Raw genomic sequence first — 52417 nt, forward strand, 5'->3', positions numbered from 1 at the left:
TCAACCATTTCGGCGCAATTAAAAAACGCGTGTTTTCATACTTGTGGGACCTCACAGCACAGGTGACAAATGTCCACAGAGAGGTAGAAGGAAGTGCGAAAGGTCCTAAAAGTGATCAGAATGAAATATATGTAGTTCGTTCTAAGTTATCTGCATAAAAAACATAAAAACATAAAAATTGAAAAAATACCCGATTTTGTCACTGTCCCGTTTTTGTCACCTCTAAATTCATCATGGGGGTGACAAAATCGGGTCATTACTGTATTTCTATGTTAATCTGACAATCATTGGGGCCAAATCGAGCCCGTTGATTAATAATAATTAATAAATAAATAAATAAATAAAAGGGTAAACTCATTGAAGAGTGAAGTAAAGCAGCACTTTTATTCGCAAACGTTGAAGTGGCTACCAGGGTCTATGTACACTATTACTAAGGTACGGCAAACGCGGCACGTTTGTGTTTGTGTAATATGCAGTATAGGTGTGTTAGTGTCATGTTTATGCGTTTTTTATACCCGTAGAATAGTGCGAGATTGACGTCACCTCTGCTGTATACATTATTTGCGCTGCTAACACAAACAGTACGTTCTAGGGTACCTTGCTCCATACCTCTATACTAATTCACATCGTACTAGGGTAGGGTTCAGGGCATGCTGAATAACAATAACATGCAGCTATTTTAAAATGTCCGTTAAAAAAAATCACAAATGGAGGGCTCCTTGACTGTTCTGCTATAAGAAAAAAATATTTCGAAGTTTCTATTTAGAATACAAAAATAAATTCGATAAATTGAGATTTTTTATTTATTGGTTTTACCGCTTCCGTCCGTTCTATGGTTACACAGAGACCGTTGTTATAACGGTTCCGTTGCAGAAATAGTCCACTTTTAGTGCATATAGTGACATTGCAGTTGAGCATGTCGGGCTTTCCTAATTTTTTAAATCCTTTGCTTGACAGCCGCATATTGAACTGAACATAGTAATGATAGACAGGCTTAAATATTGTAGGCTATTTTTGCCGTGTTTGTTCTGAATTCAAACATTTTAATTGTAAGTAAAATAGACTTTCTATCGACAATTAATTGGTATAAATTATTAGTTATATAAATCTACTTTCTTCTAGCCTTACAAACGCAAATCTACCAGTCTTTCACACGCTTTCACGCTAGGTATATTTTTTACGCCTATTCAATTCATTCTAATGTCACTAAGCAAACTGTTCTGACCTTTCATGCACTGCTATTTAATACTACTACTATTTACAACTAACTGTTCAAAGCGCACGTCGCGTTTCCGAGTAGATTATCCTATTCTTCTGGTGCCGTTTTGAGTTCCCATCCTATTCACAGCGTAGTTTTGTTTTATTGAAATGCGTCGTTTGACCAAACCCACTTCGTACTGCTAAAACTAAACGAGGGACGAAAGATTGAGGTATCCAAGATGTACATACGCGCAGAAAATCAGGTTCCGTTAACCCTCTGGTTTATTCCGAGGCAAACCAAACATAATAATGATAATGAGCATCCTTCATCTGCTTCATGGCTTAATAAATTAGTTTTTAAAATATCTAGCATTTTGATGTAAAAAACTATGTTCACTAACTCCGCGAGTTTTGCTCTTATAACCGGCAGAACTTTAGTAGATTGCTTTCTATATATCAATTATATAGCGCAGGAATTATTCACAGGAGTACACGTGTTGAAGTACACATATATTACAGAAGCACACAGTCCGCGTGACCCGATTTTAGGAATTGGCTGGTGGCGGAGGCCTTCGCTCATACTCGCTCCGTCCACTGCCAGCGCTGCTACCACCAGTCCGATAGTCCATAAATTCGGGTCCACCAGGACCACCCCCTGACGGTCCTCCGCTACCCCGATCATAGCCTGCTGCGTATCGATATGGATTATCGCCCGGAGGATAGTAGCCACCCGGTGGCATACCATAATGGTTGCTGGAGTAACCTCCTGGCGGTGGTGGATATCTATCAAAATAAAAATAATAACAAATTTGCCTTCCCAAGTATTAAAAATTAATTTAACCTTCGTTTATCCTTGTACTGTCGATCACCCCGATCTCGATCTCGATGGTCGCGGTGGTAATTCGAGGGAGGGTGGCGATTGTAACCGTCATATCGATCACGTTTGTGATCACTGAATCTGTAAATTAAGATAAGAGATAAATGTAAATCTCCTTAGGAAATTCGTCAACTCCAGAAAAAAGCTTTGAACTTACCGATCGCGACCGCTCCATCGATCATCCGGATATGGTCCACCACGTCCTCCTCCTTCCGGATACATTCCACCGCGCATACCTTGCGGTGTTCCCGGCGCACCGCCCCGAGGAATTGCTCCTCTCATAGTACCCGTACGATCTGGATAATCATCCCATTTTTTGTCACGATCTCGAATTGTCCTAAACAACGATAGAGACTGAATTAAAAAAAATACTGTCGAAAATCAATCGTTCAAACTTACCTTCCGTCACCATGCAGCCGCTTGTACTCTTTACTGTTCTCATCGAGCTCTCCTTCCTCAAGCTTTCGTTTGACGTGCGGTGCATCGTCCTTCGCATCACCATCCTGTCCCAAATATCGTTCTCGTTCTTTTCGGTGATGCAAATCGCCATCCATTCCACCGGCATTACCTCGATCCGGTGCTCCCGTATTTCCGTGTAGCCGTTTCTTCTCTTTTCGTTCCCGCCGATCACTGCTGATTGATTTGTCCTTTTCCTGCTCAGCAAGTGGTGTCGTTACCATCATAGGAACATTTTGCCGGGTTTGCCCGTTATCTTTTTTACTTATTTTTTTAATTTTCCCTAAAGTCTGCAGCGCCTGCGGCGTCCCTGGAAGATTTTTTGTAACTTTCTCCGCTTTCTCTTTGGCCTCCTTGACCGGGGAGTTCTGGGCGGAACCCGGACCATCCTTGTGATGGTGATGATGATGATGGTGGTGGTGGTGATGGTGGTGATCTTTCTTCTTCTCCGCACTACTGCCGCTACCTCCGACAGCATCATCCACCTCTCCACCGCTGCGCTTCATTGCATGTTTGTAGAGTTTAAACAGTTTTTTGGCATCAAACTCTGTGAACTTTGATACGAAGTACCATAAATTACTTCGCCATTCTTTGATCTTTTCGGGATCTTTGTAGACCGCCAAACACTGGTTGATTTGGTTTCCAATACTGAGAAGACATGCTCGGGTCTGGTTGACCTGATCCTGCGGTGAAAGTGTTTGGTCTGGATTGTCCAGCGTCTTTAAAGCTTTTTTAACGGGACGCATCTTTTCCTTACATTCATTGAACACACTGGGATCTAGGTCACCTATAATATTTAACGCACAGGGCTCATTGTTGGCCGTGAAATGCATCGGGCCGGTATTCTTCTTCTTGTCCTTTTTGGTATCTTTAGTCTTTTCCCGTTTTTTACGCTCCTTCTTTTCTTTGTGCTCCTTGTGATCCTCCTTGGGGCCGTTGGAATTGATATCGTGATCATGATGGTGTGTGTCAGATTCCGACAGTTTCTTATTTTTACTAGAAGACACAGGAGTGGACAAATTTTTATCTTCCACTGAAGAGCCTTCATTTCCGTCTGCCTCCTGACACGATAGAGGTGATTGAACAATTGGAGCTGACAAAGCTTTTCCTTCGCCTCGCGGCTTTCGTTGTTTGCGTGGTTTTTTACCAATCCCTTTTTTCAGCTCGAGATTCTTCCGAATTATTTTCAGCAAGTATTCCGCTCGAGATTGAAGATGTTTCGCCTGCGGTTTTTTCGAGCCATCATTTGCTAAAATTTTATCACCCAGACTCAACGAATCCTCCAGTTTCATTGCTTCCCATGAACCAATACCGAACTGATAGATTCCACGGAGCAATCGTGAGTCATCTTCACTAGTCCACTCTACGTCGAAGTTCGCCGGGCGCGTTTTGATGTTCAAAACCCATTGCGAACGTTCGTTGGCATCAACAGGTAAGACGTCATCAAGCGGTTGCAACTCTTCGACACATTGGAGCAACGTTTTGACGTTAAAGGAGACACCACCAAAGCGGATCGAAAAGGCAGCGCGGGGTCCCCGTTTAGCTTTTTCTTCCGTTGAGTTTTTATCCTTCTCGTCATTTTCCTTTGAATGCTCCATAAATTGGACACATCGTTCCTGCAGCAGTTCACCCACTCGTTTTAGTTCCGAGAGAGGTTTTTCCTGCAACTCTGCGTCGATTGCGATAGCCTCTAACCGTTTCAGTGGCGCTGGGAATTTTTTATAGCTCTTAATAAACCTTCTGAGCTCAGTGTCAGTGAAGCCGGAGATTTTCTCCTTGTTTGAGGGTCTACCTCGGCCACCCGCCTTCTTACTGGGTTTGCCATCCTCACTAGCCTCAGACTCCTCGCCACTTTCGTCCTCAGCGGTTCGTTTTTTACGCTTCTTGCCACTACCTTCTTCATTAGCTTGATTGATTTGCTGAAGAGTTTTGCGCCTTGGCGGTAAATAAAGGTCATTCAGCTCTTTGCTCCGCTCCTCTGCTTCAATAAGCTCACGATAGTTTTGCGGAATAATCTCATCCCAGTCTTTAGTGTCAGCATCTTGTTCAGCTTCATTAGGTGGGTTTACCGGTTTTCGCATTGCCGAGGTTTCCTTTTCCTCGTCAAAATCAAACGTCGTTACGTTAAACGCCGACAGAAGTTCGTCACCGGGCATATCAGGCGCCTCATCGCGCGTCTCTGCTCGCTTGAGAATTTCATCAATATCACATACAAGTTCGTCATCTCCATCTTCGTCCTCTTTGAACAATTCCTCCGCACCAAACTTCAGAATCGCCGATAGCTCGTCCTTGTTGAAGGGATTACTCGTATTATTGGCTCCATTTTTGTCAAGTACTGTTCGCCCAGTTGTGTCCATTCGCTGGATCACCAAGTGATCGAGAACCATTTTCTTCTTTGCACGTTCCACAATGTCCTCTTCAACGGATCGGGCCGTAACCAAGCGATAAATATTGACCTGATTTTTCTGCCCTATCCGATGAGCACGAGCTTGGGCTTGTAAGTCATTCTGCGGATTCCAATCGGAATCAAAAATGATTACCGTATCAGCCGTAGCCAGGTTAATTCCCAGTCCACCAGCTCGGGTAGACAAAAGAAAACAAAAATCGGTCGAGCCCTCGGCATTGAAATGATCCAACGCTTGCTTTCGCAATTCACCTTTTATACTACCATCCAGCCGCTGGAAGGAAAAATGCCTCTTCTGCAAATATTCCGCCAGGATGTCCAACATCCGAACCATCTGCGAGAAGATCAACACTCGATGACCGGTTTCCTTCAGCCGACACAAAAGCTTATCCAGCAAAACCAGCTTGCCGGAGCCCTTAAGCAACTGTACCACCACATCGTCCTGATTGGCTGTTTGTGACTCAAACTCGGTAGGCCTTGTCAAAAGTGCATGATTGCAACACTTCTTCAGTTCAATCACAATGTTCAGGAATGTATTAATGGAACCTTTCATTCCCTTACGCAGGGCGTCGAAGTTCTTCGTCAAAATCCAACGATAGTACTGTCTTTGTATCGAAGTCATTTCTACCCTTAGGATCTGTTCCACCTTCGCGGGTAAACTCTTTTCAACATCCTTTTTCACACGCCGCAATATATACGGTTCCAGTTCCTTATGGAGCTTCGTGTACGATTTATCGTTGGTAGTATTGCCATAGTTCCGTTCAAACGTTTCCCAAGAGTCGAATTTATTCGGCATAATAAAATGCAGAAGAGCCCACAGTTCTTTTAGGGAATTTTGCAGTGGTGTCCCGGTAATTAGTAACCGGTAGTTGGTGTCGAATTCTTCCAATGCTTTGTACAGTAGTGAATCGTCGTTTTTCAACCGATGTGCTTCGTCAACAAGTAACGCTGCCCAGCTTAGACTGCCGAGAAATGTTTTGTCCTTCAGCAGAATTTCGTAAGTAGTTAAAATTGCATTGAACTTCAGTTTTTGATTGTTCACAAAACACCATTCATACTGCCGAATAATTTCTCGTGACGCCACATCACCCAGATAGGTAACGACATTCATTTCCGGTGCCCAGATCGCGAATTCTCGTTGCCACGCTGTCATTGTGCTAAGCGGCACGACGCACAGGAACGGTCCATAGAGTTGCTGCGCTTTGAACAAATAGTACAGGAAGCAAATGGTTTGAATTGTTTTACCCAAACCCATTTCATCCGCCAAAATCACTGAGTTTTCCTTGCACCACGTGAGAATTAGCCAATTTAAACCGTCCATTTGGTAATCTCTTAATTTCAAACCGCGGTCTTCCCCAAGATATTCCGGTTGACTTTTTAGATGGTGAAATTTTGGTCGATATTTAATAACCTTACAATGTTTGGAAGGCGTCCGGCGACTATCTTCACGTTCCTGGAATTCTTCCAGCTTTTTACTCCACTTTTTTGATAGCAAACTGGCATCCTCCCAAGTAGAATCAGCGTAGGGAAGCGATTCCCACTTGCACAGGTAATCTATTCCACCTTCCGGTTTTTCGACCTGGGCAATCACGCGCTCCACGTTGTAGTAACTTTTGAGCAAATCTTGCTGTAATTCCTGTTGACATTCGTAATAGTCGATATCTTCCGGTCCAGCTTGATGTTTTCGCCAGTACTCAATGTCTATTTCTCGCTTGATGTAGTTCTCCAGTTTTTTCATTCCTTTCACTTTTTGTTCCTTTAGCGATTCCTCAGATTCCCACGTACAATGTAGATAGGACCAACCGGTCCATTTAATCAGATACTGCTGTTCGGTATTTCCGGCCTCGTTCGACTCAGCCTCCTCGTTTGGATCACCACTTTCTTCTACGGAATAACAAGTGGTTGCCGCTCCGGTTGCACCTTTTCTACCTATCCGTTGGCCGATTATTCGCTCGATCGTTTCAGTCTTCTCGTCTTCAGCGGCAGCGGCAGCAGCTGCTTCCGCCTGCTCAGCATCTATTTCCAATAGATCCTCACTATCAGTCTGCTCTTCGCCGCTCTCCTCCTTATAGCTAACAGCTGTTTTTCTACGATTCCTACCCTGGCGGGAATTTTCCCCGCTATCACCGCTTCCCTCATCAGACGTATAGGCAGTGCGTTTCTTTTTCTTCGCTTTCGGCTTCGGTGGTGGTGCAGCACGCTTTTTGGCCGGTGCCCGGCGGGCACCGTAGCTGCCATCACCGGCATCCGAGCTGTCCTGCTCGCTGACATCGCTTTCGTCCTCCGAGGTATCCGACTTCCAACGACTGCTGAAACGAGAATTCAAATCGCAAAAAATAAGATAACAGTTTAAACTGGCGAACGCTTTTGTTCGGCAGACGTAGATTCTCAGTTTAATTATAGCCTCATATGTCGTCATAGCGAGAGAGAAAAAAAAACTCGATTCTGCGCAGTACAGAGCGTGAAAATTTTCTAGAACAACCGGTGGAATGAAAGTGCACTTCACGCTTTGCTGCTATAGTTTGTGAAATTATTAAAAGTCTATCAATTTTAAAATGAAATTCGAGTTGTTAAATGTAGTATTACAAATTCCGACTAAAACCGATAACAGAAAAAAGATGAAATAAGTAAAAATTTATGATTTAATTTAATCATATTGATGAAGTTTTTTATTTCAATAACCCGTTTTACGTAATGCAATAGTTAGATAACAAATAATGCAAATAGCAGAAAACGCAAGCATTATTTGCTGTCTTGAAACAAATTGAAACTAATCTCGAAGTTATCTTATCACTAACCTGGTAGACATCTTTGATTTTCTCGTTTTTCTTAGGAACAAACCTCGAATCAATACTACTAGGTACCAACAATGCGGATGGCTTGCAGCAAACTGCGAGCCAGTTGAAGGCCAGTATCTTACACTACCAGCTGAATATAAAACCATACATTACACAGTACAGGACGCATTTTAGAAGTTGCACCACAGTACGTTATTTCAGCGCAAATTTATCCTCTAGATGCCTATGACAGGGTCATAAAATATGGTACACTACATGTGAAATACTACGGTTTCTTATCAGTGAAATGGTTCAAAAAGCACGTCCTAATTTCACTAACAATCATGCCAAACTATACACTTTGCTTTAACATAATTTTTAAACAAAATGGTGGAAGTTTATACGCGAAGCATCCAGTTTGCCAGTGTTTTGCCTAATGTCTACTGGTCTTATGATGACAAAACTGAAGAAATGGGAACAATCTTACGCCAATTTTTAGTTAAATTGGAGTTTGTTTTTAAATATATCGGTACTGGGGACAAGACAGCTACTCGAGGCAAAAGGGCTGTTCTTCAGTTGCACGCGAAAACAACGTATTTACCTGTTATGGAATGTGTTGCTGTTTATTTAAAATCTGGTAATACATAGAATGGTATTTAACCACCGTTACAATGCGAAAAGAATGAGAGAGCAATAAAATACGTGCTGATGAGTCAAACTATAGTTGAAGTTGACGTTGGAATTCATATCCTTAGAGAAATTAATCTGATAACCGACGAAAGCGGCACTACATGGGCGTAATCCAGCCAGAAATGACAATTCCCAGAAAAATAACTTGAAGAAAAGCGATCCTTGGTTGCTCCTTTGCGGAACGCCAAATATATACTATACTAGGTTTGGAATAATCGTCGTTTGAAACAGATACTATCGCTTCACTGGATAATTTCAAGGATTTGGGAGGAGGAGAAACTACCGGAGGAGTATATGGAAGATGTCCAATCTATCAAAAGAGGTGTTTGGATAGATTACTATAATTACCGCGCAATTACGCTGATCAACGCCACCTACAAGATGCTCTCTCAGATTTTGTTACATCGTCTATCCCCAAAAGCAAAGGAATTCGTAGGGCAGTATCAGGCGGGCTTTATGAGGGTCCGTGCTACTACGGATCAAATATTTACTCTCCGACAAATCCACCAGAAATGTCGGGAGTACAACGTGCCCACGCATTCTTCGTGGATTTCAAGGCAGCATACGATACAGTCGAACGCGAACAGCTATGGCAGATAATGCACGGGTACGGGTTTCTGGACAAATTGACGCGGCTGATCGAAGTTACCATGGAGCTAGTGATGTGCTACGTGTACGTTTCGGGGGCACTCTCGAGTCCTTTCGAATCGCTATTGAATGCAAACGGGCATCGAAACGAGAGGAACGATCTTCAGCAAGAGTAGCCAACTCCTAACCTTCGCAGACGAAATCGACATCATTACTAAAAACCTTGGGGCGGCGAAGGCAATCTACGCCAGACTAAAAACGGAGGCTAGGAGGATTGGGTTACAAATCAATGCGTCGAAAGCAAAATATATGATGGAAAGAAACCCCAGAGATAGCAACGATTGCCTCCCACGGACAGTGACTATTGACGACGATGAACTGGAAGTGGTTAACGAGTTCGTAAACATGAGATCCCTGGTCACCGCCAACAATAATACGAGTAAAGAGATGCAACGACGCATCCAAGCTGGAAGTGGAGCCTACTTCGCCCTCCGTAGTACGCTTCGATCAAGGAGCATACGCCGCCGCACAAAGCTGACGATGTACAAAACGCTACTCAGACCGGTAGTCCTCTACGGACTGGACACAGTAACTTTGCTTACGAAACACATTGGTGCACTTGCCGTATTTGAACGAAAGGTGTTGCGGACTATTTTTAGTGGAGTACAAACGGAGAGCGGAGTGTGGCGTAGGCGTATGAACCAAAAGTTGCAGGTACTACTTGGAGAACTTCCAATCGTACACCTGCCGAAAGTTGGTATGCTACGGTAGGCCGGCCACGTCGCAAGGATGCCGGACGAGTCTGCAGTGAAATCCGTTCTCTTCATGAACCCCACCGGCACCAGGAATAGAGGAGCCCAACGTGCTAGATAGCTCGACCATGTTGAAACCGGCTTGCGTGTGTCGAGACGCTCAACGAATGGGCGACGAGCAGCCTAGAGCCGAGTACGGTGGAGAGGAATTCTTGATACAGCAAGAGCCACTCCGGCTCTCGGCTGGTAGAAGTAAGAAGTATTAAGTCTCAGTTTGACATATAAAATACGATCAGCTGCCCCTTGTGCTAGATGACTGGACTAGAGCGCAGCTGACTTGCGGGTAAAGGGACGCTCAAGAAATTTGCGAAGCTTACATGGACCGAGTGGAGTGGAGATGAGGTCCTGATACAGCAATAGCCACCTAGGACAACCACCCACCTTAAAACACCAGGGATCAGAAAAACACCGACCTGCATTTACACGAGGGCTTATCATTTACACGGCGTACCAGCGCACACACTGGTAAACTCTAAATATAGCTCATTAGTATTATTCTCACTACCTGTGTTTAATACCTTCGGTAGGCACCAGAGCCGGGTGCTCTTGGCCTTATCAAAACACTGTAGCCAAATGTTTTCGATTATCAGCATTCGTATTGAGACACCTGCCTATTACCTTTTCTCAGCAGCCTGGTAGCTGAATGAAATAATAAGGGAAATACGGAAAAATGGTACAAGAAAATGCCGATAGACGCCTATTAATCCGAAATACTATGAAGTTACAAACAAACCGTTTGCGTTTACTGAAGGACGAGTATTTAAATTGAAATAAGTTCATGAAAAAATTGTTAAAACGTCCAAAACCAGGTTATCGAAATTCGCTCAGCAGAAGTCTAAATAATTTGGTACGACTTAAATCTCAGGTTGATCTAGTGCGAAGACGATAGAGCCTCTCAATTTATTGGGGACATCAATATGCAACTATTTGAAGTCACTAATGTTTTACACGATTATAAAGAACGTGATACTTGAGCCAAACATGCTGATACTGCTTGGTTACATCTATCAGCATTTGCGGTGCGAACAGTACACTCTCTCATCAATCTCACACCTTCGTCAATAGAATTCGATTACATTCTAAGTCTACCTGACAGCAACAAATTGCCACTGAATTTAGTTGGAAGACCACACATGTTCTGATAGTATACCAGAACTTGGTATTTCATATTTTTGTATTAGACATAGAAAAAAGGAGCATGGCGATGGATTATGTACATTTGGATCAGTCGTTTACAGACAGCGAAATCAGCCGCTTCATTGCGCTCCTGCGTCACGATTGCAGTAGGCAGTGCTGTAGGTAAATAAAGTGTTAATTTATGTATTTTAGGAATAGATGTGTATGTTTGCACATTAATCCATACAAAAAATTAGGATTCGCAGGATCGATTCTTTATATCAGAATGGCGTTGACACAAAAAGCTGGACGTCGGCGAGGAAGACAGGAGAAAAAAACAAGAACCTCTATGAAACCTACCCCAAAGCTGCTCTTGCGTCAATTACCTACTTTTGACATTGTAGATTTTGCGTACAGTTATTTGTGCTTACTCCAGGCAGAGATTGGCAAAGGCAGTTATCTTGAGCATAACAAATGGCAAGAAACGGGCATGGAAAACCACGTGCATAACGAATAGGTTTACCATAAGTTCCGTGAAGCTGTTTGTATAATGGAAATAATACTAATAGCATCTTCAAGTAAGTTCCACGAAGGAACTTACGTTTTTCTTCCAGTCTTCAATCCTCTTACAACCTTAAATTGCTTCAGTTCAGCTGATGTCAGTCTTATTGCGTCATCGTCATCGTGAATTGCTGGCTTTAGTTATCAGAAGGTCGCATAATTAACCTTTTTACACAAATTTTGCGACCTTTTGAAAACTAAAGCCTGATTTGTGAAAATGCTGCGTGGTGAATGACCAAATGGTTAAATCCACATTAGAATAAAAATTAGAAAAAAATACACCCTAAAGGAACATAGTAAGTAAAATGAAACTCTAGCGATGTCGTTAAAAAACGCGTTTTCTACGAAATTTGTGATGTAAAAAATACGCATGATAATCAATTAATCTATGATAATGTATCTATGAAAACTACGTTTTGTTTTGCTTTTGATAGATAACTGGTTGATTTTCCAGCATCGTTGGACAGATTGTATTTTTGATCTCAAGTCAGTATCGCACTCAACAACCTGACATTCCAGTACCAGAACGAAGTACACTCGAGATGCTTTTACGTGAGACATAGGGTTCCAACTTGTCTATGAAATCCCGCTTTTTTGCAATACCGGTTTCTTACGGAAAATCATTTTAAAAAGGGATGGAAAACTAATGATTTTAATCAAATAAGCTCACAGATTTCGCCACACGCTCAGATCACGATCCGTACAGATCATGACAAATAGTGAACCTTTAGCTTTTCACAAAACTTTATTCTTTTAACAACTCGTAGCAGTCGATCGTAATGTAATGTTAAATTTCACCTAGCTGCAAGAAAAAAGGTTACTCATGTTGTTTGTATTGAGATTCACGCGCTGTACACAACGACAACCGATCATCTGTATCAATCAATCAATGAACGTGATCAAACATGAGGTTTGTCATAATCTGTACCGATCGCGACAAAATATTTGTCGCTTACAAGTGTGAACCTGAATGTCGATGAACCTGAATATGATCGCTCTCAAGTTCTTGATCGCAATTTTTTTCATACAAGGTTACAACTTTCGATTGATTATATTATTAATATTTTTTGAAACGATGGTTCTACAATTGATTGAGGGACGGTAGGGGAAAGTAATGGAAATTTTGGGAATGGAGGGGAAAGAGTGAACAGGGATGGGGGTTAATTGGTAGCTACGCCTAACAAGTTGTCGTTGTGACTCCTACCTTTTGTCCAATACTGGAAGGTGCATGGGACTAATCAAGCTATAATCAGAGATTATAACTGGATTTGAACCCATAACACCCGCCAGGGCATGTGGCTCGCTTATACACGTCTACCTTTGGACCATAGAGGCGCTGGGGATATTATTATGCTATCTGATGATCAGAATGCAATTTTAAAATTTTTCAGTATTATCACCAGAAGTTGTAAATGGAGGGGATCGCTCATCAACTCTTCCGGTTCACCTCTCTAGCATAAGGCAATAAGGAGCCACCTGTCACTGATTACCTGTTGTTCCACCTACCTAAGTGAAGCGTCTGCACTGAATTAACTCAGGTTGAAGTGTTCCGCCCACTATTATCACAGTAGCAATAGTGGCAGTAGCTGGGCAGAATGGACATGGACATAAGGACGGCAATGGGTACAGGACTAAGTCCCCCTCCTCTGCTTGCTGGCGCAAAACGATGAGCACGCGAACGCCAGACAGCTACAGCAACATCAATCGACAACAAGAAATCCCCACGAGACAAGGAAGACATGAAAGAAGCACATTGAGTAGGTATACAACTGTAATTAATATTGCGTTAAGATTTCATTAAGATTAAGATTTCAATTTTTTAATATATATTCCGTTTATAATACATTTCAGTAAGCAGATTCAATATTTTATGTAAGTAGGATGAAAGCAAAGCAAAGCCATGGGTATAAACGTCCTTAAGAACTTGACCCTCCTTTATCGACAGACTTCGCAGCCGGTTATTAGAGTACAGGAAAATTACGGGGCTAATGCAAAGATCCTACTGACTCTATAGCGGCACCGCCCAATCGAGATTCGAACATAAGACGACTGGCTTGTTAGGCCAGCATCGTACCTTGAGGCTAACTGGGCGGGCATATAAGTAGGGGAACCAACCTATTTGGATAATAAAATTTGAACACTTCCATAATACGTTGGTTACCCTATTATATCTTATACTCCCATTATTCAGTTATTAGTAAGTATTAGGTATTATACTCCCAATATCCATTTAATTATTTAAATCAATAACTATTTTGTCTCGTTAGAGTAAACCAAATACCCTCTATTCTATTATTTCACTTTCTATCTCCAACTATCCTCTGTAGAATGTAATGTATTTTTAAACATGAGATTGTTTCAACTTTTCAGTTTACATGACAATTTTCTGATTTCACAAGGAGTTTTTGAAAAAAAGATGAGACAAGCAGCAAGCGATCTAACCAATCAACAACGAACCAATTAGCTAGATTTATCCTTTGCCCGAATCAGTTGCTCAAGACTCCAGCTGTTAAAGAAACACCTTTATTTTTGTATCCGATTCTCGACAATCCGACGACTTTTTACTCCGGATATGAAACATTGTATTTCCCTTAATCCAACCAGTTTTTCGAAACTGCAGTACCCAAAAACGTTTTTACAAACTAGATGATCTGCATAATTTTCCATAACTTTCTATAAATTATGCCCCGAATTCTCCTATTCTCCTTCCAACTCCACGTTAAATTGAAGCAGGAACTCAACTTTTTAATAGCCTTCTCAATAGCATTTATGCCTACATGATTATTACTAAATTAAGAAGATTCAATGTGCACTAAATCACTAAATCTATATCTATTTTCCACGTGATTTTTCAGGTGTGATTAGGTATCTGGTACTCTATGCGTAAAGTTTAGCTCACTCTCAACGGTTACGCTAAATTTATTTAATTTTTCACAAAAAGAATGTATCATTGGCATTTCCCTCAATTGATCAAACGGGTACACCTGTAACCATTCAGTAACTCCATAAAATCATTCGATTTTATTCAACCCCCGGCCACTTGCTCCTTTAGGGAAAAATCCATACATGCAGTCTTCTATTTGGCGCTTAGAGCCCCCCCTAGTGAGTTGGTTGGTCCCATTATTGTAACTCTTTACCAAAACTGGGGAATCCGCTAATCGAACCAAGCTATAATGGAAATGGTACCCAATTGTGAGGTTTGAACTCGGTTATAATTGGCTTCCATTAGGACTTCGATCAACCCACGGATTCTCCAGTTTAGATAAAGAGGAGCTGTATAATGCTCCTCTTTATCTAAGCTGGCGAATCCGTGGATTGATCTTAATAAACGTTGCTTCAATGACTCTCTCTTACCCAATTTTCCGCTTTTTTCTTTACACGTCTTGCCTCCTCTGAGATGTTAAATGCACCTAAAAAGTTTGTGTAAAAGTTGCAAAAATATGTGTCTAACACTATTTGAGACTTTCCCCGCGGCGTTTTATGTAAATAACTTCCAACTTTTCAAATACCAACATTTTAGGGAATACAACTCAAGTAGCACCCTTTTCACAGCGATAAGTCGAATAAATTGAAGCAAATCTAGGCAGGTTGCACAGCTTTTTTGAGACAGTTTTAACACAAAAGAAACATGGAAATTAAATAAAAAGAAAACTTATCCAATTTAATTCTACTATGTATATTTTATTCTTGACAGATACGTATTTCGCCTACGACTTGCGGGCTTCCTCAGTGTCTGTTTTCGAACTAGGAAGCCTGCAGGTCGTAGGCGAAATACGAATCGGTCAAGAATAAAATATACATAGAATTAAATTGGATATGTTTTCTTTTTATTTAATTTCCAGGTTTCGTATTCTACTCCAAAATCTTCAGACAAAAGAAACAGGTAAGACATTTGGATCTGTTGAAATCAATCTTCAGTTGTATAAATACTCAGTAAAAGTGCTATGAACAGTAATACGAATTGACGTTTGGTCAGTACTTTTATCACCAATTTGCTATTTTTCACTGAAGTTTAATTTTATGCGAGAAAACTAAGTTGCAAGTCATTGGTCATGTCATATTGGGCACCATTTCCATTTTTGAGCCAAACACAAAGAGTTAGCATATAATTCCGATAAAACAATCGTTATTGATGTTAAAAGCTAACGATATAGAACCATGAGACGTGCCTAGGCAAAAGAACAGATAATGGTGCCTGTGGAATAGCACACAATGGAAGGAAATCATGACAACAAGGAGATAATAGGAGACCTACCTTTTCTTTTTCCGGGCAGGTGCAGTGGCCGCTGACTTCCGTTTAGCTTGCGCCGCCGCAGCTTTCTTTCGCGCGTTGTTCCTACGGTTATTAGCAGCGTAGTCCTCATCCTGAGTACGACCGACCATGTGACAGTTGAAAAAGTAAACAAAAAACAAATTGAAGAAGAAAGTAACAATTTAATACAACCAATGATCTAAAGGGAAGGTAAATATTACATCGTAACTACTTTTTGAAGACTGCTCTTGCTGATCTTCGTCTGCATCGTTGTCCGAGTTTTCGCTGCCCGCTTCATCCTCGTCGTCCTCGTCATCCTGACTTTGACTGGCGTTGCTCGGTTTGCCGCTGTCTTCCGAATCGCTGTTGTTTTCTTCCGCGCTTTCATCCGAACCAGATTTGGAGTGCGCACTGCTGTGGCGAGACTTGTCACTATTGTTTATTTGATTGCTGCCTGAACCGACACCAGCGCCACCAGCACTGTGATCCGCCGTTGCTCCGGACGTATCGTTGTCGGATTCATCCTCATTGCCCGATTTACTTTCGTTGTGATCCGACGACGCAACATCGCCGTTCACCTCGGGCCGCCGCCGGCGGGTGCTGTCATTGTGCGCCGTATTAACGTTGCTACTGTTCTGCTCGTTATCGCTCGAGCTAGAACTGGACGAATCGGAACCGTTGTCGCTTTCCGAATCGGACGTGCCGGATTCACTTTTACTGTCGCTGCCGGACTCGTTCTCCGAATCGCTTTTGTCCTCTTTCGACTGTAATCATAAGAAAAGAAACAAACACACCCTCAGTGGATCTTAAAGACTGTTAACATGTTGTCATTACATGCTGGATAGTTGAAGAGAATAGAATATTTGTATTTGAATAATAAATTTTCCTGCCCACAAAATTCATCACAATAAATCCTAATGATGGCTGCAGTGACAATGCCCATATCGACTGCTAGAACAGCAGAATTTTAGTACTAAATCTACAATACTTTAGAATCAACGGCCAAGTCTATTTATAAAAAAACAGCCGAATTTCGCAAATGATTCAAAATAAACATTTGTTTTTTAAGCACTAATTTCACATTGATTCGAAATTAAATCACAGGACACTACAAAACACTAATTTATCCTTTTGTTATGTGTTTGAAAGGTTAAAATTGTGAAATAACACTACGCACCATCTCTGTTATAACAATTAGATCAAGAATGTAGAATCGAGGCGATTGACAATTGCAGCAAGAAATTCCCAGCAACTAAGAGTAAAGTTACATTGTCGTCTTGATTGTACATTCTGATCAAACCTGTTCTAACGGAAATCCTATTCTGATTATACATGTCAATAGGAATTCAGAATATGACTTTTTAACAGAACGACATTGATCAGAATGTAGAATCGAGACGTGTTTTTATGAGCATGGGCATAAGCATGAACTACCATACTCATCATAGTTGCAACTCCGTGATGAAGTCTGAGCTGATGATGTTGCACAGATGAAGAAGATGAACGATCAGTATTCGTTAAAGCATACGCCTCGATCGGAATTCAAAATGGAGACTTTGATGAGAAAAGCTTCGATCGAAATGTGGAGTCGAGTTTATTCTTAAGTACTGCGCATTGGTGCAGAATTGAAAGGTAGTATTAAACAATTCAGTGCAACGAATCTTCAAGTGTTGCCATTGAGGGATCCAACATTTTGCTTGTATTTCAATGAAGGATTAAGTCGTTTAAATTCGAAAGAATTTTTTCAAAATAACACAATCAGCCATAAAAGAGTAAACAATACTCACCAATTGCTTGGACTATATTCGTTTGGAGGTGGACAATTCTTTCAAATTTTATCTCATTTTCTACTCCTACGGCGTTGAAGTACTAGTTGCCTATTGGCTGCTACTCAGAAAGTTCACTCTTTTTTCGATGCAAAAGGTCTTTATTTTGTTATCGGTACTAAGTTGGGTTCGAACTTTTCACTGTATCACATTTAAACGAAGCTTAACAACAATATGATTCACAGTGATACACAAAATACCCCAAACAACTGTACTTTGAACTAATTTCGGTCAATTTTTATTCTTAGATGGCGCTTATATCAGCAAAAACAGAATAAAATGACAAGTATTATTGTACTACAATCGCAGCAACGATGAAAAACTTAAAAAAAAATTTTTTGCTCAAGTTTTTTAGCGATAAAACTATAAAAGTTAATCTATTAATATTTCCTTGAACTTTAAAAATAAGATAAATTAAAAATATAATATCTTAACACGAGATTCAAACGTGTGTTCAAAATTTTCTATCAACTGGAGGTACAATTTCATATCTTTGGTAAGGAATTAATTCTTTCTAAAAACTAAACAAGCCGTATTAAACAATGGTATCAACTTTATTTTGATCTGTTCGTAATTTCGCTCGTACTGATGGTGTCAATTATAAACTTTTGAAACATCTCAGAGCAGAACATGGGTTGGTACCTTAGCATATCGTTTCACAACGATTGCTGAAATGAAAAAAAGTTCCATCATGATAGTATATTAAATAGAAAATGCACCTCAGTTTAAACAATTTACAAACACTTACCGAAATACCAAATAGCTTCGATGGGAAATATTGGTAAAGATAAGGGCAAGTGCGCATTAGTTAGACTGGTCCAATTAGAAATTTATTGGTTAAATGAAATAAACAATATTACTTACCAAACTATCATCTTCCAACTGATTAGTTAAGTCAAGGCGGGATCTCAGCTGTTCCTTGCCATAATTTCGACGTTCAAATACATGCGAAGCTTCCGTTGATCCGGACAAGTCATTCGAACCCAATATCGGTTTATCCGTCTCGACGGAGGCCTTTCAAGTTGCAAGAAAACACGAAAAATCAATGTGGTAAATTGTACCCACATAGTAATATGAAACGTTTTATTTCACACATTTTAAAAAGCGCTCAACATTTCTTCGAAAAAGTGACACACTGGCGTGCTTACTTGTTGCTATTAACTACAAAAAACGCAGAATTAGCCCATTTCATAAAAAACAAAAAATATATAACATTTCATAAGTTTTATATTACAAATTGTGATATACTTTATAGAAAATCCAGCCAAAATTTTACATTTTCCTTACGAAATAACATAAAAATAATTTGTCTTTTTCACACAATCAATACCAAATAGTCTCGCGACCTTTTTATATAAACTTGTAAAGTCAGCAGCTAAATTATGCATGTTTTAGAGAATTTCACAAATAAACTAAGCATGTTTATTCGTAAAAAATGTGTTTCCTGAACTCGTTAGACTCTCACAAAGGTTTTGTAGGGCAATTTACAATATTATATCACAATTACCCACACATGGAGTACTAACTTGACCAATTTGAATACAATTTTCTACACTAATAGGACATTTCGGATACAATCACAAACTATACCTATTGCAAGAGCTGTTGCTTAACGAAAAACAGAACCGACACTTAGATAAAACACTCCGAACTGTCTTCCGATTACCACAAAACCAATTTGTCGATAAAGATGCAACGTAAACCCTTTCAAAATTAACACAATGTTCCGGAATTCACTGATATAATTTGCTAACTATTGTGAACTTAAATTCCCCTGAAAAATGGAACCAATTCGACCAGAGCCAGCTGCTGCGCAATAAGTGAAAAAACGTTTCTATTCGCACCAGGCTGGACAAAAACCATTCAAATAAGCCTATAAACAAACTTTCAATAACAAGAACCCAATAACACTCCGAAAATTCGGTGAAAATCCAGATTTCGATAGCTGGTATCATCATTTTCACTGCCAACACACTGATTACGTAATAGTGAAAAACACTGAAAAATGTTCGAAAATTCGATTCCGCAGCTTTAGATCGGTGGGTTATCCGGTATTATGCGTTCCGAAGCCAGACTAAAGTCCCAAAACGATCGAATGAATCGGTTTTCCTAGAATTTTTCAGCGACCGCGTGCTTCTCGAATTTTCCACGTGACGTGGCGTTTTTTCAACCGGACAAATTGTCCTAAAATCCTCAAAAAACGTAAGAATATCAATAAAGGAACCGCTTTTCTTAGTAATTATCGACCTGTTGGTATAAAAGCGCAATTTGCCAAAAAGGGTCCCCCTTCGATTTTGATGTTTCTGGGCTCGTTGGAATGGGAAAAGTCTTAGGAAGATTCTGAGGCGGTTTCCAGGGTGGAACACGATTCGGTTCCGGAGCAAATTGGCCATTTATCCCAGGGAAGCTTGATAAAACGCCTTCTGCAGCCTAAAACTTGACCATTTGCAATGAAAATCTCAACTTTGGCTGAAGCCAAGCCACGCCCTGGTGTTGCTCCCAAAGTGCGGAATGACTCCCGGAACATGAAAAACGGATTATTTTAACTAGAAACAGTTAATTAATCATATAAACTAGATATTTACCTGACTCATGATGAATTTTCGACTGTTTTTCTTTATAATATCTAAATGAAGTTAACACCACTTGAAGGGATTCACGTTTAGAAAATTACATTTGATCCAAATTGGCAAAAAACGCAAAAATCCGTGCAAAAATACCGTATTGAAACACAAAAAATGATTTTTTCATAATGTGCAAAATTTTCACCGCATTCGATCCGACGCCATTTTGGATAATTTTTGTCTAGGCAACGTAGCCAAGGAAAAATTTCTCTTCCTAACCCTTCACAATGCAAGAAAAAACACTGAACAGCACTAAATTCACGATTTGGAAGTTTCTAATTCACGTACTATCACTCGCGGTACCTGTGTTATTGTTTTGAGGGCGATTACAATCCCGGAGCGGATGGGATTGCAAAGAGCTTTTTTAGGCAGTACACACAGCACAAATTCGCGTTGCAGTTCACTTCAATGCGCCATCTTACAATGGCGAGTCAGCTCTGCCAGATTGCTCGACCAACCGACGAAAGAAAGAAAAACAGAGATGCCAGAAATCCTAGAACGGTTAAATGTCCTATGAACGAATGAATATCTCTGGATATTTACAAAAACCCTTTCGATTTTTACGATTTAATAAGAATTTTTAATATTAATACATGAACAATTTACCAAAATTACAACAAATCTGCATTTTGTAAAATTATTTATAAAAATTCTAAACAAAGATTGAAGAATATGCAAATCTGGTACTCCTGATGAAAAACTCTACAAAATTCGTCAGATTTTCGGTTTTCGCCCGAAAACCTGGCTGCCAGATTTAAAGCTTTGAATGCTATTTGAATGAACGGAAGTGTTGTTTGTTTTTTTTTTTTGGAAATTTGCATTGTTGTGCTTCTTTTCTAAAATTTTCTAAAAAAAATAAAATGTGCTTCCCAAAAATATATTTCGTTTCTCTCCTGCATAGAGTGATGTACAGAGGTCATTTTTGTGTTATTGGCAGTGCACATTTTTATTTTCATGGTCTCATATTTTGTATACACTCAAAATAATCTGCACATAACTAATAGTAAATTTCGATATGAAAATCCATACACGGAAAACCAAAAGTACCCAACAACTATGTTTAAGTAACCTAAAATTGGGTACTATTGATTCATCTTCAGTGTTGGGTAGTTTTTAAATATATACATTGAGTCATATTTACTTAATAAAACGGTAATGTGCGCATATGCAATGTTGGGTACTATTCTCCAACTTAACGTTGAGTAGTTTGTACCTAACGTTGGATGAAAATAATTGAACCCTATAGCGAGCTTTGTTGATGGTGGTTTTGCTCGTTTTATTTACTTCGTGATTAGTTTTTTCCGCGGTGGCATTTCGTTCGCGGTTTCGTTTATGAACCATTGACTGTTCGATGTCGAATGTTCGAAATTGGTAAGTAAGTAATTTCTGTCTAAAGCAGTCGATTTTGAAATTTTATTTTTGAAGGACTGCAGTGTTACGTATAAACAGCAGAAAATGGAAGAACAGCATCAATCTTCTTATGACTTAGATGGATCATCGAGACTACCAGACATTTTCATACCGACCCGTGATAGCTAATCAGGAAGCTCAATAGTATGCCAAACTGTGGGACTACTGCGGATCGAATCCCGAGGTAAGCTATAGTTTCAAAATACTGTAGTTTAATTAGGCTATTTTTATGGAAATAAGCGTGAATTCTTAAAAACAAAGCATTTTCGGATAAATGTTTATAATAGTAAGACGAAGTACACCCAACAAACATTTTTGTTTAAGAGTAGCTTGTCTAACAATTGTGTAACTAAAACCAATGAAACAAGCCCTTGATAAGCTACTATACAACAAAAATGTTCCTTGGGCATAGAGTACCCAAGGAACAAAACGGCAGCAGTTAAAAGAGCAGGTGTGGAATAAGAGTTGCGTGGTAGCATCCAGTGCTGAATAAACGAATTTGCTGAAGTACGTGTTGTTTAAACGTTATATCCCACATTTTTCCTAGCTTTCAATCAACATCTACATGTTGTTATTTAAGTGTGGAACGAGAGTCGAATAGGCATTGTGCAAACGTATCAGCAGCACAGCTAAGAGCAGGTGTGGAATACCGGTTGCTTTAAAGCTACCGTATCAGCTAAGAGCAATTGTGGAGAAAAAGTGGAATTAGAGTGGAATAAGCATTGTGCAAACGTTTCAGCAGTATTACAGAAAGCACGTGTGGAATAGTAGTGGAATAAGGATGGAATAAACGTGGCGCAAACGTATCAGCAGCATTGCTGACAGCACGTGTAGAATAAAAGTGGAATAAATGTTGCGCAAACGAATCAGCAGCATTTCTGAGAGCAACTGTGGAATAGTGATGGAATAAGGGTCGAATGAAAGTTGCGCAAACGTATCTGCTGCATTGTTGAGAGAAAGTGTGAAATATGTGTCGATTAATCGTCGTACAAACGTATCAGTAGCACCACCAAGAGCAGGTGTGGAATAAATAGTGCTTAATGGCAGCCAATAACACCAATAACTTGAATGACACTTTATACTTTACACTTTATAATTTATATAAATAAATTTATATTAGGTGCACTTTATTTCTTTTTTTTACAGATTAAGAATAGAAAAAATTTTCATTACCACTTTTAGCAGACAAGTATTTGCTGGTCGTGGCAATCCTTTTATTTGTTGTTGTCTGGACGGTATGTATCTTCTCCCTCGGCGTGTCGTTATCCCTCGTCCAAGGCAACCAGCTCTGCTTGACGCTTTGCGAGTTACTCACAATAGATTTGCTCGGCGAGATGAATTGCGTCGGGCTAAAGCCACCAGAATTGTTATGGTCGGGTGGCATAGTGGCGATACCACCACTGCTGGTAGCGCCCTACCGTAATCGCGTGACCAGCTCCCGCTGCCGGTGCGCAAAAAACTCACTTCTGCTCTTGCCATCAACTGCTGCTTTTTGTTTTTTAGATGAAAAAAACTAAATCCGATGACAAATATACGTAGCGTTTAGCTCAGGAAGCAGTACTATCTGCGTAAACTAATGACGGGGTGACAAAAGTACTATTCCTCTGCGGTACTGGCACGAACCACTTCTGCTGTTAACTAATCACTACTGCTGCTAACTAATAACATCACTGCTAACTAACTGAACAATCGCACACAATGTTCGCAGCTAGCCGAAAGTTCTGGATTTCCAGTTTCCAGTGAATTTCACTCAGTAGCACCGCTCACCGTCGTCAATATTCAAAAGAAAAAAAACTTTGCGTTGTGAGTGTGTTATGTTGCTGGTATTGCTGGTGGTACAAGCGAAATACTTTAGCACAAATGGTTTATTAAATGTTTAACATGTGCAGAATAAATACTTCTAAAGCAATCTTGTACAGCAGATGCCAAACATGATTTAAGAAACTACTCTTCAGCGCTTAAATGTATTTTAGCCCATTTTTGTTCCATGCTTGACAAACTTAAACTGGTAAATACACATCGGCTAAAAACTCGGCGCCTGTCATCTGTCAGATTATCTCAGATGTGTTCGTCGATGGCTTCCGATCGTCAGGATGTAAGTTCGAATCCGGATGAATGAAAAAAGTATAATGGCAGGCTTGATAAATTTTGAGTCAACCAACGATTTCCTACTAAGTCTCTCATTAAATTATAAAAATACGAATACAAAAGTGAACATGAAAATAACGAAACCCACAAAATAAAATAACAGTAGCTACTTCCTGCATATTTTATTCTTTTTGCTTGTCTAAATATTGAACTGCTGTGGAATAAACGTAGCTTCAGTGTCATTAGCAGCAGTTTAATAAACATCTCTATGCGTACTGAATAAACGTTTTACTATACGTTGATTAACAGTCATACAAACGCATCTTCCACGTCCATATTCAGCACTGTGCTGTTTAAATTCTCCAAAACCAACTGTATAAGCATTGAACAGAGGTGTTTAGATATACTTTAAAAGCAGCTCTACAGCATGTGCTGAATAAAAGCTGTCGGTGAAACGTTTAATAAGCAAAAATTGTTCCTTGGGTAGTTATGTTGGAAATTCTTTTAAAACAAAACATGTCTCTTTATATGATTTTACCGCTTCCCAGGCTGGAATGCAGCCGCAGCCGGGTTCGAATCTAATGGCATCCGCACCCACAATATTTTTGACATAGGACTACGTGCTAGTTTACTACACTGGGTTTCACGCCAACTCAACCAGAAGATAGCTTTTTTGACGTAGGACTACGTCTTTGTTTACTATACTGGGACTGGGTAGCACTTTGTTAAAACGAAAATAGAAGTGTAACGTTTGAATAAAAGGTTTCAAATGGTAATAGGGATCATTCAATAATAACGTCCACTGTGGGGGGAAGTGTCAATTTTGGGACAGGTTGTGATAAAGGGGGGGAGACAAATGGACTTTCATCAAAAGGCTGCAAAAATATGTTTCTCAGTCATTCATCACTCAGCGATTTATTTCGATTTTCGAATTTATATTACTTCAGAAGATCGCTGCAGAGCCCGACATCGTCAAAACAAATAAATAAAACTGATTCTCTGCTACCTTTGCTTCACTCTAGAATCGACTTGTTTCATCTGCTGAACAGAATCTTTCAAGCAAGCACTTGGTTGAGTTTTACGACGCAATCGAACAGAGGAGGGAGAGGAGCAGAAATTTGGTGGACGTCATAATTCAATCATCCCATAACTACTCAACTACTGAACGAAATTGAACAATTTGTATGTCGTTGGATAGATATTGCACTCTTCACACTCAATTGGACTGCACAGTTATTAAGTGCAACCTTCAAAACTGTGATGAAAAGTGTGCTACTGATAATATCGCTAGTAATCGTATATCGATAATACCATCAAACTTTATCGTCCTGGAAGAATATCGAAAATTGGAGGGTTTAAAGTGAAATCTTCTTCTTGATTTGTTATTATTTTAACATTTTTGTTCTATTTCTTACGTATTTTTGCTTATATTGCCATATTATCGTTATTAATTAGTAACGATAACAAAACTTTATCAATAATCGTTATAGATTTTGACCGACATTTCCCATCATTACAACTCTCCCATCTGAGTTGACATTTGATTTAGCAGTGGCGCCAGTACCAGTTGTAGGGAAAGCAAATAGTATTTAATTTTTCATTTATTTCATACTAGCTGACCCGACAAACTTCGTATTGCCACAAATTAACCTGTGTTGTACATAAATCATGAATCTCGGATGATCTTTGTCACAATCTCGAGTTTTGCAAGCCCCCCAGTGGGCGGCGCTTCCGACGGCGGGTCACCGGCAACACTCGCGACCGGCTCGTCCTGTATGATCTAGTGTTACTATAGATAGTTTTTGTGGTCTTGTTATTGATTAATGTTTTATGGAAGAGTCTCGAATTTCTCGAGTTCGATTAGTTTTTGAGTTTCGCAAAAATTTCAGTTTTATTTGTATGAGAGTCCATATCCCCCTACCACAGGGGTGAGAGGTCTCTAACTATCGTAAAATAAATTCAAGACTCCAAAATCTCCCACATGCCAAATTTGGTTCCATTTGCTTGATTAGTTCTCAAGTTATAAGGAAATTTAAATTTCATTTGTATGGGAGCCGCCCTCTTAAAAGGGGAAGGGGTCGTAATTCACCATAGAAAAAATTTCTGCCATCTAAAACTCCCACATGCCAAATTTGGCTCCATTTGCTTAATTACTTCTCGAGTTAAGAGGAAAATTGTGTTTCTTTGGTACAGGAGCCCCCCCTTTTAAAGTGGGGAGGGATTCTAATTCACCATAGAAAATATTCATGTCCTAGAAAATATTCACATGCCAAATTTGGTTCCATTTGCTTGATTAATTCTCGAGTTATGAGGAAATTTGCATTTCATTTGTATAGGAGCCCCCCTTCCTAAAGTGGGGAGAGGTCCCAATTCATCATAGAAAAAAATTTTGTCTCCAAAAACACCCACGTGCCAAATTTTGTTCCATTTGCTTGATTAGTTCTCGAGTTATGAGGAAATTTGTATTTCGTTTGTATAGGAGCCCCCCCTCTTAAAGTGGGGAGGGGTCCTTATTTACCATAGAAAATATTCTTGCCCTCGAAAACTTTCACATGCCAAATTTTGTTCCATTTGCTTGATTAGTTCTTCAGTTATGAGGAAATTTGTGTTTCATGTGTATAGGATCCCCCCCTCCTAAAACGGGGAGGGGTCCCAATTCATAATAGAAAAAAATTTGTCTCCAAAAACACCCACATGCCAAATTTGGTTCCATTTGCTTAATTACTTCTCGAGTTATGAGGAAAATTGTGTTTCTTTGGTACAGGAGCCCCCCCTCTTAAAGTGGGGAGGGGTCCTAATTTACTGTAGAAAATATTCTTGCCCTCGAAAACCTTCACATGCCAAATTTGGTTCCATTTGCTTGATTAGTTCTCGAGTTATGAGGAAATTTGTATGGAAGCCCCCCCTTTTAAAGAGGAGAGGAGTTATAATTCCCCTTATAAAGAGGGGAGGGGTCTCAATTTACCATAGAATAAATTCTTGTCACCGAAAACACCCACATGCCAAATTTTGTTCTATTTGCTTGATTAGTTGTCGAGTTATGCAGAAATTTGTGTTTCATTTGTATAGAGCCCCCCCTCTTAGTGGGGGGAGGGGTTTCTAACCATCACTAAAACCTTTCCTGGCCCCAAAAAACCTCTACATGCATACTTTCATGCCGATTGGTTCAGTAGTTTTCGATTCTATAAGGAACATACGGACAGACAGACAGACAGACAGACAGACAGACAGACAGACAGACAGATAGACAGACAGAAATCCTTCTTTATAGGTATAGATATGCTGCATATTTATTCAAATTATGAATTATGCGTGGAATTATGTATTTAGAAACTATTTTTATATTATTCTTTGCGTCGATAACAACTCTGCGTAAGCATTAGAATTTAAATAGAAATCAACCAAGATTCATGGTTTTTTCCCACGAAATTTTGGCAACTTTTCTCACCTACAAAATGTGTGACTGGACAAATGTGTTCAAAATCCAACTTTCAATGCAAAGAGCAATAACATGACCAGTAATTTTATGGAGGGGATAAGAGAGCAATTTTAAGGAGGGCGTAAGAGGGAGGGCTCCTATACAAATGAAACACAAATTTTCTCAAAACTCGAGAACTAATCACAGAGAACAGATTAACAGGCTCGAAGGAAGTAATCGATTTTTTGTGTGTAAAATCTGTCGGTAGCGCCCTCCAGAAATAGTTTGCTAAACGCATCAAAAAATATCCATGTACCTTTATCAATATTTCTTTGTGTTGGAGTTACATAGCAGCGACGGCAGCGACATCAAGATTTAGTTTGCCACTTACTGCTCGAGGGGTGCTCTATTGAAGGATTTCTCGTAGATCACATAAAAACCTTTTACACACTTTTTGTCAATTACCTGGTAGTCTGTTCTCTGTGAACTAATCATGCAAATGGAACCAAATTTGCCATGATGGGGGTTTAGAAGACAGAATTGTTTTCTATGGTGTACTGAGACCCCTTCCACTTCTAAGAGAAGGGGCTCCCATACAAAAGAAATACAAATTTCCAAATAGTGCTCATCAAGCAAATGGAACCAAATTTGGCATGTGGGGGTTTTTGGAGGCATGAATTTATTTTATAATGGTTTGAGACCCCTCACCCTTATGGTAAGAGGATAAGGACTATTATACAAATAAAAGAGAAATTTTTGCGTATATACCATATTTTCTGCTATGTAACAAGCGGTAAGATGTGAAAGTAAACTAGTAAAACCTTCTCGCGGCAAGAGACAGTGAATCGACGTCGCTTACGTGCCTGTTGCCATTCATGTCAAAAGAAGACATTCGAATAACGTCATATTTGCGATGAACGTGCTTTGGCTTTCATGTTATTTGTAACCTATGGCTCTTTTAAAGGCCACAAGCGAGTTAAAGTAAGATTATTGAAACATGGCAAGCTACGCTACGCTAATTTCAACCTTTATTATGCACACAAGGTAGAAGAAATCTCTATGTCTTAATGGCCACCTTGAGAAAACTTTGAGCTCAAAGAAGTACTATTTTTCACCGAAAAAGCTCAACAACAGACAATTTAGAAAATAACGTATATAACAATGTTCCACTAAAACGTGGATTATAGTAAGATAAATAGCTTTCTAGAATACTATATGAACACGTAAAAATTGACCAGAATAAGGCCTTTGCAAAACTATACCTATAAAAATGGATTTCTGTCTGTCTGTCGGGATGTTCCTTATAGAATCGAAAACTGCTGATCCAATCGGGGTGAAAATTTGCAGGTAGAGGTTTTTGGGCCAGGGAAGTTTCTTATGATGGTTAGAGACCCCTCCCCCCAGTAAGAGGGGCCAAATTTGGCATGTGAACGTTTTTGGAGGCAAGATTTTTTTCTATGGTGAATTAGGACCCCTCCCCACTTTAGGAGGGGGCGCTCCTATATAAATGAAACACAAAGTTCCTCTTAGTTCGAGAACTAATCAATCAAATGGAACCATATTTGGCATGTGGGTGTTTTTGGAGGAAAGAATTTGCTCTATGCTGAATTAGGACCCCTTAGCTTTTTAGGAGGGGGGGCTCCCATACAAATGAAATATAAATTTCCTCATAACTCCAGAACTAATCAAGCGAATGGAACCAAATTTAGCATGTGGGAACCAAATTTAGCACCTTCCCCTTCAATAGTGGGGTGGGGGCTCTTATACAAATGAAATGCAAATATCCTCATAACTAGAGAACTAATCAAGCAAATGGAACCAAATATGGCATGTGGCGAGTTTTAGAGGCAGGAATTTTTTTATGATGGTTTAAGACCCCTCACCCCTATGGTAGGGGGACACCCCGTCGACATCTCTATCCAGCTTTCCACGAACGATAATGGCGGATATTGAGCACAAGTGGGCACAATCTTTCGACATTCATTGGAGGAGCATCAGGTTCGCCTTGAAGGAGTTACTATGGGAACATCCATGATTGTTTGTTGTTCAAGTGTAAAAATATAAACATTGTTTAGTTTTCGCACATGAAGCGCTAATTTTCCACCTTTTCGTGTACGATGAATAATTGAACAGTTAAGAAGTTTTATGGATTGTGGCTTCGTAGTTTGCGCATACTTTGGGAATAACGTCCAAATGCGCAACGGAAAGTTTCTTATCAGACCGAGACGCTGGCCAACTCGGCTACGGCTCGACCAATATAAAGTTAATGTTTGTTTGAGTGCACGCGAGTATTCAATTCGCATTCGGGAGTTTTTGAGCCGGTGCTTTCAGGAAATTATGACCACAAACCACAAAAGTTTGCTTCCGTTTAATTATGTTCCTCTTCCGCTGATCTGCAAAACTTAACGATGTTTACATTTTTACAGTCGAACAACAAACAATCATGGATGTTTCCATAGTAACTCCGTCAGGGTGAACTCGACGCTCCTCCAATGAATGTCAAAAGATTGTGCCCACTTGTGCTCAATCACCGCCATTATCGCTCGTGGAATGCTGGATATCGAGCTGCAGTGAACTTCAGCGACAGCATGTCCTGGGCTCAAAATTTGACAGCGGGCCCAAATCAGACTGCTGGCAGTTGAGCGAAACGCAGTGCTGACATGTTATCTCATTTTCGCACACACGAGATGTTGGCGTCGAAAACATAGTTGCCTGCCGATGGCGTGTAGGGGGATAAGGACTCTCATGCAAATAAAACAGAAATTTTTGCGTAACCCAAAAACTGATTGAACTCGAGAAATTTTAGACTCTTATAAAACATTAGTCAATAATAAGACCACCAAAAACTCCGGGGATCAGCCCGGAGCCATACTGTAGTAGAACGGTTGAATGTTAGATATTGGGGAACCATATTGTAGTAGAATTTAATTGGAATAGTTTTCTTTTTATTTAATTTCAGATGCTAGATCAGTAAAAACAAATCAGGTTTATGTGCATTGTTTTCATAAGCAAATGATGTCATGTTCATTATGACATTTAAACCATTTTCAATTTGCACGTCGTGTAAACTAACGGGATTCAAATTAAAGTGTTCAGGATAAGAGTGGTGAAACAAACGGGGATCCACGGCACGTATTTCTCTAGGGAACGAGCCAAGTTTGATGAATCAGCGTCAAATAAATCTAATAAAACTGAATTATTTACTTGAGTGTAACAGAAAACACTTGCATAAGAAGAATATCCCAAGTAACCAGTAAGCACTAAACATTAGTCCTCTGACAACATTGTATAAGCATGCAGAACCATGATTTAAAGTTTATTATTCTTTATATACTTCTATAGAACTCTGATAATGCCAAAAAGGCGAAATAGCGGGTTAATTGAATGATTCTGGCGTAGCGAGATCGTAAGCGCGAACCTGCATTTTGCCCAACACTAGGAAGCCCTTTCTTAGCTCGTTGGTCGCTCTACCGCTCTGGAAAAATTGGGCTTTATCGCCACGGATCCTCCACACTATCTCACCTGTGCGACAGATCTCCTACAGTGCCACGATGCCAAAGTTTCGGGGCTCTAACTGATCGAGCAGCACCCTATCGCCACCAGCGAAATTTAGCGATCTGCAGTTCCAGGTACCAAGTTTCCATTCTATGTCTTTATTTCATCGCCTTAGTCCATGCCAAGGCCCATGCTGAATTTTCCGAGTACGATTTCCTTGATTCTTTTTACCTTTAGAGTTTAGATAGGTAGCCGTACCAAGGCCTACGCTACCGAGTCTCGGGATGGGGCTATCATCTTGTACTGTCGAGACACACTGTGTCTCCTTCCCTGTTGGTATACGACCTTAGTTTCCATCGGGGTTGGTTACCCGATCTCCGCTAAGGTTGCCCATTTTCCGATTGGTACCACGAGGAGGTAGGGGTAGGAGTTGCTGGATAAGAGGCTAAGCACCACTATGGGGTCTGTTTTACGCATTACTCAACCATTTACCAACCACCATCTCTTGCAATTTAGCTTCCGTTATTACTTGGGATACAAAAGTAATTCGCTTAGAACACTCTCATTCATGCAATTTTTTTCAGTGTGCCTTATTGTGCCGATAAAGTGCTAATCACGTCAAACTTGTAATGCTTATCTGTTCAGTTTGACAAGTTTGAAAGTGCGACTGCTCAGAACCGCGATCAAACTGCGATATACTGAAATCACTGTGGTAAGAAAGAAAAAGGGCAACAACGACAATGTTGCTGTTTCGTTCTGTTATATACATGAGCATTAGGAACAATAATCCATATTTAACTACCACGCATTAAAAAGATTTTGGTAACTGTTTGAAAAATCAGTTAACTGAATTCTAGATATTCATATAGGGATACCTCGATATAAGACAACCTCGTCATAAAACAACTTCGATATATTGCGGAGTTTCCACCTGTTTAGAGTCCTGCTCGAAAATTATTAGCGTGGTTATTTTCTGCGTTTACCACACATGTTTGCGATTTAGCAATTTGAACCATCAATGTTTCGTAATTGCCTCCTCACTGCACCCCTCCTTGCTAGACAAGCATATTTTCAATGTATTTAGTAAGTACAAGATAGTTATTATTAAAAAACGAATTTGCGTAGGACTCGTAAAATTGCTGCCAGGTGCAATAAGACAATTCGATATAAGATAATTGTCACATTGATATAAGACAAAACTCTTTAACATAGCTGGTAACGCAACCAGAGCTAATTTTCCATTCCAAAATCGGCGCCATGATGTTCATTATTTCAAAATAACCCTAAAAGTTGTAAAAAACTAATAGCTCCAGCAATAATAAATAGTTCAAAAAACGTAAACACACAAGACAGAGGAAAATTGGAGACCGCTAATGCATTTTTTTTTTGAAAAAATCATATTTCGATATAAGATAATTTCGATATAAGAAAACTTTTTGAAATTATAAATTGTCTTATATCGAGGTATTCCTGTATACTGGGAAATTATAAAACAATTATTGTAATACAAAGGCCAGGTAACACCGCTGGGTGGATTAATTTAGGTTTTATCAGTAGAATCTAAAAGGAAAAAAATACATGACGACTAATCTACTGATTTTTCTTTTCACTTCCAGAAGTCCGATGCCTTCCAGCATCACTTGCTTGTGTACAACGCTTCCGATCGTCACTAGGTCACTCCCTGTTTGCTAGATCAGCTGGACGATCGATAACATGATAGATACCCAACAAACATTTTTGTTTAAGAATAGCTTATACATTTATTTTACAGCTAATACACATGGAACAAGTGCTTGATAGGCTATTATACAACAGAAATATTCCTTGGGTATTCAGAACAGAACTATTCCGATGCAATCAAGCTTGTCACAGCCGGTTGCATCTGTTTCGGGTTTACAACCACTCCAATGTAGTGCAGGTGATGGTGAACAATGTTTAATAGCATCTTAGACAGTGTTACCAGGTCGATTGCCCATTTTCCCGCTGCCCAGAGCTTGATTTCCCGCTGAAATCCCGCTGGCCAGGATCAATTTCCCGCTAGAAATCCCGCTGAATCGAAAGTCATATTATTCTTTCGTTTCTGGTGCAATATTTCAGTAAGGCTTGCATTTGAAATTAGGATGATCTGCTGAAATTGAGAGGTTGCAATTGAATGAACATTATGCAAATTTACTGCATTCATGTTGACGAAGTTTTGGGATTCAGGAAACAGAAAACGAAATATTCTGTTATCCCTTATATAATGACAGTTTACTGCGAAATTTCGCAAGAATTATAAGATTAAGGAGTCTAAGAACACAGGCGAAAATTTCGAAAGAAGCTTTTAGCACAAATTCTTTTTCTGTGTCTAGCTATCATAAAAATCATGCAAAATTTCAGCAACGCTGGCAAATGGTTATGGTTTTTGGTGACAAAAGAAGATATGTTTCAATCTTTAGAAACACCCAAAAATCAAAAATATCTGTAAAGCGCATCGGCTCTTTGTTCTCGCCTTTATTTTGTTTTAGCACCGATTTGTTTTGGTTTTGTTATCATACAAACCAAATTATGGGCCCTATTCTGTAAGTCACGTCGAGTGTCACTTTGCTCGAATAGTCGACTTTTGCTATTATGTAAGTCACACGACCCAATTTGCTCGAATAGTCGACTTTTGCTATTATGTAAGTCACACGACCCAATTTTGTCGAGTAACACGACTAAGTCCATCGCCAAAAAGCTAGTGACTAAACGGTTAGCAAATGACGCCAGAGTTAGCTTTGTTTTGATCGTGCATTGAGCCGCTATGTTACCCATTCTTCTTGCACTCGACACACGACAGTGACTGAGTCGAGCCGAGTTGCTCGACGTGACTTACAGAATAGGGCCCTATGATGTATATAGATACATAAGTGTTGTTTTGTTTCCAATTCATGAATCAGTTGGATTTTGCCATCCATTGGCAACGAATTAGTGCAAAACGGATTTGTTTGGTGGTCTTCTTTTTCAGTAAGTTCTAATGAGTATTTGTCAGAAGTATCCCATTCTAGGTAAAAACCACGGAATTTTATAATCAACAGAATATACTGAACCATCTGCCAATGCATGAGCAGACATTAGAATGTCACTAAACGAAGTGTTTTGCTGTCAACCTCTCTTTCAGCACTCTTTTTGCCTATCAAATATCGCTAAATCGAGATCCCGCTAAAATCCCGCTGAGTTATTTAAGAAAACCGCTAGATTCCCGCTAGCCGCTGTTTGGTTATTAAGTCCCGCTGTCCGACTTGAAATCCCGCTAAATCTAGCGGGAAAACCGCTGATCTGGCAACGCTGATAGGGCCCTATGATGTATATAGATACATAAGTGTTGTTTTGTTTCCAATTCATGAATCAGTTGGATTTTGCCATCCATTGGCAACGAATTAGTGCAAAACGGATTTGTTTGGTGGTCTTCTTTTTCAGTAAGTTCTAATGAGTATTTGTCAGAAGTATCCCATTCTAGGTAAAAACCACGGAATTTTATAATCAACAGAATATACTGAACCATCTGCCAATGCATGAGCAGACATTAGAATGTCACTAAACGAAGTGTTTTGCTGTCAACCTCTCTTTCAGCACTCTTTTTGCCTATCAAATATCGCTAAATCGAGATCCCGCTAAAATCCCGCTGAGTTATTTAAGAAAACCGCTAGATTCCCGCTAGCCGCTGTTTGGTTATTAAGTCCCGCTGTCCGACTTGAAATCCCGCTAAATCTAGCGGGAAAACCGCTGATCTGGCAACGCTGATCTTAGATCAGATTACCTTGGATTAACTCGAACATAAACGATTCGCTTGTACAGCGTTGATCAGCATCAAATTTCACTGTCGAAATTTATCGTTCAAAAGATCACTCGTTACTCAAAACTATATATAGTCACATTTACAAAATAAATTTAACTATCTTACGATTGTTGCTTTTCGGATAAGTTCGACCTTTTTGTTATCTTTATCATCAGTTCTTCAACATTGGTTTATTCCATCTACTCAAACATGAGTTCTTGCGTATCAGTATAATTAAAAATAATGTAATAGCGAATAACCAGAATTCATCCTATTTTATCTAATAGAAGAAAATGAACAAAAAAACGTTTAAATACGGCTTAAAGTTTAAACACGAGTAATTGATTTCTGAGATTTTTAATGCAGTTATTATGCTTAAAACAAAAGACATCCACGAAAAAATTTTTTTTTGTTAGATATAGTCACTTTAACAGCTTATGTCATTCGTGACTTCTGCGGGGTTGGGATTTGAACCCGGGTCTTCGGCGTGAGAGGCGTGAATGCTGACCACTCCGCCGAGACTGACCCCTTCATGAAAATTTATCATTGTGCTCTGACAGACGTAAAGAACACAATGATAAATTTTCGTGAACTTATCTTTTGTTTTAAGTATAAAAACTGCTTTTAAAATCGCAGAAATCAATAAGACCTTAAATAGACGAAATCGGGCCCATTTTACGTATTTTTGAGTAATTTTTTACTCATTATATAGTTTTAAGCATAAACTTAATGTTGGGTACTTTTAATCGAGCATTAAGTAGATTTTACGCAATGGCGGGTTCAAAAGCATTACATTATTTTGGGTAATTTTAACCGGACAGTAAGTAAATTTAACCTAATAAATGGTTTATAAGCATTAACTCAATGGTAAGTATTTTTAACCTAACATGAAGTAAATTTTACTCAATAGATAGTTCAGATGAACAAACTCAACATTAAGTAATTTTAACCGAAAATTGTGTTTAATACCTTTTACCTAATATTAAGTTTATTAAAAATACTCAAAATTGGCTTCCTGCACGCATGTTACGGATTGGGTAGAAGGAACTTAATACTGGGTACTTTCAGTTTTCCGTGTATATTTATCATGGTATATTGTCAATCGCAAGGAAAATTGTACCATCCAAAGTGCGATATCGCTCATAAAAGTGCTATTTTAGCTTAAATCGTTTCGGTCTCTTCGGCGCACTTATTGCTTGGAAGATAACGAAAAAGTGCGCCGAAGATACCGAAACGATTTAAGCTAAAATAGCCCTTTTATGAGCGATATCGCACTTCGGATGGTATAATTTTCCTTGTAATTGACAATATCATGTTCCACATATAAACACAACCCGCCCAGAAGTATGTACACATAAAAATTATACGCATCTGAATAGTAGGTGCAAATTGTAATGCTAACTGTTAAAAACACATAAATGTCGACTAACATTTGAAAAGGGCGGATAAGCCAACTGTCAAACAGAATGAGTGAGAGTTATTTTTTGCTGGAGCGGCATAGGAAAATGAACTCTAACTCGTTCTGGTTGCCAGTTGGCTTATCCGCCGTTTTCAAATGTTGATCGACAAATGGTAACTGATATTTGACACTTGAACACTTTGACAATTGGGTCCTAAAGCCCTATGTCGTTTTTAGCTTGAATCGATGAGGTTAGGGTTAGGAACACATATTGTGATATTCAATTTTATATTTTTAGGCTATTGCCGTTAAAAACCTTTTTTTTTAATTTTGTGAAATTTTGAACAAAAAATAAACATTTGGGCAACCTTATATAGACAAGCTATAGTTGGGCATGGTTGTGCCAAGCGGTGTCTAGACAACACGAATTATAAAAAGAAACCATAGTCTTGAAATGTCACGGAAAACTTTTTGTTTACCTTCACGCTCATGTGATAGTGTGTCAAAAAGTCAAAAGTTGCAAAGTCAGGAAATGGCTTGGCAATCGCGACCTAAAACATTTTCTGAGTTTACAGCTCATTTTCCGGTTCCGGTCATCTCAGTTTAATTAAGGCTTTTGTCAAAATCAGCAATAAGCGTAGTGACTGCACTTGGTCACAGCGTGGATGGCTTCAGTTTTCGGATGCAACACCCGCCATCGAGATGCGACCGTGTTTGGTTAGAAACGCACAGAAATTTTTGGTTTGCCGTTCGCCCTACTGCTGATTCACATCGGAGTAGCAGAACATACCAATCGGATTGATAATACGGTGCCAGTTTCGGTTGGCGTTTTTTTTCATACTGTTTTGCGGGGTCGATTGTACCGAGATTATACTGTTGGCCATCAGTTTGATATCGTTTAGTCATTCTTAGCGCAAACTAGATTTGGACAAAGTCTAGCACCGTGAATCGATGGATTGGAATACATTGCCCGAATCAAAACTTTTATCCGATAACTAGTACAAATTTGATGTTCCACTTCCTCACGACCAGCAAAACGCAGACAAGCACAAGAGACAACTGCGAAGCTGTAACTGTCAAAACGATCAGCTGTCAAACCAATGAGTCGCCAGTAAGAAAAAGTTATCATTGTTGCCAGAAACGTGTTATTTTCGTTATGTCAAGGAAGATCTCTAATGTCAAGGGAGAATAAATTACAATAATTTTGTTTTTTAATTTTTTAGTGCTCTGCATCTTTTTAAAAAAGAAAAAACTATACTCTGGTAGTCATAATGGGAAGCTTTATCGTTCCTGCTAAAAAAATCATCTTTTTATCACAAATTTTAGGACCCAATTATTTACTGGGCCATTGCAAAAATCTATATGTGGGACACATAGAAACTAAAAGTTTTCTCAGTGTAGATATTGTGTGTGCCTGGCAGCTAAATCTGGAATATTTTCCCTAATGCCAATGTATATGTCGGAACGAAACAGCAACATTACAGTTGTTGCTCTTTCTCTCTCTGACTACAATAATTTCAGTATGTCGCAGTTTGATCGCAGTTAGGTGCAATCGCAGTATCAAACTGCTGAGTCCAGTTTGGTGGGAAGTGCGGTATATCAATTGTTTTCCTCTATTGCATACGGACCTTGATACGGACTTACCCAAAAACATAGTTGGCTCTGAACCATTTTGTGTAATTTTTAACTTTTTAGTCAAAATTTGACAGTTAGATTGTTAATTCTCCTCGAGTGGTTAAAATCAGTTCAGAATGCGAACCATTTCATATTTGACAGATTGATAGTTGTTTTACTCAATGAGAGCATATGTCGACCAACATTAGAAAAGGGCGGATAAGCCAAATGTCAAACAAACCGAGCGAGAGTTATTTTTTGCTAGGGCAGCATATAGGAAAATGAACTCTCACTCGTTCTGTTTGACAGTTGGCTTCTCAAGTAACATTTTTGTTGTATAATAGCTTATTAAACTATTGTACAGCTAATTTCCGTTGAACAAGTGCTTGATAAGCTATTACACAACAAAAATGTTACTTGGGTTATTCCAAGGGGTTGGACACTCAGCACATTGTGCCGCGGCACTCCAGAGATTGCAAGCGGCACACCTCTAAAGCCTCATAAAAATAACTCCGGTTCAATTTTACATATGAAATGGGAGCACTGCCAGTTGTCAAAATCATCTCGCACGGTTGCCAGATCTATCAGATTATAACGAATTTAACGAATCGTGCAGTTCGGCACTTTCAGCACAGCATCGGTTCATCTCAAGTCGCCTAACATAAAAACGGCTGTGCTGGGTGAACGACCCCTTGGGTTATTCGCCCTTTTCAAATGTTGGTCGATATATATTGCGGCGCTTATAATAAATCATCCTGCTGCGGCGGTGGTAACGCGCTCAGGAGATAACCGCGAGGCAGTCGCAAAATTAAAATTTAGGTTTTCTGGTTTGTGGTTCGACAAAATATCAGTTTTGTAACGTGTTTGTGGTGGAAAATAATTGATTTAGTAAATTTTCAAATACTTAATTACTATAATAAATCATGCGGTTATCTATTGGTGGTTTGGTTCAGCTGTTAAGATAACCGCAATGTGAGTATTTTTCTTGCAATCTGCAATATAAGGTGAGAATGCGGAAGCGAAAGGTCCCCACTTGGATAAAACTTTTGTCAAATTAGTTGGGAAACTATAGTGATGATGTCGCGAAAGGCGCATAAAATTCTACACTAAACTCACAACAGTTAGCTTCTGGCGCTGGCATAACGCTTACAGTCCCATATATACTTGCGCCAGAGGAGCCAACGATTGTCAGTGTGCAAATCAAAAGAATCATTTAATTGGGAAACTATAGTGGTGGTGACGCTAGCATATTATAAGAATTCCCGAAAAATTTGTTCCTGAAAGGATGTCTGTGCTCTGTGAAGATATGTCTCTGTATAGCGAATTTGTTTATTCAGGCCGGGTTGGAACTGGATGAATTTTTGGTGTTCATTTGCTCCTATTTGATAGTTAAAATTCATCTCATTTCAACTCGAGTTGAATAAACAAATTTGTTATACGATAAGCAGAAAAAAATATCCTATATCAGTGGAACACACCGAAGCTCTCTTCCTTACCTGTGCATATCACATTGGCACTTGGAATACCCAAGTAACCAAAAGTTCGAATAATGGTGTCTAACAAGGGTTAAACAGCTTTATGTATATCAATCTATAACTTGCTAAGCAGCGTCACTTTTAAGTAATTAACCGAACTTTCAAGCTGTCTTGGGTCCACTGCATAGAACGCTAAGCAGCTTCGAAATAAACTGTCAAAAACTAAGAAAAAACAAATTTAGCAGCACTTCTATGTTCTATTTTTATATTTCTACCTAACTTCTATATTCGTTGCATTTGTCTGCTGTTGGGTTTGAACCCGGGTGTTCCGCGTTGCAAACCTATACCGATCCACTGCGTCACCTTTGCCGTATACAAGCGATGTGAATTTTGCCAATCAGTTGTTAAGTAAAAGTTCGTTTTAGAACTTGCAGCAGCTTTATGCAGCGCGAGTTAATTATAGAACATAAAGTTTGGAACCAGGCAATTAACTATAGTAGTAAGATACCGACAGCATATGCTACACAACACAACACAATAATGAAGAGCATTACATTCTAATTTATATTTGTAATTAGAAATGTGCGAGGATTAAATTTATTCAAGTGAAATAAAAATAATTAATCTCCAATAGTTTCAGATTCTGCTGGTTTGACCACCAGAAATATAAACAAAAAAGCAGCACGCAGAACTTGTTAGCAACTAAAGTTACTTCAGAACTTCATGTAGCATCCTAATAGCTTTGAAGTATCTATGAAGTACTCGCAGCACTACTTAAAGCATTTAGTTCCACGTATACTTGATATACACTACTAATCAGCAAGAAAGTTCCACGGAACTGAATCTGAACTAATTATGAACTTTCGAGTTCGCGTGTCAAGTAATATTCGAACTTTTGGTTGCTTGGGTAACCATATCAAATGAAGATAGAATTAACAAAAGGGCGAATGTTGCAAGCGTAAACAAACCGAGTGAGGGTTGATTTTTCTATGTTGGTTCAGCAAAAAATAACCCTCACCCGTTTTGTTTACATTTGCGACATTCGCCCTTTTGTTAATTCTATCTAGAAATTGTCAATAGTAACGATAGTAACGATAGTAACCATGATGCTTCAGAGCAGGGTTATTTTCGATAGAAGGTGAAATAACCACCGAACTGTCAAATTTTGACTAAAAAGTTAAAAATTTCGCGAAATGGTTCACAGCCCAAGTATAATTAAAAATTAACCCGCGAGTGACCCAAAAACGAATTGCTCGTTCATTGTTTTTTGTTTCATTGTTCGTTTGCCGAATAAATTTTGTTGTTAATAGAACAAGTTATGAAACTCGTCTCACCTGTCCAGGCAAATATTTTTCAAAACTTGCATATTATCGAAGACCCCATAACAAGAAGACTGGCAGCTCTGCCAATATTCGGTAGACACTGAGGAGCCGTTTAAATATTACGTAACGCCCCAAAAATGCAATTTTCACGAGACCCCCACCCGAGACACGAGAGTTATCCAGCTTTTTACGAGCCATAATGGCGGACGTGTTCGTAATACTTGAACGGCATTTTTGACAATTCCCTAATACATCGCACGGTTTCTTTCCGCGCGTTCACGGTAAAACTAAAGGAATGTACGGAAAACAAATGTGCGATGTATTAGGGAAATGTCAAAAATGCTGTTCAAATATTACGAACACGTCCGCCATTATGGCTCGTAAAAAGCTGGATAAACCTTTGCACGGTTGCCTAACCTCAACGCTAGTTTGACGTTTTTGTGTGTTTTGTTTTGATTCCGTTTGTAACCTAATTTTATCCAGCTTCTCACTACAGACGGTAGATAATCTACAGACGCGCAAAGAGAAAAATTACCAATTCGGCAACACTTTTTTTTGTTTATTTTATTTAAACAGTTTTGGCAACCAGTCAGAATTGGATCAATCTCCCTATAATCAGCAGTAAGTTGCGTGAATCGCGAATGGAACTTCGCGAATTACGACGCATATTTTGCAAATTGAACAATCCAATTGAATTTTTCAAAGCATTATATGATATATCGAGTGTAACTAATCCATATGTTGTTAGTAAATCAATAGTTAAAGTTTTAATATTTCAGGTAGATTACAAAACTTAGTCTTCCCTGCCTATACGAAACACAAGTTTGTTTACTTTGCTCATTTGGTGTCTCGATTTGACGGTTCGATTGGTGTTTTATGCCACGCTCTTTGCGCGTCTGTAGATTATCTACCGTCTGTACTTCTCACGAACCATAATGGCGGACGTATTCGTAATATTTGAACGGTATTTTTGACATTTCCCTAATACATCGCATGTTTTCTTTCCGCGCGTCCACGGTAAAACCACAGAGAACAGACATTTATGTTCATGTAAAGAGTTACGCAAAAGATGTATAAACTTTTTAACAATACACTAGCGACATCTCTCTTAGGGTGCACCAGTTGAACACAAGCCACGTTGCCAATTTTTTTATATTTTCTTGTTATATCCTGCATATTCCAAATACTAGCAACTCTAATGTTAGTTACTGTAGCAACGGTTGTTGTTCGGTTGCTTATGTTATTTGTTGAACGCGGCTAAAAATTGGCTTTGCATCGTATTCGTTGATATCTTGAACCTGCTATAATCACGGCATTTTCTCGGGCAATTCCGCTTACTCCATCTGCCACATTCATTTGCAACATTTTGTTCAGAAAACTGTTACCTATTTACCGAAATAATTTTTCAAGCATTACTATTGTAGATAAATGTTGTTTACTTTTGTGTTGGGTAAACAACATATTAGTTGCCATAGAAACTGTTCAATGTTTTACTGAAAATGAGACGCATGCTTTGATGACCATTGAAATTCTGTCAGTGATGTGAGCGCCACCTAACGGTAGCATTACCACATAATTTCAAAATGGCGACTGAGTCTTTACACATCCTGCGAGCTCAAGATGAATGTCTGTTCTCTGTGGTAAAACTAAAAGAATGTGCGGAAAGAAAATGTGCGATGTACTAGGGAAATGTCAAAAATGCCGTTCAAATATTATGAACGCGTCCGCCATTATGGCTCGTAAAAAGCTGGATTGCAACTTGGGTTTATTACTTGTAGTTCGTACCACTTCATTGTGGAAACCGGAAATAACCGATTTTTCCGAAGCAAGAAAATGATAACAGTTCTGTACAACATATATTTTTGCCCATTTTGCAGTTGTTTGCCTCTGGGTCTTGAGAATAAGTAATCAAAACAAACCCCACAACAGTGTCAAACCTGGGAGGAAAAAAACGCACTGACATCTGCGTGCAATGCTTTATCGCGCTTTTGTGGAGAATGAAAATTGAATGAACAGGAAAAAAATAATATCGAAGAACAGACCTCATACTTCTAGACAAGTATTAGCGCTAGTGTGCCCATTGTATTCCTGGAAAATTATCTTCCAGCAAGAAGCCAGATCTTCTGAGCTACAAGTATCAAAAGTGTGTTCACGTTTACCAAAAAGAAAAAGGCAAAAACAACTACTCGGGGTCGGTGCTTGCGGAACAGTGTAAATCGTATCCAGGTTTTTACGAGCCATAATGGCGGACGTGTACGTAATATTTGAACGGCATCTTTGACATGTCACTAATACATCGCACGTCTTGTTTCTGCGCGTTCACGGTAAAACTAAAGGAGTGTACGGAAAGAAAACGTGCGATGTATTAAGGAAATGTCAAAAATGCTGTTCAAATATTACGAACACGTCCGCCATTATGGCTCGTAAAAAGCTGGATACTCCGGAGAACGGCAGGGTCCCAAATTTATGCTTGCACTAGAGTGACTATATATAGAGTGGCGAAAATGTCAAAATTGGAATGATAATTATCTGTCAGTGTCATTTCAATCGAGCAGACAACCTATCCAACGCATATGCAGGAAAGAGAAAGAAAAACCTAGGATAAACCGCATTGCATACATTTGGGATGACTTGGTGTCACTCTAGCTTGCACAAATATCTGTATTTGTGGCAGGCGTGGCAGCGCTGCTTCACGACACAACTTATTTTGAAAATATCTAGCATCCCTGATGCAGTTACACTCAATGTTATTTGGCGCAAATATTTAACCTGCAGGCAGATTGAAATTGAAAGTTGAACTTGGACTTGTTGGACTAAACGCTAAATCCGCTGAATGCATCATTGCTTGTTTGTGATTTTGTGCAGTTTACTGGAATAAGTTTATTTTTATAAATTAGTATTATTCGTATTATTACGTTTTTGATCATTATTAAAAACTCGTAAAAAGTTCAGCATGAAACCACTTTCTAATTATAACATACCGTCAATCGACTCAGATTCTGCCGAATTATTTGTCCGTGAGAACGGATTTTCTCTCGATGGAAAGAGATCTCAACGCAAGACACGATCGTAAGTAAATTCAAAATAGCGTTAAAACTTATTTTAAGTCTTTTATTAAGTTTTGCTAGTAAACTGCTTGAGAAGATCGACGTGGAAATTTTGAAAGTTGAAAAGTTAGAAAAACAGACATCAATCGCTGTGATGGCTGTCCTAACGGAAACAACGACGGCTACTTACGAGAAAACCAAGAAAAGGAGCGCTTTAGATAATAAGGAGGCAGTCAGTCACAATGTCGTCGCAGAAATTAAAGAATTGACGGGTGCTCTTCAATCCGTTCGATGCACAGAATGCGAAAAAAATAAAGGTAGGTGCCTAGATTTTTGAATCCAAACCATCGATTACTCCACTTCATAAATAACAAAAATTTAAAAAAATGCACGCATTGACTTTGATCTTTCGAGAGATGGAAACTCAATATATAATCCTATATTGCAGATTGCAAGAAACATCCTCACATCGCGGTTATCTTGACTGTTGAACCAAACCATCGAAAGATCACCGCAGAGCAGATTTCTGCAATTTAATACATGAAAATTTACTAAATCAATTGTTTTTCATCAAAACCATGCTACAAAACTGTTATTTTGTAGAACTGCAAACCATAAAACCTAAATTTTAATATTGCGTTTATCTCGCGGTTATCTCCTGAGCGCGTTATCACCGCCGCTGCATGCGGATTTTTCATAACCGCCGCAATATGATAAATTTATAAATTCAAATATGGAAAAGTCATAGCCAGACTTAAACCCACGACTTTTATTTCTCAATTATTTAAATGGTACACTACCCACGTTGATGCTCCAGTTGGAAGAAAATTCTAGGTACAAAACTAGTTATTGGCAGTCAACACAATTATTGAGGTGTTTTATGTTAATGATTAAGTATTAAGTATATTAGAGACTTCTAACGAATTCCTAAATTTGTAAATCATTAATGCACTTGTGGAATAGAAATGATATAGCTAGTTAATATAATAACTAAAAGACGAATATTACTTTCAGCAAAATGTGTTCAAATCTACCCGTATATCTTGTGGCTACAAGTTCACCAGAAGGAGAATCATCACGCAGGTATGCAGGACGACAATGCAGCGAAGAAAATTAAACAGGAAACTATTGTTGACAAAACTTCCAAACCAAACACATTGAAACCAGGACTAAAAGATTTCGAATCATTACCAAAACTAAAGAAAGAACCCGTACAGGCATCTCCGGTACAAATAAATGCTGCCATGAACTTATCTCTTTTTCATTTGATTCGCGAATATTCAGGCAACGACGCCTTGGAATTCCTACAATTCTGTACGGAGCGTATGCAGGAAGAAAATTGTTTCAATGCACAGATTCTAACTGTTGAGCAGGCCGACACCGATTTATGGCATGAGTTGAGAAAAGGCCGCATAACTGCCTCGAGAATTCACGAAGCATCCCGTTGTACAATGCTGAATGGTTCGCTAACAAACAAAATCATGGGCATCAGCTCCGGTTTCTCGTTTGCTATGAAGCGAGGTACTGATTTGGAAGGTCACGTTTTAGCTGTACTCAAAAAACAGTATCCATCGCTGCGCAGCACCGGATTGGTGTTGGATCCTCAATTTCCCTGGATGGGTGCATCGCCGGATGGAATAAGCGATGATTTCGTGCTGGAAATTAAATGTCCCTACACACCGAACACATACCAATGCTACATCGACGTAAAGAAACTTTCCAAGAAGTATTTTGCCCAAATTCAACTACAGATGCATATGACACACAAGACGAAGGCACTGCTTGGTGTAGCAGCGCTCGATTTTGAAAAGACTCGCAACGTTACACAGGTTTGGATCGACTACGATCGAGAGTATGTCAGCGCTATAATGGAGGAAGCATTCGAGTTCTGGAAAAAAGGTGTTTTTCCTGCACTGCTAAGAAAACGCAAAAGTAAGAAGTAATAGTAATCTGCATTTTACCTTTGTTTAACGTAAAATCTCCTTTCTCTTGTCATTATTTTAATACTGTCATTTATTTTCATATTGTCATTTATTTTCACTACATGATATGCATTTGTTATTCATAAAAATCCATGTTTGACTGCAGAGCATACTGCATTATTGATATGCTTAAAAGTGAATTTGAAATAATAAAAACTACTGTTATTGTTTTTATCATACCGACTTTGTTCTATTCTGCTAGCGTTTAATATACTAGTTCAGCTGAAAGTCATGCGCCAAATACCACTGATTATTTATTGTGAAATGAGTACCGTATCGTAAACAAAATAGATCAAAGTTCTATTCAGCAAAATTATAGACTAGCTCTACATATGCCAGTTGGTGAACAGCTGAATAATGTGTAACATAGACCCCAAAGTGGTCCTTGATGGCCTCTTATTCAGCAACACGTATCCCTACCTCTTTATGCTACCGGCCGGAATACGAGAAACCTTAGCTGGGACCCGGTGGAAACTAAGATCGTATACAGATACGAAAGTAGGCACTAATGCGAACGCTAAGTGTAGCAACGAGGAATAGCCCTGTCGTCCTTGAGCGTCAGTCAGGAGCGGCTCTTGGTGGCTTGACAATTTCTCAACCAAGTGCTCGGTTGTACTCCAGGTTAGTAGCGGTTCAAGACAGTGTCTGATCCGGAGCGGGTGGCTGAAATAAGAAATGTTTTGTTTCGGCGTTACACCCAAAATGACAGTCTCTTCACGTGACTCGGTAGCGTGGCCCTAGTAAGACAACCTACCTAAACCTTTCTGACGTATGTATTAAAAAATGGACTTTTTTCGGATGGTGATAAAAAAACTAAGACAGCTAATTGAGTTTAATAAATTTCCTATTAGCTTACTTGCAAAAAATTCTACACCCTTGCGAGCGGCCTGATCCGGCCAGAACACCGCGTCTTCGCCCTTATGGTATTTCTCGATGAATGACGCAACTTCTGGCCGACACTTCGTACCATAAATTTCCCCGTTCACGGCCAGTCCGGAGCGTAAGAAGAGCGGTTTTGACATCCCCTACTCGCTGATTGTCAGCCACAGCAGGACCTTCTTGGGGAACTTGGTGTGTGAAATGAACTTCACCTCGGAGCTCACTTCCTTCGTGGGGAAGTAAAATACGAAGTGCCCTGCCAGCCGTTGCAATTTTTTTTAGACAAGTTTTAAACCTAAGAGGTTCACTCGCCTCTGGAGGGAGGCCAAGTTATTATGCAGAAAACTATTTGTTTAAGCAATATATTTAATGCTTATATTACAGAATTTTCTTTCGAAATAATTAATTAATTATTTTAACTAAGTATTCATGTAACAAAAGTAACTTTCTAATGGTTTTCAAAAGTTTGTGTACAATTTGATTTCTGCTAATTAGTTTGCTGTTTGCTGAGAACAATGTTTACAGGATTTTTAAAGACTGCATAGCTTCTGGCACTCTCGCATCGAGCCTACTTTTCCCATCGCAAGACGCTAGATGTAGAGCGCTAATTAGACCGGTAGTCCGTAGTCCTATTCTTTATCTAACGAATTTCTCGCCGGATCTCTTCGACATCGGGAGCCGGCACGCTGTTATCGTTTGTAGGCGCTCCGAGGTTAACTTCCGTTGCGTCTCCTATTGCTATATCGCTATATACTGAGGTGCTCCTCGAAGTACTGCTTCCATCTGTCGACCACCTCTCTCTCGTTTGTGATTAAATCCCCTCCCTCGTCACTACACACGTCAGGTTTAGGTGTTTAGCCATTATGAGTTTGGTTCACCTTATTGTAAATCTTGCCCGTGTCATTAGCCGGAAGTAGCCCGGAATAGTTGTTCCAGCTCCTCACAATCTCTGTCCTCCTTTAGGCGCTTTTTCCTCCTTAGGATCATGGTCAACTCATTCCGCGCTCGTAGATACTTGGCCAAATTCTCTCTCGTGGATATGCTTAGACAGTTTTTCCAAGCTCTTTTTTTCCCTCTCTATCGCTTGTTGGCATTCCCTGACAAACCAATCATTTCGTGCACTCGAGGTTTCCACTACTAGCACCGCGGTTGCGGCCTCGTTGACGGCCGAGCGTATCATACTTCCTCCGTTTTCGAGGGTCGAAGTATCTAGCTCCACAGAAGAAAGCAGAGATTCATTCTGCACGCGCGCGTAGTTTTCGGCAACTGGCGGGTTGTTTAGCTGCCGAATATTTAACCGAGGAGGGCGGATTGTCGCGAGGTGCACGTGTACTCCCAACAAACACCGAAGCTGAATTAAAATGCTACTGATTTGGTCACAGCTGATTTAACTCTGAATACAGGTGGTAGACGCTGAATAAATTTAAGCAAAGACCTCTGTATTGTATAAGTGATTAAGCAACCAACGAATGCGCTGTAAATCAGCTGCTTCACATAATAGTGTCACAAGCAGATTAGGCGCATCTTCAACCTCGCCACAACCCGTCAATATTCTCAATAATTGTACTATACTAGCTAAATAAACGATTTGTCATCTTAATAAACAGCCCTCCCACGAAACATTTATGCGCTGATTAAGTATTTTAGCATCCATTATTATTCAGCCATAGCTGAATCGAATAAAATTTATGTAAACAATTCTACTATACTTATTCAGCCGAAATTGGAGAATTTATACAACCTATTTCGCTTGAAGTAGAAAAACACTTGTTAAGCAATTATATCGCCCTTTATATAACCTCTGTGCGCCTTGTTTCCAGCTTTGCGTAAATTGGTTATTTAAAACCCACAAAAGCCTCTATTAAGTCACAAAAGCCTCTATAATTGCAGCTTCAAAAGCAGCTATTAGCAAGCCCGAAGCTTGATAAAATCCCCAAATTTAAATGTTTAAGAACTGAAAAAAGATTTTTATTTCTAAAACTAAACCATAGTTCAGTCACAGGTAGATAAATTCAGCTATAAAAGCGTTTGATCAGCCTGAAATTATTTCTTGGGTATCTGCTTTCAAAGCTGCAATGGAGCTTAATAGAGGCTTTTGCGTGTTTTTAAATAACCAATTCGCGCAATTCTGTCAATTCTATTTTTAGAACGAGAAATATTTTTGCAATGCTCTTTCAGTCGCTTAATCAACGTCTCATCAACCAAAAATAATCTATTTTTAAATTTAAAAAAGAATAGAACGCGTCATATTTATTTTGCTTTGGCGTCATAAGCAGCTATATTTTAAATTTCGATTAACTTGAACTCGTATTTGCAAGCTAATTAAAAATGCATGTCGTCAACTTTCGGAAACAGCATGAGCAATTGCATGAGCAAAGGCGATCCAAGCTGCATAAAGTAAGCACTCAAATGGTGTTTGACCAAGCGAAGTTTAAGCTACTTTAAGTTTTTCCAAACCAGCTTTCCTCCAAAGCTGATAAACAAGCTTAATAGCGGATTTTTCTGCTAAACAATCCGATTCTAAATAGCCGTAAACATAGAGCCGTTTTACGGTTACTTAAAGGTGTTAAAGTGGCTTTATAAACCAGTAGACGCTTTCATTAGGCTCACAGCTTTCAAACTGCTTTAAAGCTGCTTAAGGGTGTTAAAGTGGCTTTACAAACTAATACCAAGCTTTCATTCGGTTCACAGCACACATACTGTCAGATCATAGAGTTTCGCAATTCGACTGGCAGCAAAAATATTTGTCAGTTATCGACATTATCGACTGCTTCAAGTGTAAAGATATTTTCACTGTCTGTTCTGCAGATGCAGATGGGGCGGATTGTACGATGAGTGCTTATGGATCAGAAGATGGCGGTTCAATTCCCGAAAGATGACGACATGCAATTTTAATTAGCTTGCATATACGAATTCAAGTTATTCAAAATTTAAAACAGAGCATACGACGCCAAAGCAAAATAAATATGACGCATTCTATTCTTTTTTAAATTTAAAAATAGATTATTTTTTGGCTGCATAAAGGTTGATAAGACGTTGATTAAGCGACTGAAAAAGCATAGCAAAACTATTTCACGTTCTAAAAATAGAATTGACAGAATTGCGCAAATTGGTTATTTAAAAACACGCAAAAGCTCTATTAAGCTCCATTTCAGCTTTGAAAGCAGCTACCCAAGTAACAATTCCAGGCTGATTAAACGTTTTTTAGCTGAATTTATTTAACCTGTGGCTGAACTATGGTTTAGTATTAGAAATAAAAACCTTTTTTCAGCTCTTAAACATCTAAGTCAAGCTTCGGGCTTGCTAATAGCTGCTTTGAAGTTGTAATGTAGCTTAATAGAGGCTTTTGCGCGTTTTTAAATAACCAATTTGCGCAAAGCTGGAAACAAGGCGCACAGAGGCGATATAACTGCTTAAAAAGTGTTTTTCCGCCTCGAAAAAAGTAGGTTATATAAGTTCTCCAATTTCGGCTGAATAAATATTGTACAGTTGCTTATATAAATTTTATTCATTGGATATTCAGCTATGGCTGAATAATTGTGGCTGCTAAAATGTTTAATCAGCGCATAAATGTTTCTTGGGCTGTTACTAGGTAATGGTCCGAGTCGATATCCGCACCCCGTAGGGAGTGTATGTTGGTGATGTTCGAGAAAAACCAGCCCTCGATGAGAATATGGTCGATTTGGTTCAAAGTTCGTTGGGCAGGTGATCTTCAGATGGCTTTGCGGATATCTTTGTAGGAAAAGAAAGTGCTTCTGATCAAAAAGTCTCGGGAAGCTGCAAAGTTGATGCATCGCTGGCCGTTGTCTTTCGTGTCGGTGTGCAGATCATGGGGCCCGATCACCAGTCTATGCATTGCTTCCCTGCCGACCTGGGCGTTCATAGCCCGATGACGAACTTGATGTCCTGTCGTGAGCAGCTGTCGTACGTTGCCTCCAGCTGCGCATAGAACACTTCCTTTTCGTCGTCGGGTCTACCGTCGTGTAGACAATATACGTTTATGATGGTGTAGTTGAAGAAACGGCCTTTTATCCTCAACACGTTCATCCTCTCGTTGATCGGTTTTCAGTCCATTACGCGATTCTGCATTTTGCCCAACACTACGAAGCCCGTTCCCAGTACGTTGGGCGCTCCGCCGCTCTCGTAAAATTGGGCTTTGCCGCCACGGATCCTCCACACCTTCTCGCCTTTTTCGACAGATCTCCTGCAGTGCCACGATGCCAAACTTTCGGGGTTCTAACTGATCGAGCAGCACTTTGTCGCCACCAACGAAATTGAGCGATTTGCAGTTCCAGGTACCAAGCCTCTATTTTATATCCTTAGTTCGTCGCCTTTGTCAATGCCGAATGTTCCGAATAACGGAGAGCTACATAGTTGAGAATTTTCGAAGACTATGACAGATACAAAACGATGTCGGTTATATTGTTATTCAAAGGCGCACTCATCAAAAATATACTTGTGCTACAGCTTTAGCTTGGTGTACAGAGTAGCTATAAGGATATACACCGAAGCCTGATATGTGAAGGAACGAGGAGGGAAACCTGGTCACAAATGGTGGAAGTAGTTCTTCGAGGGCATCTCAATGACGATATAACAGAAGGAAACGGAATGGAAGTTAACCAAGGAGTGCTTACAAACGATAACAGCGTGGTGGCTCCCGATCTCGAAGAGATCCGGCAAGAAATCGTTCGAAAATGGCAAAAAACCACTACCAACAGCACTTCACTGGATAATTTCAAGGATTTGGGAAGAGAAGTTACCGGAGGAATGGATAAAAGGCGTGGTTTGTTCCATCTATAAAAAGGGCGATCGGCTCGATTGCTGTAATTTCTATAGCACTACGCAGATCATCGCTGTAAGAAGAGGCTCCAGAGAAACTAACGTTTATCTCCCACGAACAGCGACTATTGACGGTGATGAACTGAAAGTAGGTGATGAGTTAGTATATTTGGGATCTCTGGTCACCGTTGACTACGCTGACGACTAAGGAGATTTAGCGACGCATTCAAGCTAAAAGCCGAGCTTACTTTTCCCTCTACAAGACACTTCGGTCAACGAGCATACGCCGCCACACAAAGCTGACGATGTACAAAACATTAATCAGGCCGGTAGCCCTGTACAGACATGGTACTGTAACTTTGCTTAAGAAAGGCATATGTGCACCTGCCGTATTTGAACGAAAGGTGTTGCGAATTATTTTGGATGGATTACAAACGGAACGTAGAGAGTGGAGAATAACAGAGGTGTATGAACCACGATCTGCAGGCATTACTTGGAAAGATTCCTGGGAAAACATGCCGGAGAACTGTGCAGTGAAATCATCCGCACCAGCAATAGAGGGACTCAACATGCTAGATAGGTCGACCAAATTAAAGCCAACTTGCGTGTGTCGAGACGCACAACGAATTGACGACGTGTAGTGCAGGGTCGAGTGCAGAGGAGACAAGTTCATGATCCGTTCGCTTTATAACTCCTAGCGCAATGTTGAAAAGCGGGCAGGAATACCTAAGACTATCTTGTCAGATTTAGTTTCCTCAACGGAAATAAACACGGTTATAGGTAGGGTTTTTTTCTAATTCCCGTCGTAATAAGTATAGCCATTCTAATTTTCATTATTTGTTGGATGGATTTAATGAATACTCCAAAAGTTCTTGTGTCGATTTGACAAAACACACTTATCTTCCGATCCGTGAACTTTAAAATCACTGAAAAGTGACTATTAAAGCATATTACTGAAATTACGCAACTGATTTAATTTCTATAATTCGTCGTACCATTTTAAAATCCGTCCATCAAAATTTGTCATCGTCCGAACTAAAAATCACAACAATGTTTACGAAGCTAACGCGCATGTATTTGTGTAGGACGGCATGACGAATGTTATTCTATACTAAATTTCTGCAGGTTAGGCAAGTTTTCCTGGCTGTAGAATAACGACAATGCCTTGCGTGAGTTATTTTCATTTATGAATGAAGGAAATTAAAACGATTAGTCGACATTGTCTTCTTCGTCGCACGAAAAAAACGTAGGAAATTTGGCTGGTAGGACTTCTTTAATGATAAAAGGCATTTAAATAGATCTCAGCTCACTTTGATTGATCGCGTATGATAGACAACTAACTAAAATATTATAGAATAACTAGTTTTGCATTGTGTATCATGAAAACGCTGATATTTTTAATAATTTGTGTTGGATAGGACGGGAATAGGCGATTACGACGATGTAGCAACATACCCTAGATATACCTTTAGGCAACCTATTTGCTCATTTATGTGTTACTGTTAAACTTTATCACTTTACTGATTGCGC

At 39.4% G+C, this 52417-nt stretch overlaps 2 protein-coding genes and 1 long non-coding RNA gene across 6 annotated transcripts; 2 read left to right on the top strand and 1 right to left on the bottom strand.

The window, feature by feature from the left end:
* Nucleotides 1–790: 790 nt before the first annotated feature.
* LOC128739752 (chromodomain-helicase-DNA-binding protein 1) lies at nt 791–20587 on the bottom strand. Of its 3 annotated transcripts, none has more exons than XM_053835250.1 (8): nt 20145–20587; nt 18424–18573; nt 15955–16497; nt 15737–15846; nt 2477–7243; nt 2235–2414; nt 2042–2158; nt 791–1983 (listed from the first exon to the last, which is right to left on the bottom strand). In XM_053835250.1, the coding sequence occupies exons 1-8, from the start codon at nt 20151–20153 to the stop codon at nt 1746–1748; spliced, it is 6114 nt and encodes a 2037-aa protein (XP_053691225.1). In that variant the 5' UTR covers nt 20154–20587; the 3' UTR covers nt 791–1745. The 3 variants fall into 3 exon arrangements, with proteins under 3 accessions (XP_053691225.1, XP_053691224.1, XP_053691226.1); XM_053835249.1 differs by having other exon boundaries at nt 2477–7246; XM_053835251.1 differs by lacking the exon at nt 18424–18573 and having other exon boundaries at nt 2477–7246.
* Nucleotides 20588–21329: 742 nt separating this feature from the next.
* Nucleotides 21330–32509, top strand: LOC128743463 (uncharacterized). The gene is made up of 3 exons (XR_008412301.1): nt 21330–21554; nt 21609–21777; nt 32211–32509. It is a non-coding gene; the product is annotated as an uncharacterized LOC128743463 (long non-coding RNA).
* A 10628-nt stretch (nt 32510–43137) lies between these two features.
* On the top strand, nt 43138–45352 carry LOC128743290 (uncharacterized). 2 transcript variants are annotated; one of them, XM_053839838.1, is made up of 3 exons: nt 43138–43269; nt 43320–43564; nt 44262–45352. In XM_053839838.1, exons 1-3 carry the CDS (start codon nt 43154–43156, stop codon nt 45188–45190), a joined length of 1290 nt encoding a protein of 429 aa, XP_053695813.1. In that variant the 5' UTR covers nt 43138–43153; the 3' UTR covers nt 45191–45352. The 2 variants fall into 2 exon arrangements, with proteins under 2 accessions (XP_053695813.1, XP_053695814.1); XM_053839839.1 differs by having other exon boundaries at nt 43329–43564.
* The last annotated feature ends 7065 nt before the right edge of the window (nt 45353–52417 follow it).

The sequence above is a fragment of the Sabethes cyaneus genome, chromosome 3, assembly GCF_943734655.1.
Source record: "Sabethes cyaneus chromosome 3, idSabCyanKW18_F2, whole genome shotgun sequence".
NCBI lineage: Eukaryota > Metazoa > Arthropoda > Insecta > Diptera > Culicidae > Sabethes > Sabethes cyaneus.

What these genes read in the sequence shown, in the direction of transcription:
- LOC128743290 (XM_053839838.1), top strand. Translation starts at nt 43,154, where the DNA reads ATGAAACCACTTTCTAATTATAACATACCGTCAATCGACTCAGATTCT. An exon ending in TCTCAACGCAAGACACGATC is followed by an intron (nt 43,270 to 43,319) that starts GTAAGTAAATTC and finishes TCTTTTATTAAG; the next exon opens with TTTTGCTAGTAAACTGCTTG. An exon ending in AGAATGCGAAAAAAATAAAG is followed by an intron (nt 43,565 to 44,261) that starts GTAGGTGCCTAG and finishes TATTACTTTCAG; the next exon opens with CAAAATGTGTTCAAATCTAC.
- LOC128739752 (XM_053835249.1), bottom strand. An exon ending in CGGCTGCATGGTGACGGAAG is followed by an intron (nt 2,415 to 2,476) that starts GTAAGTTTGAAC and finishes ATCGTTGTTTAG; the next exon opens with GACAATTCGAGATCGTGACA. An exon ending in CAGTACAAGGATAAACGAAG is followed by an intron (nt 1,984 to 2,041) that starts GTTAAATTAATT and finishes TTATTTTGATAG; the next exon opens with ATATCCACCACCGCCAGGAG.